The sequence below is a fragment of the Augochlora pura genome, chromosome 11 (assembly GCF_028453695.1).
Source record: "Augochlora pura isolate Apur16 chromosome 11, APUR_v2.2.1, whole genome shotgun sequence".
NCBI lineage: Eukaryota > Metazoa > Arthropoda > Insecta > Hymenoptera > Halictidae > Augochlora > Augochlora pura.
Genome location: NC_135782.1, coordinates 6,748,859 through 6,820,947, shown reverse-complemented (window position 1 = coordinate 6,820,947; position 72,089 = coordinate 6,748,859). Strand labels below are relative to the sequence as shown.

General features: G+C 41.3%; 3 protein-coding genes across 5 annotated transcripts in view; 2 read left to right on the top strand and 1 right to left on the bottom strand.

The window, feature by feature from the left end:
* Positions 1 to 3,893, bottom strand: part of Jdp (DnaJ domain-containing protein) — a 16,973-nt gene extending 13,080 nt beyond the window's left edge. For 2 of the 3 annotated variants that reach the window (XM_078194118.1, XM_078194120.1), the window contains exons 1-2: positions 3,703 to 3,893; positions 721 to 1,301 (exon numbers count right to left, since the gene is read on the bottom strand). In XM_078194118.1, coding sequence (XP_078050244.1) covers positions 721 to 804 — 84 coding nt within the window. In that variant the 5' untranslated portion in view covers positions 805 to 1,301; positions 3,703 to 3,893. Of the gene's footprint in view, positions 1 to 720; positions 1,302 to 2,199; positions 2,230 to 3,702 lie in introns of those variants that run through there. The other variant, XM_078194119.1, reaches the window with a different exon arrangement.
* Positions 3,894 to 14,899: 11,006 nt separating this feature from the next.
* Positions 14,900 to 69,713, top strand: Stumps (DBB domain-containing protein stumps). The gene is made up of 18 exons (XM_078194570.1): positions 14,900 to 14,990; positions 24,562 to 24,614; positions 27,804 to 28,266; positions 29,270 to 29,464; positions 29,592 to 29,863; positions 62,572 to 62,731; positions 62,957 to 63,344; positions 63,721 to 64,017; positions 64,122 to 64,257; positions 64,671 to 64,861; positions 65,280 to 65,352; positions 65,468 to 65,776; positions 65,876 to 66,289; positions 66,387 to 66,506; positions 66,579 to 66,673; positions 66,749 to 66,965; positions 67,181 to 67,735; positions 68,483 to 69,713. Exons 2-18 carry the CDS (start codon positions 24,605 to 24,607, stop codon positions 68,497 to 68,499), a joined length of 3,912 nt encoding a protein of 1,303 aa, XP_078050696.1. The 5' UTR covers positions 14,900 to 14,990; positions 24,562 to 24,604; the 3' UTR covers positions 68,500 to 69,713.
* A 1,208-nt stretch (positions 69,714 to 70,921) lies between these two features.
* Positions 70,922 to 72,089, top strand: part of LOC144477242 (WAP four-disulfide core domain protein 2) — a 1,470-nt gene continuing 302 nt past the window's right edge. Inside the window, exons 1-4 of the mRNA XM_078194810.1 lie at positions 70,922 to 71,153; positions 71,403 to 71,518; positions 71,592 to 71,767; positions 71,945 to 72,089. The exon at positions 71,945 to 72,089 is cut by the window's right edge and continues 302 nt beyond it. Coding sequence (XP_078050936.1) covers positions 71,454 to 71,518; positions 71,592 to 71,767; positions 71,945 to 72,089 — 386 coding nt within the window. The 5' untranslated portion in view covers positions 70,922 to 71,153; positions 71,403 to 71,453. The remainder of the gene's footprint in view (positions 71,154 to 71,402; positions 71,519 to 71,591; positions 71,768 to 71,944) is intronic.

The following is a 72,089-nucleotide window of genomic DNA, read 5'->3' as shown; positions in this document are numbered from 1 at the left end:
CGTTGTCACACTTTCTATGCGAGACGTGTATGTCGTTTTGGGTCTCATAGACCCAGTTCAGTTTTCAAATAATTGTCGCTCAAAAACTAGCAATACTATTGACACTAAAAAATTTTAAGTTATAGCTTGCACATTCTAGAATATTGTTTCCTTTATTAAAACTCGATTACTTGCTTTCAAGTATATTGCATTAATAGTTTTGTTTCTTCTCCTGACAATATCACTTTTTCAGAAATATGGTCATTGTGATCTACTGTAATAGTGGAAAATTGAAATAAAAAATATGAAACCATGTTAGATTTAACGTTAAATGAATTCTAGAAATGCGGAGCATCACAACAAAAACTGAATCGTGTAAATTAAAATTAAATTCTAAAAACTATATTTGAGACCTAGAAGCTACAATTGAGTCCTAGCAGCAAAATCTGAGCCTTACAAGCTAAAACTGACTCGTAAAAGCTAAAACTGAGTCGTATAAGCTAAAACAGAGTCTTGTAAATCAAAATAATGTCTTGTAAACTAAAATTGAGTACTAGGGACTAAAATGGAATCTTAAAACCTGAAATTGAGTCCTAGAAACTAAAATTGAGCCCCAAAAACCAAAATAGAGTCCTAAAAACTGAAAGGTCTTGGAACAGGTCGTAAAACCGTCGTCTCTAAACAATATGTGGTAAAACTGCAATATCACGAACGAGAATAAAAGCACATAACGAAACTCACCGTGGAGTTCTCGTCGCAGGAGAGGAGAGCATAGTAATCCTCCTCCTCGCTGGGCTTATAGTTGATGGCGTCCTCGACGCTCATTTTCCCTCGACGATTCCGGTCCCTCGGGAAACGGATCCTCTCCCCTAATTCGTCTGTCCAGCGGCGAAACTAGCCTCGCCCTGCCGATGGTAGATCCGTCGCAGGTTTTCTCGCAACGTGGACGCGCGTGGATCGGATCGAGACGCGTGGATCGCCGCGTCACCGTCACCAGTGTGTCACACACTCTATCTCCCTCTCTGATCCTTCTGGTCGTTTCGAGGATCTTCCGCGAAGAGTCGGTCCCGTCTCTCACCTGTTGCCGTGTCGCACGTCGGACGCCGGAGTGAGCCGTACGAGGGAAAACCGTGTCGGAGACCCGGAAAGACCCGGTTCCCCGGGAAATCTCGCGCGTGTGCGCAATCCAGCCAGCCACCACCACCTATCCGCCACCTATCCACCACCTTTCCACCACCTGACCGCCGCCACCACCCCAAAGCGCGATGGGACAGCGTCGCTGACGGTGTGGCGTTCACGAAAATCCTGCTCCACGCGCGCACCTGGATCAAAGTTCGACAAAAATCATCAATTATAATTAACGATTAAATTTGCAATCAACCATCAAATTTTCAGATTGGTCAATTAATTTCGATCGTATCTCTTAATGTCAATCGTCGCTTAAATAACAGATCTTTATGCAAAATAAAAATCGTCTACGACAGAAATATAAGAAATATAAATGATTTAAAAAGATCTCGCTTCTTTTAATAACTGTAATAAGTTAAAAGTAATGCAACAACGTCCTCGAATTTTTGTAACATGTTACGGATTTGCTTACTCCTTTTTGTCATAAATGTGTACAATCCACGGTCCGTTAACTAAGGATCAACTTGTAAAATTCTTTCTCCAGCGTAATTGTAGTATCGAAGTTAAGCTTTAATCCACGGACTTTACTTCAGAGATTTTCTGTTCGGTACACGTGTACTGTACAGGTGTGCAGCTAGTTTGAGGTCATAATAAAACTGACAAAAGCCAAAAGGAAATTACTTTCTCGGTGTAATAAATTCAGCGAATGAGAAATATACGGCAACAAGAATTTTAATTATGCAGCAAGATATTATTCTATGCTCCCGAGGCTCGTTTTACGGTAGATTTATAAATGGGCCGCGCGTTTCGCTTGGAATAGAGACATCCTTCTTCCTGTAATGATTTTTAGCGAGTTTCGAAACCTGCGTTCCGACAATAAGAATTTTCATAATTATTTGGTAACTTCTGTAGGCATTTCCGCGGATGTATTCACTAAAATTGAAATCAGCAACAAGTGTCTCTTTTGTATCGGTGTTTGCAGTATTTTTAAAGGGGGATAGCTATTAACATTTAAGATAATAAATGATAATAGAAACAACGATGGTATTAAGAAGCGGAATTCCTAAAGGAAGTCAGGATTGTAAGACAAACATTTTACTGAATTAAATTAAGGGAAGGTCGTCGATTTTCCTCTCGAAAATTTCCATTGTATTCGGCGCAGATTGATATCCATAGTTTGATGAGGTCCCTGAGGCCAGATCTCTTCAACGGCCAGTGAAATCCACGTTTTCGGATCGTAAAACTACGGATGGAATTTTTTTTTACGATTCGTCTGTTACAGGAGTCGCTCCAACTACGGCCGTCGACAATGTTTTCTCGGTCCCATGGAAATTGTAACGGTTAAAGGGACCGACCCGAATTCAATTAATTTAGTTATTATTGGACAAATGAACGGCCGGAAAGTTAGCATACAGCGAGTCTCATTAACAGTCGGACAGAAATTACTTATATTTTGTTGAGATATTTTTTTAAATCGCAATTAGTTGGAGTACAAATTTGATAACGAAAATGAAAACAATTTGTCTTGAAAGAGAAATTGAATGAACATATTTCAGTAATTGCAACGTAAGTTAAAGCCGTTTTAAAAGTGCTCGAATATCAATGGCAGTCAGTGCATAGAAAGAACGTAGCCGTATAAAAGTTAAAACAGCAAAACTTTTAATAAAGTACGATCGGAATACGGTGTTTCTCTTCCGCCAGGCAGAGAGATATTATTCGTCCGTGTAATTTCAGCTGTTGAAAACGTTTAAAATACAAGGAGGTCTGCTAGAACGGGACCGCTTAATTGATTTAATTCTGTCAAAAATAATAGAGATGAATCCGGGCAGAAGAGGCCGAGTTACATTGTAAATTAATACGGCAGGCAGGCGGACGTTAATAATGTGCGCAAGAACGGCGGGCTGCTCTCCGATTACAATTAAAAACCTTCCTTAGAATACGCCTGGCCATACACAGTCGTGAAAAAATATATCTGTATATGTTCTAACAGAGACCAACTTTTTTCGAAAAATGAACTATCCTTTTAGACAATGACAATTAAAATTTTGGACGCTAGATATACGGAACACTAAAAGCAACTGTTTTATATTATTTTATAAAATGAACAGTGAGAAATTTATTCCAACTTTTAACGAATTCTATTGTAATATTGAATTAATATCAATGTATCTTTGTAATCCGAATAATCGTGAATTAAATAATTCGCGGTCCAACATTTTGACGGGTTGCCCATAGCCTTGGTGTTAAAATCACGGCTCCCGTCTCCTTTATCCGAGCGTACAACGAAAACTTGAGCAATAGTCTTCACCAAGGTGTCCACACGTAGGTACAGCACGCACACATCCAATTAAAGTTTCCTTCGCGCAACGCGATCATTATAAATCTCGAGGTTCCGCCGTAAGAACCGCGGTAATAATCCACGAGCGATTTATATTCCGGACGTTATCGATCCCGTCAATTATCTTTAATTAAATTAGCGGCAGGACGAGTTGATTAATATTTTCAACGAGAACGGAAATAATTCTCGCGGAGCCTCGGGCGCTCGATGCCGCGTGATTAATGAAAATTGGCACAGGGATATGTCGCTGGAATTACCTGTGATCCGACAACTTTTAAACGCACTCGCGGATCGCGCACGCCGGTTTCTGCATTCTAGATCGCTGCGTCGAACGGTGAACGGTAAATAAGACGATCGAACACTCGCGAGCCGTGCTAGCCGACGGAGCCGATAAACAAATTGTCAAAGCTGCGCCCGCGTTGTAACGCTATCTGCTTGGAATTAATGCCGACGCATACTGCGCCTTGATTGCGGCAGATTCCAGGGACCTGTGGCTTTCACTTGCGGTCACGTGACCCCGAATGCTATCTACGCGACGTTACCGATCGAGCACCGTGGATCTGGATCAAGATCACGTGACCGAGTTATCGCTCTTTCGAATTTCGTAACCGGTCGATACGAGGGAAAATAAACGAAATGCGATAGGCGCTCGCTGTCGGCTAAATAAAATAATTATCGCGGTCTTCAAAAATCGAAGCATTATGCTGACTGATGGATTCAAGGACTTCCTCGAACGAGGTAAAAAGTGTACTTTAAACTGTACAACGTTAACGTTATAAACTTCGCCGAAACTGCAGAATTACATTTTTGTCGTTTTACATTCGTTTTCTGTGCCTCGCGCATTCTTTGTCGCAACTTTTGCAGCAAAGAAGAAATTCTTCTTTGCAGCTGTTTCTTTTTTCGTGGAAACCTTTTCCTCTTTTATTACGCGCTGCTCTCCTTTTACTTATCCGCACGTAAGAAGGAAACTTGATTTTTATATTCTACCTTCACTGCTCTTATAAACTCTCATATTCAAGGGAAAGGATTCAATTAAAAACTCGCGCACGTGTTTCATGGACTGGTAAAATTAGCAACAACATCTTCCTTACGTATGAGACGGAGATATACTGTTAAAACAATTATCTTCGAGTAAATATTATTTTTTACAGCTGATTGTTGGACACAGTATCTGGGTAAGAAAATTTATAAAGAACAATGTTTAAATATACAGGAAAATTTTTAATATCCACTTTTATATGCTTTTTTATGGTACTGTCTCTTTGATTTAATAAACTATACCGTCTTTCCTTAATTAAAGAATATTCTGCGCTATTGTTTCAAGTAGGACACATAATCGAGCCGGTGTTTCAAAATATCTACTTCCACTTTATCATTATCGCGGAAAGCGCAGCGGTTGCAAAAAAAACCGCGACGAATAAAAAATGCGAGGAACGCGAGAATTTCGAAAGCAAAAAAGGGCGCGAGAATTATTTGAAAAACTCGTAAGCGTTATCGGCTTGGTATCCGGTTCCGCGCGATATTATGTTCGTGCGAACGTTCATTTCCTTCGCGAGTTGAAAAATTGGAGAATTTTCATAGTCCGGTCTCCAATCATTCCGAATTTATTGCGAGTCAAACGTCGTCGAGTCGATGTCTGTCGGACCGGCGCGAACGTGATACCGGACGGGAACACGCCGCGCGGAAATATCAACTTTTTCCGAAAAGAGCTCAAGTTTTCCGCGTGGAAAAAGAGGACGACTGACGGACAGAGGGAAAAAAGGAGGAGCGTCGCGGAACGTGCGCGGAAAACTGAATTTTCACGAGCTCGTTTTCAAACGGGGCCGAACGAACGGTCCGCGTGGACGCCGACTTTCTCCCCTTTCGCTGCGAAATAAAATTTCGCTCCCTGCGGAGCAGAAAAAATGCCCTTCGCGACGTCGCGAAAGACTGGCAACTTTCCAGGTGACTTCTCAGGTATCGGCCGCCAAAGTTCGACGCCGATCGAGTTACGTATTCCGGACATGTCCGATCACCTTTTCCGCAAACTCGATTTGCCTCAATTTATATTCGATCACGAGTTCGAACTACTTCGCGCCGGGCCGGGTCTCTATCTAGATCGAACAAAATAATTGCTACGGAGACTGCAATAGTAACAATTCTATTCTAGCAATTGTTGAGCTGCACCGGGATTTCCGTATCGCCTCGAACGCTCCGCTATTTTGGCTATTAAGGGAGGACGGTTGAAATGGATCGATTTTCTTTTATTCGCGGTTTCATTAAAGTTTCAAGCGTGCGGAATGTTATATCAAAGCGATATTTCGAAATTCGAACGTTCAGCTACGCGAGGGGAAGTTTAAATAATTTATCACATGAGAAGTTATCCCAACACTAAATGTACCGCTGCAAGCTTCACAATCTTTATTTTATAATCATTGAAGTCATAGAGCTATTTGTTTTGAACATTGTTGAATATATTTCTTTGATATGATATGTACTACTTTGAAAATTGTGAAAAGTTTACATAAATTCAATCTTCTAATTTTTATAACGCAGCACGTGTATGTTTTCCATTTACACAAAGTTTTATAGAAATATTCTGCATAGAGTATTCTACAGTGTAGAGTACGACTTCTTTTGACATGTCAGTTATTTAATTTTTCATAACCATTTGAAGTTGACCCGGGAGATTTCAGCGTTTCTCTTAAAGACTTTGAACACTTTCAAGATACTCTGAAGGACCATAAAGATCCTCGAGGTTTCATCGAGTTCCCTCTGCAAGCTTTAAAATCCTCGAATACGTACAATTTTGAAACGCCCTGTATACTCTCAATTTTTCCTTTATTGCGAAAAAGCGTTTGTTTCGATACTTTCAGATAAAAATATGCACACTATAATTTCTATCCGCACATCTACTTTTAGTATAAACAGTCTCGATCGAAAATTACGATTTTTCATGAAACCGTGTCCCATATAAGGACACCTCGACCGTATATCATCGCGGGTGTTCCGGTCGAACGTTCGCGCAACTAGATCGCAGCAACGCACGGTCATAAAGCCGAAATAACTCGCAGCGCAAACAAGCATCTCCGAGTTCGGTGTATCGCGAGAATTTCTATCTATCGGCGATGTCGCGTCGTCGAAATCGGAGAGGGCAGGGGGAAGGGATTTCGACGTCGTCGACGAGTGTCCCGCGTTCGCAAATATTTAGCCACTCGGTTTAATTCGACGCGAGTGGAGGGTACACATTTGCCGAAGCTGGGAAGCCGGGTAGCCGAGGGCCGGGCGGCGTCTCTCTCTCTCTCTCTCTCTCTCTCTCTCTCTCTCTCTCTCTCTCTCTCTCTCTCTCTCTCTCGCGTGGATAATCCTCGGCACCCGGGCTCGTACGTCATTAGAAATTCAAATTCCCCGCGGGATTATGGGCGAGAAGGGCGGCCGGAGAAGACGCGAAAAACGTGACTGAATGCGTGAGCTCATTAGACATTCGTCTCGCTTCCGTCGAAGACGACACTGATTATCGGTACCTCTGCCTACAGCTGTTAAGGCTATTGTCTCCGACACAGAGCCGGAGCTTTTTAACCGTGGTGCCTGTCACCTAGCCGACTTAATAATAACAATCCTCCATTCATTGGTCATCCTTCTACCATTCATCTTTCTGCATTATTCCTTCTTCTCTCCTCGAGCCTTTCTTGCGCCTCTTTTATTCGCATTCGCGCAGCTTTCTTTCGATTGGCTTTTGATGCAAAGTTTTAGTAGTATATACTTATTTCAGAGCATTTAGCCTGAAATCGTCTGTAATTTTTATATTTGGTCCTTAGTTTTAATTTAAAATACATATCAACAGAAGTCAATCAGTGTAAGTCCACTTTTCATTGCTAATGAGATACGCGGTACAAGCGCATCTTTATCATAGGATCTTCCAAATCAATATAGTCGATTTTTCATAAATAAACAGTAGATAGCAGCACTGTCATTTGTCATGAAAAGGGTGAAGAATATTTTTCAGAGAAAATTCTTTCTTATAAGAAACTTTGACATTCTTCTTTTTATTTTCTCCTCTAATTAAGTCCCTTAATTAAGTCCTTTGTAGTAAATGACTTAATATATTTTTTCCAGCAAAAAGGAGAAAATACCTGAATAAATTCAGTCTTGAAATTTTAGCGTAAATAAAGTAATATATAAAAAATGAAGAAGAAACAGTATAATATGCAATTACGGGGACGACGATCACCTTTCGTCTCGGAAAGCTTGTCCAGGTAATAGGTGAACACGATCCAGGTTCGAGCGGCAAAGTGTTGTGTCGTAAATTCAATTCCGCGCGGGTATTTACTATGATGGATTACAACAAACCGATGGTGGGCGGAGCGCGCCGGAAGCCGTAGAACCGCCATTAAAACGTGTGAAACACGTGTCGGCCAAATGTCAACGTTGCACTCGGCGAAACGGCGAGCGGCCGCACACATTTCTCAGCGTTCGAACGAACGGCACGTGACAACGCGAGCCGCGCGGGACCGTCGCAAACGGGGCTAGGCCGTTTCGACGAATTCTGGGAGGAACGCCGGGCTCTCTTTCTACCATTTCGCCTTTGTCCCCGGGCCGCCGCCATCTTGCGTTTCAGTCGGTCGTTCGAACCGTCGACGATCGTACAGCTGTTTGCAATAAATCATTCGTTACCTTCTGTCCCGGGTGTACACCGTGTTATATTGCACCGAGATTTCTTGTTTCGCCAAAAAATAGAACGTTACCGTCGCCGGGAGTACGTATCCCTCGAATTTATGGCGCGCCCGCGGATTTCTGGCGTTTATGCTCTTTGTTGCGACCACGCGGAATTAAGCGAAAGGAGAAATAGCACGATTATAGCGACATTTCATTATGAGACGTAGACATTTTTCTACGCTGGGAATTGTTGAGGTTATAACGAGCCTTTAGTATAATAGATACCTATCTATAGTATAATAGATATAAGTATATCTATCTCTTAAAATATCTATCTCTTTCGCATAAAAATCTGACGTCTGCTCAATTATCCTCTTATAATTCTATAGGCTGAGAGTCTGTCAGATATATTCCACTTGAAATGTTTAAATTATTTAATGCGAACCAAGAAAGAATTTAAAAGAATAAGATACTGGAAAGGGAAGGTATTTAATTGGTAATAAAAATTAGAATAACGTCGCGGAACTTTCACCAACCAATTAAACAGAGGCGTCAGGCTAAAAGGTAGTATATTCGCTTTGATTTCGTTTATTTCTTGTTCTGGTTGCGAATGATGCCTGGAAAACAAGCTCGCGTACGCGATGCACCGTCGTGTTCGATTACCGCGGCGAAGGTTGCACCTCCTGCAATAAGCATTGTATAGCAATGGTAATTAGATTGCCCCTCGACACTCACCGTGAAACGGAATTTTTACTATTTTGATCCGTTATCGGGCCACGAATCAAATAATCCCGCCGCGCCGTTTCCACCGACCGCCTCGTTATCCCTCAGAAAGTTCCCCATTGCGAATCGAATCGCAGAAACGGAAACAAAAATACCATGATGCAGTTCTAATTGCGTGACCGCCAATATTTCTCCCCTGCAACGGCAACATAATTTCATCTTTCGAGGAAACTTTTACCATTTTTATCGCCCGATTCCGCTATGCAGGTTAACCTGTAAAAGATGAATTTGCACATTAATTTTTTGCGCCATCAGAAAGCGAATTTCGATGAGAAAATTATTTTAAAGTTAAATCCGGAGTTTTAGATCGAAGTCAAAAGAGATACAATCCGATTCGATAAATAATTTCCACGATAAAAATTCACGAAGTTCTGTTTAGAATTTAGAAAATTTTTTAAAGAAGCTCACATATTTTTGGAAAATGCCAGTTAATTTTTTAGAGCTGTTGTCCCATTGATCCTCAGCAAAGTTAATACATAAGTTGTCCCAATTTACCGGGTAAGCACCGCCGCTGCATTCTGTGTGCATAAATACGAGAAAAGGTTACATAGATGTAGCCGGTTCGAAGCTTTATTAAAGTTATAATGAAAATACGAAATGCTAAGATCCTTGCCGCAGTTGCTGCGCTACAAAGTAGAAATGGATTAACGATATTTACATCCGGTCTGTGTGCACGGCCTGTTTATCAGCCGGAGGATTGCTTAACCCTTTTAGTGCCGGACGACGATATATCGTCGTTTGGTACACTTGCCAGAAGTGCCAACGACGATATATCGTCGTGCGTGTAATAACGTCTTATTCTTCGCATTGCGAGACAACTTTATCTGTTAATAAATTTATAAATGATCTAATTTGATTGTAAATGATCTAATTTGATTGTAAATAATCAAATTTCGTTGACAAAGAATTTGTAAACCGATTTGGGTCTGACATTTTACACATTCTATACCGGAGTGTGCTGGGACCCTGTTTACGCTGGAGTGATAAGATGGACTAAAATTTAAATCTGTCGATGGACTAAAAATTAAATGTTACATATTTGCAATAGCTAGATAACCAAATAGCAATATTTGTGCTAGTAAAATTTTGTTTCAGCAATGTAGTAGTACCTATACCAATTGCTTGTCTTGCAGCAGATAAAATCCGTTTATCGCCCGCACTATGCAATCGATCTCTTCTTTTATTTTTGTTATGTAATATTGTTTATCTTGTTACATAATAGCAAAATATATTTAGATGTTACATAAATGCAAAATATATACTTCATAACAATTGGTCTATATAGAATTATGATGAAAAGATGGCTTCTTGTATGCGCAAATACGTTTTGAAAGAGAGAACTCAACGTTTACTTTTTCTTATGGAGACTTTTACCTTTGTTATTTATATAATTTTGAACGAGTAAAGAAAAACTAGTGTCATTGTTTTGTTCTCTGTTTCATCCTTAGTATACTGCTTTTTGAATCATGTAAATATTGTTTCCCGTTTGGTTTTTATGATTATTTTCCCAAACCCTAGTAAAACTGTGAAATTCGGCCGGTTATTCTCGCATAGGCACCTCTTTTTCGTCCGGCACTAAAAGGGTTAAGCTGCCGAATGTTACATCTGCCGGCGCAATTACGAACTTCAGTCTTGATATCGCAAATATAATTAGCTTCTTCTTCGTATTTCCATGCAACTTTTAATAACCTTCCCGGCGACCTACTTCCGTACCCAATTTTTCTCCTTATTAGCATCCGAAAGACATATACGAGGCACAAGAAAATTGGGACACCCTGTATAAATACGTAACTGCAAAGTTCTCGTAGCTCCGACGCGACGAGTTCTTTTAATTAAGAAACAAATATTAATTACACGGAGCCAGGAGCTCCAAGCGTTTCTTGTTAGCGACTGGTATCGCCCGCAATTATTATTGGAATCGCGACCGAGCCAATTCCATCAACGCAACAGAGGATTATACAGACTGTTTCACAACATCTAACCGCAACTAAATCCACCAAGCGCGCACAGAAATGTCCACTAAATGTCACATGAAAGCGTTCGACTCGCGAACGGACGTTTCCAATGTACTGCACATACGACGCGCATTAATCGAGTCCCAGTTAATGAGGTCGGATCCTGGAAAACAAGGCCGCGGACTGTCTCTGTTAGATCCTGGACGCTTCCGCACCCTTGATATCTTTGTTAAAAAATGGTATTGAAAGAAAGACAAAACTGAAGAATATTGCAATTATAAAATACTGTAATCAATATTTCAATACAAGCATATATTGCAATAAGCATACTGAAGAGTCTAAATTCATTTTTATGAATTTATTTTCACTGTCGTCCCCTTTATTAACAAATGGCACTAAAATGTTCCGAACTAATCTCATTAAAAAATTCATCACTTGGAGAAAGGTATTTACATTAAATTTACTGAGCTCTCGAGATTTTTATAGAAAATGTTAGACTCAAAATAATAATTTTGTCTCACGATTTAATAAAATTAATTTAGAAGCAATACAGCCACATTTGCAGTGAAAAGTCAAAGTAGAAAGACGAAAATCCTCTCCAAAGTCTCGAAATTATTCAAAGACCAAAAACAACGCGTTTAAATCGCCGAAAGCGCCAAATGGCCGCCGGCGAGCGGCATAGGCGTCGACAATGGGGGAGAAGTCGCGAACAATAGAACACGTTTTAGCCGATTGTTAATCGAACCGCGAACAGGATCGCCACCACGATAAAATGGTCCTCTTCCTGTCGCGGCGTTCGCCTTGATATTAGTTGAAGAAATCTCCATTTCACGACGCCCTGGATCGGCCGTGGATCGCGCGGAGATCGCGCGGATCGATAAAGGGGGATGGCGAAGACGTCGAAGGGGTCACAGTGTTCTGCTCCGAAAGGAAACGCTTCGCCGGAGGAAATACACGCTCCGCTCTGTTTCCGTACGCACATGCGTGACAGACACGCAACCGTGCACGCGTACGGCACTAACCTTACCCCAACAGGAATTCTTTGCAGCACGCGCGACGTGTTCCTCGTCCTCGTCGCCGTCAAGTGCTTCTCCGAGGATTGCTACGATCTTTTTATCCCATTTTTTTTCTTCTCTCCCGCACCTTCGCTTTTCTTGGTAATTGTTGGTGCTGCTGTCCCGGCAAATGGCGGTCCCCGGTCCTGGAAGGGCCGGAGCTGCTCCTTGAGTTCATTAGCTCGGAAATGTTCACGATAAGTCTCCTCGGTTGGTGTATTTAAAACATTACCCGTGCTCCCGGAGATCCTTGAGAAAAGTTCGTCGAGTAGAAGGGAAAAATTGTTGCTGACGCCGTCACTCGACAATTTTTAATCACCTCCATTTAACGCTGTTTTTACTAAAGAAATTAATTAACATCTTTTGATTATTTTGAATTCAAATCATTCCCCATGTAATCGTTTCTTGCTGTAGCCGTCGCAAAATAAATTCGGTGAATTGCGTGATACGAAACGTCGGTAAAAACAGCTTGAAATTGTTATGTAAAATTTTGTACGCGGTAACGATGGTTCGAGGTGGATATCGGAACATAAAGAATTAATACAGCTCGCAACGGTCGCAATTAAAATTAATTCGATCGATCCGTCTCTCCCTTTGATAAGGACGCCGGCTTCGACGAGGCGTGGATAATCGCTAGCTAGCAATTCAATTTATTGAGCCAATTCAATATATTGTTTACCATATCGAACACGTGCCAGAGATATTACAGGAACGGTTTAATTGCCGTTTATTAAGCAGAGCAAATTACAATTCTTCTACTGGACGTCTGCAATAAACGCATGAAATGAACTTTGCCATGTCCGCGCTTCTCGATCAATTAAACCATTTCCTTCCGATCTTCCGCGCGTACATCAATTTTAATATTTACTTCTGCAAAAAATATTACTAACATCTTCGACCCCGTGTAAGCAAGTTTTATTAAATACGCAACAATGTTAAGGAAATACGATTACGCGTGTCGCTTTATTTATTCGTACACTCAAGAGTGTCCTTAAAAGGCTCCACGCCGTTACAAACGATGGGAACTATTTTTGTTTAAAATCTTCCAGCGATAATTTAATCATATCGCCGTCGAAATAATTAAATGACTATAAAATTGTAATGGAAGGATTTCTGTGAAACTGTAAATCTTTGCTTGTGCTTTATATAATTATTATATCTAAGATATTGTATTTATATAGTACACAGTGCGTAATACTTCTTTTTATTTCATACAAACACTGTTGTTAACATTGTATTGCAATTTACAAATTAGACAGAGAGTTTTCCTTTCAAAAGAAAGCAACAACAGACTGAAAATAAAGCTTTTTAATTAATATTAAAATATAGCAAATTTTAATATCAGATTAAGTTCCAATATACGATAACTTTTTCATAACATACTCTAAATTCTATGCTAGCAAGAATAACGCTTCACATCACGTGTTTTCATTTTCCAGACACTGTCGCATAAAATTCTGATCACCGTTTCCTCGTAGCGACAGTTTCCAAGATTTGCTTTTATAAATACGCGAATGCAATATCGTGCAATTCGAGCAAACCATAACGTTGAATTCGATGAAATTCGGGACAGGCGTTGTTTTTCGTTTGCGGCGCGGTATTGTGGCCAACTTTTTGGTAGATGGTATTACTGGTGCGCGGCGTTACGACCGTCGAGGGTTAATTATATTTAGTATCGGCCGCGTGTTTCTCGCGTTTGGAGGAACAAACAGCCCTCGGTACCCCGCCGTTGGAAGATGGTACGGCGGGGCCCTTCTTGTTTATCTCGAAATAACGCTGCCGGCGCACATGGGCGTTTCTTCGGGCACTGCCAGATGCGTGGGTGGTGGCAGTGAAGAGAAGAGAAGGAGAGCACGAATGACGGTCACATGGCATCGTCGCGGGCTCCTCTTCTGCCCTGACTTGTCAGTATTCCGTGAAGTGTTGGGCCGTGTATGCGCGCCGGGTCCTCCTTCCGCCGCAACCCTAACTCGCTAGAGGAACACGAGGCGCCCCCTCGATCGCGGAAATCATTCGACAGTGATCCTCCGGCTAGATCGTTCTTCCAACTCGCCGACTTGTTGGACAGTGTCGTGCCTAAGAAATGCCTTCATCGAACTAACAATTTAAAAAAAAAAAAAAACGAATTAAACGAACGGTTCACGAGCGTTTGAAGACAAAGAAAATTTCTTCGGGAACTGTAGGACACGTTCTCAAGGTTGTTGTGACGTTTGATCTCGATCGGAGCTGTCGATGGAAGTGATCGGGAAACTTCGGATGTGTCTGGTTCAGTTTTGTTCCGCGGATTGGAAGACATCGGTCCCCGAAGAGGTTTCGCTTCCTTTTGTCGCGCGTGGACGATCGTTTCAGGTGAATTGAAGAACTCGAAGGGTGTTCGAAGTGCGCGTTGCTGTCGCCGAAGTTGTCGCTTCCGAGAGCGCGGGGAGCCACTGTGAACTTCCAGGGACGTGATTTTTCCCTCGGCGGTGCTTCGAAAGAATTCGAAATATCGATAGCTGGAGAAAGTTGAAAATAGATCTCGGCGGGTCCTTGGAACGAAACTCGAATCGTGTTTCGATCGACGTTTATAAACATTTGCGAACACGCTTGTTTGAAAGGAGGTTTATAATTGTCTAAAGATAGATTCTGGGTTCTCGAAGTCCAAGTAGTACCAATTCGAAAACGTTCTCGCGGTAAACGCAGCGAATACGCGATATTTTTCTGCGGCTCGATGGGGGATTGAGTGGCGAGGCGGTGGCTGACGGGAGCGTTTGATGCCCCGGAGCCGTGCATCGTCGAAAGGGCAGAAAAAGAAGGCGATCGAGCGAAGGGCGACGAACAATGCAACCCTTGATGCTCTCGCGCCGCGAAGAAACAAAAACTTCCGCGATGCTGAGTGTTATTTCCTGCGAAACGCTTTGACTTAATCGCGCGACCGGGTCCGACTGATTGATCGCCGGCCGCGGCCCCGGCAACTGTTACTCGGGGAAATAAAAGAGCCGGCCGGCTATAGCCGGGAAATTTACGGAAGATTTAAGGTCGTTACGTGCCCGAGAATTTATCGGCGACTCGAGAAGAACCGTGGAAGAATGAGTCGCTCGATCAACTCGGACGAATCGCTCCCGCAGGACTGCTGAGGTAAGCGAATCGACTTTTTCATCGGCCCATCGCTTATGTTTACAGAATACTTTATGAAGTTCACCGTTTATCGTAGCTTCTCTTCAGAATAAAACGTCAACGTCCGAAGTGGCACGATATTCTCTAGAATTTATTTTCTCGACGAGGCGCTCGGTGTGATTCCAACACGGTTCCCGCCATTTTCTTTCTCCCGATCTATCGAACCCTAAAATCGATCAACCTCTGTCATTCTTTGATAATGACGCAACTAACTTTGTTCAATCTCTCCGCCATTTTTATTACAGCCTATGCTCGAATTAAGAAATTTGCTTAATTTATTGCCAGCGAAAGTGGCTTCGTAGTTTCAACAAATTCAAAGGCAATAAAGTGAAACCGGTTACTTGGACCTTGAATTTAGTGTCGATCGCCACGAGACTCCGAATTATTAGGAAACATCGCTTGATTGTTACTCATCCACAAATTTATCGGTTATTGCTAGGCTCGACGATTTTAATAACTCTATGCCCCGCAGAATCCCGACAATCTGTTTTCGAAGAAAACGCGCGATCAACGTTAATATCTGCCCATCGGAATTCCTCGTCCCTGAATGATTACCGTAAGACGGCTTTATTTTCGTCGGTGCCCGGCAACGAGAAATATGTTCTCCCCGAAATTAGAGCAATATTTTGGTTTGCCGGGAAGAATGTTCGCGAGGAACGCTGAGCACGTGGACGGTCAGCTGATCGGGTGACTGTCGCTTTTCAGAAAGAACAGCTATGTCTTCTTCGAACGATTCGCCGATTTTCTTGCAAATCTTTCGTTCGCAGTGTAAATATATTTTAAATAGATTAAGATTAGGGTAGAGGTTTAGCTTTTTTTAATCAGTGTATTTGTACATGTATATTGTTGTTGGATAAATTTTGTTCGAATGACATATAAAAGATAGAGAATATCGAACATCGAATGAAATAAAAATTCTTTCGGATAAGATTTTATTGTAAGAATTATAAGTACTGAATTATTCGAATAAATAGATAGAATAATTATAAAATAAAAAGTATTCGAGAAGAAAGTATTCACTCGGATAATTATCTTAGATAGTTGTTCGAGACGATTCAACTAATGGCCAACTTTGATTTGATATAGTGTTAGGTTATGTCGAATATATTTTAAATTTTTAACTATAAATAAAACAGATGTCACTGGTCATAAGTCTACCTTATCGAAATAGATTTACTAATTCAACAATCAATCATTAAATTTCATTCATTTATATTTAAAAAACTGTAAGAAATGTAAATACTGTAGGATCCAACAGATAAAATGGAAATACCGTAAATCAAAAATCGATCATTAATTTATAATTAAATTAACTACAAATAGAAAAAATTAAAAATACTACAGATAATTAAAATGCTCTTAATTCTTCAAGCCACCGTCTCATTTCCCCCGATTATTTCGATTCAGTCGCAACGATGTCGATGAAAAATTCCAAATAGTCTCGAATCGTTGTGTTTGAAACGAAGTGAAACTCGAAGCCGTAAATCGCGAATGAAACACGGTATTTTTCGCGCGTGTTCGTTGTATTGCCCGTTAAGGCGTCCACGAGCCGAGAAAACCGTACGAATATTCCATTAGGAATTAGCCGAGGCGGCCCACCGTGTATATTAATAGATCGAACCTGACAGTCGAACCTAACCAGACGCACGGGCGTTAAGCGCGAAATCGTTCCCTCGAGTTTTCGTTTCGGACTTTCAAACTCCGACCTCGGCGCGAGGCCTATTTTTGCGTGGCCGGTGTTGCTCCCCTTTTCTTTTTTTTCATTCGCCTCTCGCACACCGCCAACTGTAATAACGAGACTGTCCGACTGGCTTTTCGTCGGCACCGCCACCAACTCCCTTCATTTTTCTCTGCAATTTTCTCGCTTCCGATCGATACGCTGCCAGATACCGCGTTTTCGTTCGACTATTGCCAGATTCGAAAATTGGCCGAGCACAGCTGCTCCTCAAAATCGCCGCTAAACGAAAGGAATTTTGCGAACGGGGGACTGCAAGTCAGAAAATGAATTCGGTAGGGAACCGATGAAATTTACAGTCGGCTGCAGAGTTCGATTTTTTACGATTTTTCCCGAACGACTTCTTTTTAGTCAGAATCATTTTTGATTTTATCTATTCGTTCGAATAATTCTTTATTTTGTCTATTCAATCGAATAATTCTTTATTCTTTCTATTAATTCGAATAATTCTTTATTATGTCTATGCATTCGAATAATTCTTTATTATGTCTATGCATTCGAATAATTCTTTATTACGTCTATGCATTCGAATAATTCTTTGTTTATTCGAATAAGTTATTCCGAAGGAGTTTGTACAATTATTCGAATAATAATGCGAATAATTGTCGACTGTTTATGGCTGACCCAATTCTGATCATGTGACGCCTCCGAACTTCCTGCACAGAATTAATATTTGTCGAATCGTAGCGTATATTATAATTCTATTCGCTGCTTTCTAACGCCATTCTATTAGAAACAATAGAATGTTGAGTATAAATGTTATTATCTATCAAGAATTATAACATTAATTTAAACTGTATCGGTAGACCTTGATGAGAGAGTCGTCCGATCTCACGTGCATGTGCAGTCCTTTGATCCGCAACGACGGTGCCATAAGCGCCGATCTGTTGCATAAGCGGCAAACAATGCGTTTCGAAATGCGTGTCGCGTGCGATTCGAAAGGTTACCGATGTATCGCTATCAAATCGATTTTCGGTACCGACGCGTCTGATCGGAATCATTAATTTATTATTTATTGTATACTGACAGTAATCCCATTGGTCTTACCAATGGTACAAATTAAGTTGACGAAGGTAATAAATAAAATACATCAAAAAAGAAGAAAGACAAACCAAAAACGTTGCTGTAAAGTAGGAACAATTTTTCATATATACAGGGTGTTCGAAAAATCGTTGTACAACGAAAGTGATTCCTCGCATAAAACTGAGTAGAGAATATCAAATACAATTTTTTCATACAGAGCTTCGCTTCTTCGAAAATCAAATTTGAAAATTCATTAGATACACGTGCACTTAGATACAATAAAGTTTGACGGACCGGACAAAGAAAGTAAGCTAAATTTAAGTGCACCCGCACCCGACGTATTTTCAAACTTGGTTTCCTCGGGAACGAGACACTGTACAATAAAATTTCATTCTCTACTAGTTTTATACCCTATAGATATAAAAATTATTCTATGAACGTGTTCTATGAAGAGATTATTCCGACCGAGTGACTTCAAGTCCTTCTAGAGTGGTTTAAGAGATATGATATTTTCTATAATTGGTCCGATCGCGGAGATAAGGTTTTAAACGTGGCGAAAAGGTGAGGATTCCCCTTTGTGGGCGAACAACGGTGTGGCGCACGAGCCACAGAGAAAAAAAGGGAGGAAGCGAGGTCACGCCGTGGGCCACGGTTCGCTGATTTCCGGATCGGCTTAATTTACGTGTCTCATGTTAATGAGCGGAGTCGCGCATTCAAAGGGACGAGCCGTGCACGCGTCCGCTCTTTGCGCTTTTTACGCGTGCACGACCGTCGAGGGGTGGCACGCGCATATCGGCCAGGATGCATTCTTTTTTCCTTCCTCTTTTTTTCTCTCCTGCCGGCTTCGGTGCACTTGCACGCCTCTCGTAAAAAAAAGGGGGCAGGTGCATCTCGGCCGAGTTATACCGCGCGGCTCGGGTTGACCCACCGTCGCCGGTGAACTTCTTTCTCACCTTGAGGCAGAAATAGAACGGCGAAGAAACGTTTCGACTGCTTTGCATGCGAATCCGTTTTGCGGAAATCCCGGCCTGTCTCGAACCGCCGTTTTCTACGATTCAAACGGCGCTAGCGATCCACTTCGGCGAGGAATTCGTACGTGAAATTGCGCCATTTTTATCTCGTTCGATTCAAGGGTGAATCGCGAATCAAAACTGAGAAATTATTTATGACAGATGATTGCTGAGGAATTTTTGATCTCGAGAACAGTGAGAAAAAATACTCGTAGACTGTTGAATCAGTTACCTGTCGTAATCTTATACCTTTAGAGTATTGCAAATTACTGTAATTATCTAATAATTAATTGTTTTCAAATTGGACCGCGTAGCTTGAATTCGTTTTGAGATATTAATGGAAGCAATTTACTAGAAAATGTAATTCTTTTATTTTGCTGATAATTGAGCTGACAAAAGAAAAATAAATACTCTAAAGTGGTATGTCATTAGGTCGAAATCGTTTCGTTTTAATCAGCGTAAGAACACTTTCGTTAGCCCACCGTATAATTGGCAATTAAAACTAGATTGACAATGTCAAGACAAGTCCAATGTGGGATCTAATTATTTCAATAAAAGTGTCAAGTGTTTCGGACAACGCGACGAAACTCCATCGAATGAAGTCGTTTAAGTCGAAGTGGCAAATATTGTGATTGGCAGCTCGCTGTCGTTTCAAGGTCGAATCTTTCAACGTTTCAACGGCTGGCAATGTATTTTTAAACGCGTGTTTTTGCGGCAACTGGTCCTAGCTGAAATTCAACTGCGATTAACGATTTCTAATAACGTCGACCTCGATCGACCCAAATTGAAAAGCCGTCCTACATTAATACAACCCCCCGTCCATTAATTCAACCCCTCATCGAACCATCAAACAATCATTGTGCACTCCTTACGAAATGATAAGTCTTCTCGCTATTATAATTTGACAGAGCACTGCTTTGTCATTCTATGAAACTCTGCAAAATTAAAGAGACTTTTTAACCCTCGCAGCGCCGAACGATTATTCAGTTCATACCTGAGAAAATGTTAAGGTTATGTCATTTTGACCAATAGGTATTAATTTCAATATTGTTCTTAAGATCGTGTCATTTTTTTATCTTTTTTTAAAATAAAGCTTTGGGACCATTTTAATGCCATTTTTAACAAGAAGGTCAACGCTGAATGTAATTAAGGTTTTCAAAATTTTTATCACAATGTATGCTTGCACTAAGATAATAATTCAGTAATTTTCTTCGCAAGAGTCTTTCTAATTTTATCAATTTTAAAAGGGAACGCGCGAAGTCGATTATTTCAACCGTCTCGACGTGTTCGGAGTTAACAGAATCTGGGAAGAAGACATTGGCGGCGTTTAAAAATTCTGTTAGCCTAAACCGCGAAGGATGCGGAGGGTAAGGGAGCGTAAAATGAAAAAGGAGGAGCGGTGATCGCGGAGCGTAGCGATGCAGCATGGGGCATGCGGAGCGTGCAACGCTAGCAACATTGCATCGACGTGGTGAAGCTCGCGCGCATCGCGCATCGTTCCGCCGTGATTCGTCCCATCAGCTGATCCATTTGGACAGGGGAGTAAATCAGAGTGCTTGAGCTTTCATGGGAACGATAACCCGAGAGTGGTCTCTCCTTCTCTCATTCTCTCGCTCTCTTCCGTCCGCTCCTGGCACGCTCGCCGACTCTCCGTCTTCGTCGGAAGCCGCACGAAAATAGTAGCAACTCTGGTTGCTGCATCAACCAGAACCTCCGAGAGCTTCTATAGCGGAATTCGAGCGAGAAATTTCGAAGGAACGGGCCTCAAGCGCTGATCTTACACCTCGGCTTCCACGGCGATTCCCTTCCCGATCCACTGTCCTGTGAAATCGGTGTTTACACCTCGATATGACAGAAATCCATTTTAGAGATTTTTCCTTTGTAATATTGATTTATTTGATTTATTTGCCTATTCAGTTTTCCATTCCTTTAATGCAAGAGCCAGAGACCGATTAGTAGACAGTATTGGAAGGCATCTATTCAATTATGATAGAAAATAATATTTATACAAAGAAAAAGTATTGTAATAAAATTACAAAATTTAGCTTCGTGCAAGATAAAATTGATTTTAATGCAGCATTTTGTCTTGGATTGTAGACTCGGTTTTAAAGGAAGACATTGCAGTACCAAAAAGTTACATTTTTAAGGTATTGGAAATTAATTGTAAAGTCATTAGCAACCGATCTCATCAATTATGCTATATCAACTATTACAGAAACAAAAAATATACAATCGAGAACAAACATTTGTGGACACCGTTTGACACGAAATAACATTTTTTAAACTAGACCAATGGATTTGAATTTTTTTAAATGACAGAAAGGTTAGTTTGCTAGACAATGCAGAAACAAAAATTTTGCGGACTTTGCAACTGGATAGAATGATAATAGAAAGACAAAGAAAGTTATATTCAGAAGTTTCTAAGAGACATAATTATTCTAAGACTTGAACGAATTTAAATAATGATGTATTCTAGGTAGAGTAGAATTTGCACAGGGTCTACAGAATTGTAGATACGACCTTGGTAACTGGGATTTCCCCTGGCAAGCAGAACATATCTCATTACCCAAGAAGAGGTTCATTTAGTTTATTTGACCTAAATCCGTAATTCGTGTTAGTAGCTACATTCGGCAAAGCAGCGAAAAAGTATAAACGCCAGTTTGTTCCTGACAATTAATTCACGTGCTACGATGTGATAATCTAATTGTTAACCATTTAGCTGTTTTTAGTGAGTACACTCATCGCGAAGAAGTGACAAAAATCTTCTACGTGAAAGCTAGTTACAATTTCCTCTTTAAATTGCAGTTTCAGTGAAAATTAAAATATAGTTGTAAATTTAGTTAAAAAACGATTTAAAACGAGCAAATAAAAAAATATAAATAATTTTTATAAAGAAACTGTGTATATTTTGAGCAAAGTGCTGTGCTTCGTCAGAAAGAACTAGGTGGTTAATTACTTTTACAAATATATTTACAGTCTCTGTTAAGTAGAGAAACAATTTGATACAGCAAATCTCTAATTATGTTCTTTTGAATGTTCCAAGAAATCCTTGGTACAATACAAATCCCGGGATTTCGTCGTCAGGCAACGGAACACCTTGAGAAACAGAGAAATTCTAAGAAATCTTCCCTCGCTGTTCCTCCTTAATTGGAAAAGCATCCTATCCATTGTATAAATCTGCTTTTTACATCTATGAAAAATACTGAAATTAGCGAGAGATAAATGAATGCCTGAAAAATGGATTGCCTCGTGTCAGGGAGTACGATGGAAACAGTAATTTCGTAGAAAATTCAAGCGGTTTTCTGGGCCAGGGTAAGTTGCACTCGAATCGTTTCACGAATTTCATTGTTACGAGGATTGCGCATACCCCGTAAATTCGCGAACGTGGCGATGAATATTTCCAGTGATGCTCAGTCACGCTACGAGTTTAGAGAATCCCCCCTTGATGTTATTGTTCGAAAATTCAGGAATCGGGGCGTAATGCACGGTTTTCATGCGACTGCAACTTCATCCTTTCCTACCGGATGCATACTAGGCGCATGCAGCCGCAGTTACGCATTTACTTAACGCTATCACGTGGGCAGTTATACGACGGCGTGTCGGGGAATAATTATACTTACGAGCACGGCGCTTCGTCGTGGGTGATAACGCGAAGAAATGGAATTAAAGAGCTTGAGGGCCCAGCTGGGAACAATGTTACGGAATGCGCCATCGACGCTATACTTATCGCCACTTATCGTTGCCAACACGCTTTAAAAAAATAGGAAGACAGAAAAAAACTATTGCCATTCGTTTTCAATGCAAGCCAGAATAAAGAAATTTATTCCATCGCGTTTTGAAGAAAAATCTTCGTCGTCTCAACATTTTTAAAATAAAAAATGTACGATAATACATTTAAAAAAAGGTGGAAAATATTCGCGGAATTATGGAAATATTTCCGTACGAGCCAGCTAAAAAACTGCGAGAAATATGCTCGATTCGTCAAGACCCAGAAACTCCTCAAAAATATTCGCTGTATTCTGGCAAAAAGAGAAGCATCGTCGCGAAATTCAGCGCACAAAGTTGCGAAAAATATGCTCGACGCGGTAAAACCCAGAAAGTTACGGGACGAAATAAGCTGACCTGGGCACATTTGAAATTATGTTGCTCGAAATATCATTCTGAAGAACACGTTTTATTCCATGTTTATTTGAAATAATTATTCGAGATAATCGAGAAATTTTTCTTGCAAATTGTTAGGCGATCTAATTGCACGTGTGAGTCTATTTTATACTGAACGACGTTAAATGATTATCAGATAATAAAAAATATTTTTCTGTAGAATAACTTTCGCGACAATGTTGAGGATAAATATAAGTTAAAAGTTTATTATATAACCTATATTTATAAGAGTTATCAATTGAATTACGTGTATATTGTAGCTAAATTACGATTAAACTGCCGTCAAATCGTGATTAAATTATAGTTAAATTACATATAATTCCAAGCCCTGCTTGTTTCCACGTGGAATAAAATTTGGCTAGGACAAGGCGGAAGAAAGCTCGATACTGAAATTCGCGAGACGAGAAAAGCAGGCACGCGTTCAAGAATGAAGGAGGGAAAGGTTGAAGATGAACGGAGTCCCCGAGATCGCAGGCCAATATCGCGTAGATAAAACGTGAATGAGACGGCCCGTGCCCGATCCCATCCCCCTTTGCCACCCCGTGCCGCCACCATAAACCTGTCGTGGCTGTCGCGCGACACGCGTCTCCCTGCATCCGTGCTAAATATAATATTCGTGCGTATTTTCAGCGATGAATGAAACTGACGCTGAAAGCATCGCGATGGGGTGGTTGCGCGGTGGACGCGATCGAGACGTTCCTACTTGCGATCGAGATGAAAAATCGCTTCCTTTTTCGCCGCACTCCTTTTTCTCTCGCAAAATTCCCCCCCGTCTCTGTGCGTTCTTTCTCTTCCTGTCAACGAGGGATGGAACACCAATCGCGCGAATTTTAGGCGAAAATTGACCGACATGGACGGAGATTGATCGATCCCCGTTCGTTGATTGACTGCGATGTCTGCGGGCGAAAAAGTTCGCGAACAATTCGCTGTTTGTTCTTCTTCCTTTTGCCACTGCAAATATTTTTCGCAGCGGTTTTTGTTCGTTCTAATTGCGCGGATCCGCGCTTTCATCGAGCTAGATACAGTGGAACCTCGATTATTCTCAATATAAGGGCAGAGATTGGGCATTAGTGAAATAAATACTTCGAATAAAATATTATTCGAATAGTATTGCCAATAAATTCTGCGAATAAAATTGTATTCGTGAAATATTCCGAATAAATACCTCGAATAAAGTTTTATGCGATAAAATCTTCTTTATACTCGTCAAATATAGCTAACTGGTTCAGTTAAATAAATGAATGAATATTACTAATAAAATTAATCTTGTGAGATATTTCTAAAATTTAAAATGATTCTAAATGTTAGACACTGAACATATTAAAGCATTTAACTCTCACATATCACTCTGACCGGTTTCACATTTTTAATTTTAGATCTTATATCTTTCATACGAAATAATTGAATGACTCTCTTGATTCAAGCATACACTGTAGTAAAAACGGTGAAACGTCTGAATAAATACAATTTTGTTACTCTGACGTAGGTTCTCGTTCCCGGTAACTTTGGTGTTAATTTATGCGGGGATGGGTTCAATGGAGCCGCGCTTTTCGATGAATCGAAAGGTGTTACCAGTGACTCAATGCTGTTTTCGCTGTTTCAGAATATCGGAGTGCCAGCAGCGGTTTCTCGTGCAACGGGACAGGATGGCAGTCGGTAAGCTTTTACCCGCTCTTGGGGCAATCGGCACCAAGCCGTCCCGGGGACGCATTCGCACCCGGGTCACGCGTTTCACGCATGATCACGCGACCACGTATCGTGCTACCGTGTACTACGCCCTGCCGATGCGTTTCTCGTTTTCTCCGTTTCGTCGGTTCCAGTAGCGTACGTTGTCGTAAACCTTTTCTTCTGCTCCTTTTCATTCTGTAGAAATTACGTCTCTCATCGGTCACATACAAGTGCCATTAATTTTCGTCAAGTTTTCAAAATTAATTTTTCATTATAACATATTCGTACAAATGGAATTTTACTCGAATACACTGGCAAGGATAAATAAATTTTTGGAGCTGATATTCGGCACTTGCTTAACGAATTTCATCGACTAGCATCGAATTATGCATCGCAATTGAATCGAGAAATTTGAGTCGAAACGTGTCGCTTCCCTAGAGAAATAATAGCATACTCCAGTTTTCCAATCGCAACCCTCTTCGAAGTATTCCGATTTCCCATCTCGGACGATGGTTCCAGGAAGGGGTGGAAAATCTCGGCTCGCCGCGGCAGCCTCTTTGAAGTCTTTTTTCGACTTCCACAAGCATCAATGGACCCTCGAGGATCCTGGAGAAAGGTGGCGGCTTCTTTGGCTTCCGATTCCCGTACGAAATTCGAAACGCGTTGCCCTTGTTCGCGCTCCTATGGAAGGAAAAGTGACTGTGTCGTCAAATCTCTCTCTCTCTCTCTCTCTCTCTCGCTTTCTCTCGAAGCTTCAAAGTGTTAAGCTTCTTTCGTAGGAGCTTCTTAAGTTTTCGAACACGTTCGTGGAATGCAGGGAAAACAGGTGGAATTTGACGAGAGATCTCGATCACCGATCGGTGAATCGAGACACGAATTCGTACGCGGCGAACGTACTTGGGAACCGTTCTCCTTTCGATTCTCACACTCTGCTCACGTAATACCTGTCGACCACGCAAATTTCACGGATTCCACCGCGGTCTGTTACGTTCGAACCGGTGCCCTTCTTCTCTAAACATTTGTCTATTCAATTCATCTTTGAAACTCGATTCTTACCCTATGCACTGCTCGCGATTCCCTTTAACCTCTTTCAATACGGTTGCTTCTAGGATTGATTATCACGATTACTTTCACAATTGCTGGTTAGCTTTTTTTCGTCGTTAATTATTTTTTTGATAGTACGAAACAGCTTTTCTTTTTTATATTTCATTCATATTTGGTTTGTGTACATAATGCAAAAGTTTAGTATTCGAGGAATGTTAGAAAATGGTTGTTCAATTTAGAATGAATTGTTTGATTTATTAATCCAATTACTGGAAAATTATTTGTCAAATATACATTACTGTTTATCGAATTTTCGTTTGAATTTCTTTCTCATTAAGAGTTCGATTCTATAAGTTTTTATTGAAACTGTAGTTTCGCTCGTTTTGTATCAAGGAGGTGTATTACACAGCTATCTAATTTTTGTCTTCTACAAACTGCTACACTGTATATTATATACATATTTTTAAAAAGAAATATTTAAAAAGAGTCTGGCAAAGATTTTTCTGAAATTAAACAGTATACAATTCCTACACAAAAAAATTATCAAATCAGCAGAAATGAATCTAAAAATACGGATAACAGAAATAATTCAATAAAATATCTCATTTGTATATTCCTATTTCCTATTATTTCTAATACAGAAATATTAAATATCTAAATTTTATATATCACTATAATTATTCACACCACTGTGTCGTATCCCGATTCTTGTCAAAAAGTTCTTCAATTCCGCGGCACTGTGCATCCAACGGATCGAGCAACCGGTTTCCACGATCGACAGGAAGATCCTGCGGTGGATCCTGTGTTGGGACAGCTGGTAATCACGGAACGGGGTCGAAAGGTCACCCAGTTCCAAAAATATTTCCAGAAGCCGGTGAAACTCGTTCACAGGAAACTTGGCTCGTATCTCCACCCTCTGTTCCCCCCATTTCCTCAGCCATTTCCTCCCCGGTTTCCTCCCTGCGGTGCTCTCTCGCCAGGTCGATTCATCTTCGAGGAGTAATAACGCGTGGATCGTGAGCGACGCTGGCGAACTTCCGGTGCCGTGTTGTACGTCTGCCCCGTTCCTCGCTTCTGGTTTATGGGGTGGGGACAATACAACGTCCGGTCCATCCCCCCACTAGCCAGCGCCGTTCGAATCGTTCATGGCGTCCTATGGACATCGTGTATCTCGCACCGAGCAGTCTCAGGTGGACCTCGTGTTCGTCTAGTCAAGTGAACCTTTTGTTTTCAATCGTTTTCATACGAAACGTTCCACCGCCACGGTGTTCCCCATAACGAGCCGCCATCTCGATCCACTATCGAGAGACAAATTTTTATATAAAAGAGAATATATCCCTCTTCGCCTTATGCTGTTAGTTCGCGTCGATCGAATAGTGTTCGAAGATTACAATAGAAAAGGATCTCTAGTCTCCGGCTAGTTCGTCGATGGCTGATCTTGCGAGCGAAATGTGCGCTATCTTCGGGAGGCATCGTTGATCGAAAGTAGATCGTTCGGAGCGTCGAGGATAACCTGGGCCGGGTCTCTAGAGACATCGAAGACGGTTTATACCTGTTCACAGTGTAGTGCAAGGCTCGATCACGTTGGAGAGGAGGATTTTCGTTCGTTTATCCTTAATCTAGTCACGTGATCTCCGGTTTTCGGAGATGAAAGCGGACGATCGACTTTGATAGCACCTGGAGCGAATTCGAAGTACGCGGTTCGTGGACAAAGTGCTGGCTCTGGCAACATTCGTACAGAGTCGAAGAGACCGACAGTGTTTTCAAAGTATCAGGATATTCTAAAAATCCCTAGAGACACTAAAGGCGGAACAGGGTGCTTTAAAGAGTTTAACAGGCTCGATACTTGTGCAATCAAATCCGTGGAGTCTAGAAGCGAACCAGACAGGCGTTATCTTCAGAATAATCCCTAATCAAAATAACCTGAAGATCTCGAGAGACAGTGCAGGCAGCTCAGTCAAAGCTCCGATGATTCCTACCAGATCTTAAAAAGATTATCACAGCGTTCGCCGCGATCTTGCTGATAACGTAGATCAATGATCCCGGTGTCAGCGTCGCGCTAGATCCAACCGGAAGCGTCCTCGGGTGATCGCGTTGGCCAGACTCTATGACTTCGGGCCCGTATGTTCACAGACAACCCCTCGTACTTCTCGTTGTCGAGCGGGGCTGCGTCGTCGAGCACCGCGACGCCGGCGACGTCGACAACGAGCGTGGCGTTCTCACCGCCAGCTAAAGGGCCCACCGGTCTGACGGCCCTTTTCCGTCGACGGACCTGTAAAATGGGCGCCACGTCCTCCGCGAGCATCGTCTCGACGTCCACGGCCAGCACCACCCTGATGCATCAGGAGAGCAACAGGAGCAGCGCCTCCGGCGCGTCCACGCCGTCGACGCCCACTGAAGAACGGATCCCCATGTTGTCGAGAAACGGGACTGGTCATGGGAACGGAAGCCACGGCGGAGCCAGTCAGAGGAGGAGCTTCAGGAACCTGTTCAGGTCGGTCAGCGCCAATGCGGATAACGAAAGGACCCAGCAGTTCCTGAAGGGCGACCCTAGACCCTCGGACGTCGCGCCACCTTCGCCGTATCTACCTCACAGGTCTGTATCATATAGTATGCTTTCTGCAGCGATTATAGTACGCTTCTTGTGATTCGTTCGTTCTGCAAATGGCTAGCTTCGTTGCAATTAGACAGCCTTCGATTGAAATTAATTGCTAAATATTCAACGGTTTCATGGTTTGCTGCTACGTGATTTGAAAGGCTTTTCATGTTCAACATTTCGCACTTAATAACCAGTCGAACTCATCAACATTTCATTCATAATCTACTGAATATGGATGTTGTACATAAATTGCGGATTTTGTATGCAAAATAGACATTTTTTATCTCAGTTCTAAGAAAGTTAAGTTGAATATCCTTAAATTTATCTTTGACCGCACACGTTTGAATTTTACCTGTACATTTTTGTTATAAATGCATAAAAGCCACAGACTAGTTACATACTTTTTTTAAATCGAAATAACATAAAAGATACATTGACACCATTTCAAAGTAACAACTTTTTCGAAATTGCACTAAACAATTTCAATGTGTTTGAGATTGTAGACTGACTAAATTAGTAAACGATCTGTGAAGAAGTATTGCAAAAGTTTCTAGTGTCATTGTCTAGTAAACTAATGAGTCTGACATCTCAATGAAATTTGGAACGGTGTCAACTCGCTTTCCGCAACAAGTGAAACAGCAGTTGTCTTGTTCCTGAAGCGAGATATTCTTCGAGTAATATTTTACTCGGCTAAAACTTCGAATAAATTCCTCGGACAAAATATTATCTGTATAAATCCTTCGATTAAAATTTTATTTGAATAATTTCTCGAACAAATTCTTCGATTACAATTTTATTTAAATAATTTGTCCAATAAATTCTTCGATTAAAATTCTGTTTCAATACTTCATCAGATAAATTCTTCGATTGAAATTTTATTCGAATAATATGTCAAATAAATTCGTCGGATAGAATTAAATTCGAGTAAAATATACCCAACTCCGTCAGATGAGGACGAATTGTTTAACCAAATCCTAATAACATTTGTTTCAACCAACAGGTCGCACTCGCACTCGGAGAACGATAGAAGACGACCAGGTCGAAGCAGAGCAGTCTTGAAGTCAGCGAGCGAGCTGCTATCCAACGACATGGTGTATTGCGGTCTGGCTAGAGACAATCATCGTCACAACGACGATGACGACGACGACGACGATCCAGACTCCAGTGAAGTGTTCATCGGTGTCGACGACGCTAGGTCAGTAATGAGACTAAGTGAATCAAATTAGAAGAAACGTCCACATAATGTCAGCATAAAATAATTACCAATAATTGCCAATAATTACCAATAATTATCGAATACTAAAAGAATCGATACATTTCAGGTACTATAACCTCTCGTCGACCTTACCAGCACCTGGATCGGCAGCAGCAGGTAGAAGAAGACACTCGATAGGCACCTTCCTCGGCAAAGATCGAGGTGCCGCTGCGAAAGACAACGTCGCCAGGCGACAAGTTCACAACGCCGGTGCCATGGTGGAACCGGATACAATGGCACCGCCGGCACCCGTGGACACCGTCGACGGTGTCGAGGACAGGTCAGGAAGATCCTGTAGCAGAAACAGACGCAGGAGACATCGCAGTTCCTCCAGCAAGGGTGAGTAATTAGAGCAATCTCGTAACAGGACGCATTAGAAACGTGACACGGGTTCAGCTTGCTTTGACAAGGGGGAAAATGAATTCGTTGTTGTCACCGTCGAGTGTGTCGAGTCGTTGACAAGGTAAATAGTCTGCCATTTGGAGGGAGCCGATGTCTGAGTCGGGTTTAATTAATTGATTATTCTTCTAGCCACGCCTCCGTGTCTCGCCGGGCGAATCTGTATAATCTTTGGTACAGTGTTCCGGAAGTTGAAGACGGGGCGAAAGGTTCTTCTCAAATGGCAGATTACCTCGGTCGGCGAATACTTAATTGTTTGAAAGTCTTAGAGAGACTTGTAGTCTCGCGCAAAAGACTGTTAAGTAGGATTATTTTAAAGCGCAGTCGAACGCGCAGCTCGAATATAACGCAGTCTTTAGTTCAATCTGCGAACACAGTATAAATAATAGTATAGAACTTACAACTCTTGCGTCAAGAAATCCAGGTTTCGTTCATTTATTCATGGGAAGAAGAATCCCTTTGGAAAACGTACAAAAACATTGCAAATTAACTGTGTGAGTCAAGAAGTCGATGCAGCCAATACTGAGTAGAGAAAAATTAAACTATTTACGGTAGATATTACAGCATCCCATATTCATTATATTGAAAAATAACACGAATGCTATAATATTCATATTAATAAGCCACATTACCGTGCTTTCATTTCTATACAGCGTTTACTTCTTGAACTTTATTTATACTTTAATTTACTAATTTAAGAATATATAATCTGTCCATTTTTCTCACCGCATAATGCTGCATTATTCTCTTGATTTAAAATAGTTAATTGCTTAATGGATGTCTTTCATGGAAGTTATTAAGAATATTAAAGACGCACTATATAATTATTGATTTTCTACGAATTAAGAAACTCCAAGAGCGGTTTCAATCATGTGACAATTACACTTACAACGAATCGGTATAATTGGACTGATCGAAACGACAGAGCCCGGTCGATTGATTGAAATTATTCGAGAATCGACGAACGGTAGAGATGAAAAACGTCCGCGGTTGATTCTCACGCGGCTCTCCGGAGCAATTTTCGTGAGGAATCCGCGGTCCATTCTTTCCTCCTTGTCGATCAATCGGGACCGGTAATTATCCCGGGCACTCGAACGAGTGCAACAACTGCCCTCGCATTCCCACGGACCCGATTCCGCTTTGTACGCCCGCATCGCCCGCGTCCGAATCACGTACAAAAGCCTCGTTACGAATTCGAGCCGTCCGGAGAGCCGGAGTCGGACGAGACGCGACGAGACGAACAACCGCCAAAATCCGACATGTCGAATCGAATTCGCTCCAACGATTTTTGGATGGGACGGGATCGAGAGAGAGAGAGAGAGAGAGAGAGAGAGAGAGAGCCGTCCGGCAGCCCGCGCGAGAATCCTCGAATTGCATTGAAATTGCTGGAATTGGTAACTCGATGACTTCGCGACACCGTGGCCGTTGGAATTCCGTTGGAATCTCGGCGAGCTTCTTCGTCTTTTTTAATTCTGATTCCCCTCGGAATTCCTGTAATATTTATGGAATGCTGCGAATTGTTTGGAACATATTTTTGTAGAATGATCGCTTTAGAATGCTTAATTCGTAGGGAATTTTGGAGGCAATTATTAGTCTTTAATATAATCCAATTTTGATATTTTTGTGAAGAGCGTGTGAAGATCTTTCAATCAATGAGATACAATTAATTTATATGACAGTTTTTAAGACTATAATCTGACTTGAGCAAATCTAATTGACACGCTAGAGAACTAAAAAATTTATATCATACAAATAAAACGAATATTAACTGCTTACAGTTGAAGCCATTTTACCTCAAAATTCAGAATAACTTTTTCATTTAACCTGATGCATTTTCTACGTATGAAATTGGATTTGATAACTCACGCAACAGATTACAGTTTTGACAAAATATATTAACGAATAAATTTGATAGCATTAAAATTATTTTGAAACAATCTTTAATGACGCTTTAGAGTCGCCAGTCGACTACAAAGGGCCAATATACAACGTTTAGTCATTTTTAAGAGCTACGAAATGGTCAGCGAACGGCCACGCAAAATGGTTGGGCTGTTTTCGAAATTCGACTTAGGAAATCGCGGCCCTGGAGGATATCCGGTGATCTTTGATCGGCTCGCAGATAATCGGCGGCCCTGCGATTGTACGTGCGCGAACGACGACGACAGGGAGCTTCTCAAGGGAACGTCCCCGGAAACCCGGTACCTTTAGTATTCCGTGGAACGATCGTCGCTTTCCGATCTACGGCCGATCGAGCCACCCGAAACCTGGGGGACACATCGTAAAATTTACGACGTTACGTGATCCACGGATCCACCGCGCACTCTCCGGGCCATGGTACACATTAATTCCACGTGATCCGCTCGCGTCTCCTGGAACTTATGTCGTCCACGTGTCTCGCACGTCCCTTTTCGTTGATTAATTGGAAACGGGGAGGCCCCCCCCCCCCCCCCCTTCCGGGCTTCCGAAACGATCGAACGCTGATCGATGCAGTCGCACGTACGCCGGCTACCGGATCATAAGCGTCGCGACGCTCGTCGAATGCGAACGGGACACCCACGATTGTTTCTGAGAGGTTCGTCGTTTCGTGGGACCTTCGTCGATTATAACTGATCGTTTCATTCAATGCGATCATTGAGACGCGGAGCTTTGCGCGGTTCTGACCGTCTGCGGAATTTCGAAATGCGAGGAGACATTAAAAGATTAGAGGCATCTCGATTTTATCTCACCTGCAGGAGGTTTCCTATTCTTCGTAGAAATTATATGAAAGAAAATTTGCTTTTCATAAATTGTATCATTATATCGGTACGTAGTATATTAATATTACGTGACATAGTTTAATTATAATATATCACTTCCTTCTCTTTCTTTCTTTTTCTCTTCGTTGAATCAAATGTTTGCCTTTGTCGGGGCTAATGATAGTGCAATAAATTTTATTGCACATATACAATCAATGTTACGCATTTATAGCAAAAATTAGCGGATGCAATAGAAGCTATTACACTAGACAAATTCTTGAACGCTGTCATATCATTTTTAGAGAATTATTATTGAATGAAGAAACAAATTTTTATGCAATCTTTCTCTTTTTACCGTAAACATGCAAACAGATTATTTCGCGAACAGTCTAATAATTACAGTAACCACTGCAGGTTCGAACGGATGTTCGTTCCATTTTTGTATAATTCTCAGGATGCAATTATTTTTTTTATATTATTTAATGCGCAACGCTGACGAGCGAGAATTGATCGCATAGTAATTTCAAGCGATTCATCGACTCGCACAGCAGCCGGTCTTATTGGACAGATTGCGTGACAAGTGTACTATCGTTTTTCCAGCTGCACGCTGAGAGATCGTTGCCTCGTTGCGGGTAACGAGTGTCGTTTACAGGCAATTTTAGGGCAGTTGATAGCAAATTGCACGTTACGCGACGCGACGATATAAATTTGCGCATTCATTGCTCCGTCGCAAAGAGTAAAAGCAAAATTTTCTACGCCATTATTCTCCGCGAACGTCACGTGCGCCGAAGCGCGCTCTGTTACCCTGTTTCGAGTCGGTCACTGCAACGCGGCGAAGTTCTCGCTCGAAATTATAAATATTACTCGAACAAAACAATTGACTTGGGATCTATCGATTGATAATAATTAGACAAAATTAATACTGTAAGTTTAAATAAAATTCAGATATAAATTGAAACTTTGAATTCAGTTGTAAGGTGGAATTTTATTATATTTCATATAATTTTAAATCAATTGCTACAATTTTTTATTTAGATATAAATTCAGGCTGTAAATTAAGATATAAATTCGAACAGCAAGTACCGATTATAAATTCCAACTACAAACTAAAATTTAATTTCAAACTGCAAATTGAGCTATAAATTCAAACTGCACATTCAGGTATAAATTCTAATTTCGAATTCAGACATAATATAATAAATAATAATATAATATCATATCTATAATTGGAGAGGCCCGTAAATAAATTTGAAACTGTAAATTTAATTGTAAATTTCAAATATGCGTATTCCCGTGGAGCAATTTGCGAAGCCGGGATTTCTAAAAAATGTTTAATGACTGCGGCGAAAGCGGGGCGCACAATTCTCGTTAGTTTAACAACTCGTACTGTCTAATGAGCTCGAGATCGGGCTTCGAGGAGTTTTTGCAACCCGGTATGCACCCCGGCCCAGCGATTAAAGCCGGAAATGAAGCGTGGATATCCATGCAGCGGAGAGTCGTTCGACGAAGCGGCGTTTGTAATTGCAGTCGTCGGGGAAGTCGGGGGGAAAAAATTCGTTTCGAGGCCGAGAACGGACGAGGGCAAACAAGATTGCAGTCTTTTTTTTTTTCCCTCCCGCTCCACCCTCGTCGATCGATTTTTATTGTATCCGGTACCGCGAGATGTATGAGACATTTATGTATATTTGAGAGATCGAACCGTGAATAATTCGACGAAGAAGGTGTATAAAGTACTTTTGCAAGAATTTTTTCAAGTACCTTCGTATATGTATATCTCGTCTTATCAATCACCGTCGCAATGTTCTTTTCTCTGTAACAAAGAGTTCTTTATCCGGAAAATTTAGCTAATGAATAAAATATTAAAATAGTAAGTGAGGTAATATTACAATCAGTAGAATAGAATAAGAATTAATAATTCAGTGGAAAGTCGGGGAAAGAAAGGAAAACGTCGATGCGACGTAATAGAGACTGATGCAATATTTAATCTTCCGTTTAAGCGGAGATCAATACCGAAGTTAATCGTTCGCTCCTTTTATTTGAATTTCCCGGTACGAGGATCGCTATGTATTCTTGCGGAAGACGGACAATATTTGTCGAGCGAATATTAATTCTCAAGCACGGGATTCTTTGCTATATTAACCACCTGCGCTCTGAGGCGACTCTTGAGGGACCATTAAAAATTGTTACGTCCCTAAATTTCGACGTATCAAATTGGTTCATATTTAAAAAACTATTAAAAGTGTAACTGTTGTATCAAAGCCAAGACTAAATTTTCAGTACATAAAATGCTCTCAGTCAAAATGGAAATACTTTTAAATGTTCAGTTAAGATTTCTTCTAGTGGAAAGGGTTAAGTCAGAGAAATGCAAGAGGTATTTTACCATTTTCTTTTCTTTCGTTTCATTCGTTTATGTAAATAAACCAAATCATGAGACGACCATCGACAAATTCGCACGAAACATAAACGTCCGATAGAAAGTAAAAATCGGCGATCGAAACTAAAAGTTGCTGAATTTTGATTCGCACGCAGCCAGACTGTCGATCGACGGCCCGAAAGCAGCCACGAGCTACTGTTTAATATTGACAGTGACGGGATCGTCGGGTGCTCCGTCCGTGCCGGAAGTTTTCGTTCATTTGTTGACACTGTCACGTCGTCGTCAGTAACCGTGCTAGCCGTCGAAAGGATACACTCCACTTTAATATATTTTTCTCGTTGCGCAGGAAGGAGTAGGGGGCAACGTGGTGGCTGGATAAACTGTATACAAGTCCGACGAAAGAACCGGTGCATCCGGCTCTGCGGAATCGCGCCATCTTGCATCCGGTTGCGGGTCGAACGCTGTCGTGACACGTTGTCTTCGTGTGTCGTTCAAACAAACTGTGTTGACACGCGTCGTTGTTTCGTAGCGCCGCTATCTAACAGCTTCCGAACGTCGCGTTTAACGCGCCTGGATCTCTGTTAATGTAAACGACGCTAACGAAGTAACGCGACAGTCTTCGATTCCGCTGAAACTTTGATGGAGTGTCGAGCAGAGAAAGATTTCGTAATTGTATTTTAATTGGGGAACTCGATTAATCGATTGAAACTTTGTTCATGGAAATAATTATACATAGGAGGAATTAGTTGTCTGTGATACCTTTTAGAATTATTCGCTTTTGCTATAGAACATAGTTATGTTAGTAAGGTTTACAAAAATTCATTTCAACTGTTCATTATATTTTTATATTTATATTATATGCGTTGTATTCGTGCCTATTGATTCTTCGATTCTTACTTGATTTAACTGGGTTCAATATCAATGCGTTTATAAACCCCATACTTCCAAGTCGCGATAAAATCTCTTTTATTTAATATTTAAGCATTAGAGTACTTAAATGCGTACACACAATAAATAATTACATACTTTCTTTTACTATTTAAAATGATTACAGTCGATGAACTTCTGGTCATTATAACTGCGAAAAAAATAGTATGGCAAGGGTTAAACACAATTACTACGCGTCAGGAATCCACCATAGAATAAATCTTCTTCCTTCTCGGGACAACATCGTCAGGTGTTAAAGATGGTGCAGTGGTTAGGACCATTAAGCAACTCGTTACCCAATGGATATGAACCGTCAAGCAATAAAACACGGTATCATAAAAGCGCGAACCGCATCGACGAGCTCGAAGACTCGTTAACCCGGATCCACTACTGAAACAACGCGCCGCGATCGTAATCACGCATGTCTCGATTGGCCGTGGAATCTTTAATGGTCATTAGTTGGCTGCGAATGGAAATCTTCACCGTGGAACGTGCGCTTGCCACGCAAAGCGCCAGCTAGAACCGCACAGCATACCGTAAACTCGCAGCATCATAATTAATGATTCTGTTTCGCGTGACGGAGCTCGTCCGATGGCATGTTAAGCAGACAATAGAGCAGGTCGCGTAGATCTGCTTCGAAGATGCCGGTCAATAACCGTGAAATTAAGCATTCCGCCTGCACAGGCCGGCTTTCCATCCGCGTATATATTTACCGGTTATACTTCCTGGTGCTGGCCGAGCACGGTTTCCGGTCCCACCCTTGGCTGGAACCTCGTTTCCGGAACACGGAGCCTCGATTTCCTTCTTCGCCGTTTAGGCCGACTCGTTTTTTCGAGCCGCTCTTCATTTCTGCGACACTTTCCTTGGCCTTGTTTTCTGCGTACACTTCCCATTCGCTAAATAGCTATCGTTCGTTTTCTATAAATATTAAAAGAATTTTTATTCGCTGCTTTTACCTGTCCTCTGTGATAATTGCATAATTTTTAACGTCAGTTTCTCGAAATGTAAAATTCTTCATTTTATTCATCGGACCTTGACATCAAACAGTATCCCAGCTTTGCTTAACAATTCTCGTTCAATTCTATTTCTGCGACAATTTTATCCGTCGTCTAGTTAATTTAATAACTCTAACTCTTTTTATTTGCTAATTTCAGCTGTTCCCTCTGGTAATTGCATAATTTCTCACGTCAGTTTCTTCGCAGCGTAACAATAATATCTTTATTCGAATAATTTCTTCGATTTCGGTGAGCTGTTTCTTCGAGAATGGCAACCGAAGAAATGCATCGGATTCCGGTTGGCTAATGACTTCGAATTAACCTGCCGTTTAATCTTTCACGGCGACGAGGAACGACGGTGACAGCACCTGCGCGCGACAAGTTGGAATTAAATCTGGTTGGATACGGACGCGCCCCGGCTTCCCGTTTTCTGGGCTCTCGCTGAAAAAGAAGAGGACGATGGGAACTATTCCTATCGAGAGTAATTATTCTTAATTACCCCCCCCCTGTCTGCGCCGGGACCTCATTAATTGGAATAATGGAACCCTTTCAAGGAACTTCGACCAGAGAGTTATTACGGCGCTGACCGCGTTTGAACCTAGATTATTTCGACCCGATTTGTTTTTGAAGGCGGACATATTTATCGATACGCCAGGAGCTAGCCAAACATCCGGATAACGTGTTCCGTGGACGTTCTATGGACGTTGGGGGGGGATCGCTCTTATCGAATGATCCGCGCCAGAACCCGCTTAAACATCGATTAGAATAGATTCGATATATTTCGATCTCGACGATTTTTCAACGAAACGTTAAAATTTGGTACATGCGCCACGTGTTCGCAGCGTCGACTATTTGAATTTACCTTCTCTTTGGTCTTATATTTACTTTGCTTGGCATATTTAAACAGGAAAAGTCTCGCTAAAATCGAATTTGGAATTGTAAAAGTTAAATCTCGAAATTTTATATTTGCATAAAACGTATATGGTGCGATAGAGAGATCTGCACAGCGAATGAATATTTCTAGTATTATATAAAATAGTAGTATTAATAATAGTATATCTAATTCACATTAAAATTTGTACATAGAACAGATCTAATATATATTTATAGATATGTTGATGACGCTACTTGATTTTCGTTTCACGTTTTATTCGTTCAATTTTTAAGGCGTGTTCATTGAAGCTATAATAAATATGTTCGCGCAGTACCATTGACTGGAATATTTCTGTTCATTGATTGGTCATGTGACGTGATTTCAATAAATTCTTATATTACACTTGTAACAAAATCTGTAACCGTGTCACGATCGAACAATACTATCATTAACCAAATGTGCTAACAAAACTGCACATTTATATGCCAAGTAATCATTGGTCATATTAATAGCAATATACAGAAGCGACATAGACGGTCCGTTAATTTTTTAATTATTTCATTAAGTCAAAACTGAGGCATCAGCATCTTCGAATTCTTCGAATGTTTTCACCGATTTGTACATGGTACAAATATTCTCACAAACGCATAAAATACAGTCTACGCATCGGCGAAGGAATTCGCTACACAAATTGCAGATTACACTACAGTCCGAGGAATTTTCGCGTAGCTTACGAAGGCGGTTCGAGATGCAATAGCGCGTTTCAAAATAGCGTTTCAAGAAGTATAGTTCGCCGAAACCCGGGCCAACCCCTTCGCCCGCGGGCATAATTAATTCCGGCGAGAGCAATTGCTCGTATTGAATTATGAAATCCTCGTTATCGTTCACCCTTCTAAACGAGGGTTAATTGTCCGCGAGGAACGGAGAACGAGAGGGAGGGAGAGGGAGGGAGGGGAGAAAGTCTCGCTCGAAAATGATTTCGAGACCCAATTTTTATTTGCGCCCCGGTAAAAGGGTTTCGAGATCGCAGTCTGTACGGTCATCAAGTACCTAAACGACCACTGATTGGTCAATACGCGATGTCCGGCAACTGCGATTTATTCGGTGAACCGGAAGTCCACTGTTGTTCCTTTGTCGATAACTCTTGTCACGAGTGTCACGTCTGCGTGACGCGCGTAAATAATTTACATAATGCCCCGGCAACCTTTTCCCCCCGGTCGATTTTGTAACACTATTTTGCAACTGGACGGAGCGGATCCTCTGCGCGCGGCGACGCACGGGGACGAGCCGGCCGTGATATTCAACGGAACATAACGTGATAAAGCTTTCGCGTTCTACTTTGTCCGTTAACGAACTTATTCTTTCGGTTTCATTTTGTTCCACCCCCCACGGGCGAAATATTATTTCCCTTTGATTCTACCTTCCGCACAAACGTCCGCGGCGACCCGAGTCCGCGGAAAAATTCACGGCGCGCCCGTAACCGCGTATTCCCCTGTATTTTATCTCCGCCTCGTGCGATGCATTTTTACTTCATAATTGTCGCCGCATCTGTTCGCGCTGTTTATTCCAATTCCGTATACCACCCCTCGCAATATTATCGTCAAACATGCAATTTTTGAACGTAATTAACGTAATTGCACCGTGCACGAATGTACCACGGCGAATCAACCCCCTGCCCATTTCTTCCGCAACCGCGTTAACTGGCACAATAATTTCTCTGAGGAAACAATTATTGTCTCTCACGATTTCATGCACATATCTTTATATTTCACGCTGTGATCTAGTAAAATAAAAATATTTTACTCGATGATAGTGAATGAAACAAACAAAATATTGTGCGTTCTTTCGAACTTTACTTATGGAACGATATTTAATTTTCGAAAATACATGCTCGATCTAAAATAAGCCAATTGAAATTAATTTGCCAATTAAAATACAGGAAATTAATTTCTGATAAACACAGGAGACTGCGAAAATTCCAGTCAACCGATTAAAATGCCTGCACATATTTTAAAAAAATTGAGAAGATCTCAAATGGCAGAAAAGTGGTAAAAGATATTCGAGGGATTAAGAAGATCGAAAAGGTAGTAAACAGCGAGTAAAGGACGGTGGGAAAATTAATTGGCGCGAATAGCCATGTAATGGCCGCGGATTGGTGAACGCCTCGTGGAACTTCGGCGCGGAGAGCATTCTCTTCCAGGGCGAAGCCCGCCCGCCTATTTCTGTTTTTCCAGCCGCCCCTCTATTATTTTTATCTGGCCGGCACGGCGGTTTCTTATTTTCGTGTTTCATATGCATTTTCTGCGGCGCGCCGGCGTTCCTCTCTCGGACCTCCTCTATTTTTACGTGATCCGTGAAAAAGTGTCCTCGAAAAACGGCCCATGAATATACCGCGGGATGCCACCCTCGTCGCCCACAAATTCGCGTGCCCGAAACGCTTTCGACCCCCGGAACGCGTCATATTTTCGATTTTCTACGAGCCCGTCCGACGTTTAATGTATCAAACGACCCGGTTTCACGTCGCGTGAACTTCTTTTCATTAGAGCGCGGGACATTACTTGGGCAAATTAAAAAGATCGGAGAGGATGATCTAAAAAAAGACCTACGCCATGGAATAGTAATAACGAAATATGGTTGTCGTAAGTAATCAGTTTTTGCACGATAACCAATTCATAATTGAAGTAACGAGTAATTTTCGTTAATATAATTGTTTAACTTTCCTTTGGTTAGAGAGCATTATTTCTTCTATTTTTTTATATAATTATTACGATTTTACACTCATTAGCGATAGTCACACGAAAAATGATTCAAACGAAAGTTGCTCAGTAAATATTGATATAAATACTTTAATAATAGTTTATATACTGATTATATACAAATTAAAAATTTTAATACATTACTGAAGAGCCTACGAACACGAGCACACTTGATAATTTTAAATAAAAAGCTTCTTAGGAATTTTATTATTTTAATTCGAACTATTATCAAAGCATATTCAAGTATATTAAAATATATCAAATATCAAAATAGTCTATATCATCGATCACTGTAACTCATTTTACAAAATGGCCGACGCAGGAACCAAGCTTGAAAGTTGCCATTATTTGTCAGACACGGGTAAAACTGTCGCACATTTCATTGAGAATGCAATGAACGCGAAATACAGTTTTCCAGAGTCCTTTGTACAGAATCGGCTCCGGGCTCTCTGATCGATACTCAACGAACTCCTCACGAATCTAATAAGTTTCCAGTATTTCATTCAGGCCAGAATGCTTCCGTCGCGGCGTAAGAGGAAAAGATTCTACGCCGCGATACGGGGAATCCATACCGTTTTATTTGCTCTTCCAGACCCGCGAGGAGATATGGCCCCGCCATGATAGTGCAAGCTATTTATTTTGAGGGAAGCTCTTGTATCTCGTGATGTACCTTTTACTTCGCGCTCGCCTCCATGAAACACGTCCTACATCCCTCGCGAGGAACTGGGACGGGGATTCTCGTGTCCGCGAAATTTCTGCGACGTCGAACCTTCGCGCAAAATATTTCTTCGGTGTACGGTAACGTTGTCGGATGGTTTTGTCGACTTTCTTTTCGACGATGTTCTTTTCGATGACTTTCTTTGCGAAGATTTTCTTTGCGAAGATTTTCTTTTCGACAACTTTCTTTGCCACGATTTTCTTCTCAACAGGATCGCCTGATAAAATCGACGATAGTTACAGTGACGTAAATAATGATTGATTTTGATATAACTTTCTATTTGATTTTTGTAAAATTTGATTCAACGTGAGACAATTTTTATTAATTCTAGACTTAGGAAATGTTGATTAACTTAACGTTTCTAAAAATCTATTAACAGAGATAAAAATTAAATAGTCTAAAAACAACCTGTAACTCTAAAAATTATTTTAGAAAAATAGCCGTCAGAATATTAACAGCACCATGAACATTGTTCTAATTCCAATGTTAAAGTTCAAGGGTAGGTAAGAACAGATATAATAAAATAATAACTAGCCCTTGAAAACACGTATAAATATACTGATTAAAATCATTTCTGTTTTGAAAAGCATCCAGAGATCTCGCAATTAGCTCTATCTATTTTATGTAAAAAAATGTCGCCCGGAAGGATACAGAGCGTAGACAGACAAGCTTCAGACTTCAGACTTTAGGGAGTTCCGGCGTTGGTAATCGAATAATCCTCGTCTTTCCTTTGTTTCGGCGCACAGACGACCGCCCACGGACGTCATGACTCGGGAAGTTTTGAGCTCGTTAAGACCCGGTTTCTAAACTTCCCGGGCTAACCGGACACACCTTCCCTCCTCCAATAAGCCTTGGAAATTGCGTCAATGTTTCCCAGCCTCCAAAACGCGGGAGTTAGTTGAAATTTCCGTGCCGTTGAATTCGTCGAGATTTCTCTGTCACGCGCGATTGTGACACGTAAATCGAATTCGCAGAAAAATCGGGGAACATAATCACAGGTGCTACTATAATTTTAGGTTTAGTACGTCGGAAATAATATGAAGGTATTTCTAAATTCTCCTTATTATTATTGTTAATTTATCCTGTAAAGTCAACGTGGAATAGCTTTTTTAATGATTGACCAAATTAGTTGAATTTTATTGAGATATTAGACTCGCTGTTAAAGGAATAGAATAAAAATAATTTTACATAAATTACCATTAATTGGAGTGATACAGTAATTGGAAAATTAAATTTAGGTTTAAATAATGTATGAAAATTATCGTTTAATTTCTTTCTCACTCTAACTCAGCTGCAATTTGAAAAATGTCTTTTATACCTTCACTCTAATAGACTAATCAATGGAACATCTTTAAAAAAAAGTCCTGCCATCTGTTCCAATTTTTAAGAGGTCATTTTTTCAGACTACGTCAACATGTTCTCCTCGGCGACTTTAGATTAGAGGCAATGGTATCGGAATGTCTGGGAAAGTAAAGAAATCGTGAATAGGAAAAGCATCGGCACGATAAGAGGAGATAAGAATATGCTGTTGTCAGTTTGTAATGATTAGAAACGGAGAAACTATGGGCAACGTATAAACTAATGAAAGCGATTTCTAATGGTCTATTCAATCGGGAATTATTCGTTGTTATTTATTGTCTATGAAAGCTGGCGGCCGATTGATCACTAGCCGGCCGAAAGAGATTGGATCCGAAAGAATCGAAACAGGAACAGATGTCGCCGGGCCAGACGTAATAATTACGGATTGATTATTCTCGATTAAGTCGATCAACGTATTAATTACTTCTGCTGCTGGAGATGTGGGTCAGCCGACGTCGGAAATAAATTTCGAATAATATCAGGCCGACACTTGTATCGACCACGCGCATACTAGTCTCTTTAGAAATTCATTCAACGTTCAAGATAGAAATTATCTTGTATTATAGAAAATAATCGTAAATATTAGACTATGGAACGTATGAAGTTGTAGACCAATAAATATACATCTTATCAACAGGGATGAATTTCATTTGAAATATTAGAGACACTAGTTTACTAAACAACATGTAAAAAATGATGGCAAAAATAGTAATTGGATGGAATGATAGAATAAAATTAAAAAATTTAATTTTTCAATTTTCTATGTGAGGTATGCTTTTCTTATTTTATTTGTCATCCTATCCAACTGAATTTTTGACAAAAATGTTTTTACATACTGTCTAGCAAACTATGCTTTCTATCATCTAAAGAAAATCAAATCATTTGGTTTATCTTTAAGAAAATAATTCCCATTTAAAGTGTGACCATTTATATTTCTTTGACGCTTGCATATATTCTGAATAGTATTTTTCAATGAAGAAGAAATATTCCGCAATGGTGTAAAAAATGTAGAAATTATATAAAAACTATCGGCATTGTCGAAAGGATAGAAGCCCCACAAGAACGGAGACATTTGTGCGGCGAGGCCGAGCGGCTGCCTATTTTCAGGGGCGGTTAGCACCGTGTAATCTGTAATGCGTAACTGGATACGGTTGCGGACGAAACCATCCATTAAAAGAGCCACTTTGCTCCGGCGATGTAAAAATTTCTTCCGGTTTTCTGCACTAAATCAATCCGGCCGTTATAACATCGTATTTAGAGAAGCTACAAGGCCCCCGAGCGAGTCGTTTAAATTGAGACGTACACGCGCTCATCTAAATTATCCCTTATTAATCCCTACGGGTTTTATGAATGCTGGCGTCTCTCGGGACTATTCGTATCATTAAGAAAAATATATCTGCTGTCGCGAATAGTTTACGGTTGGTCGCAGCCGCGGTAAATTGCTTTCTCGAATTCGTCCACGAAACTTTTTCGAAAAAAAAAACAAACCGATTCGATAATCTTTCGCGCGAAACGCGTAATCGCGGCTAACGGAAATAGAACCAGGTGATTTAAAGAGGAAGGATCGCCAGCAGCGTAAAATAGCGTTCTCGTTTCGTTCTTTGTTTAGCGATGTAGCGATTTTACACGCGACAACATATTTTATTCCGTCCGACACAGCGCTGCCGTCAAAATCCTCGCAGCAGCTCCGGTGAATGATTGGCCCCTTTATTATCGCGGTGGAAATTTATGGTCGCCATAGATAAATTATCTCAGCGTCGGTGCTCCGCGTCCCCACGACCTGTACAAGATAATTGTAACAAATAAGGGACGCCGTAATTTTTCGTTCAATTCGACGTCGCAATCACCGGCGACGAGATAATCCTAATTTACATCTCACCCGCTGTCCCGACCGGCATCAATCATGCGCTTTTTTCAGAAGGGAAAATCGTGACGTTCGCGCCGGCTATTGAGAGACCCGTCTTAAAAATACTACGTCCACCAGGAAGCCGAGCTAATGTCGCTGGAAAATTTAATACCGTTCCACTTGCGGTAATCTCGTTGTATATTCCATTGTCCGCTTTAATTATTCACTTTTCGTAATCCTTCTTAATCTAATGAAATATTTAATTTTCATTCCGTGGCAGGTAATTCCCTTCTCATTGTTCAACTCGAATTAATTCGGAATTTTTGCTTTAGTCCTATTGTCGTTCTATCTGCTTCCCTTTTCATTGTTAATTTTAATTATTCATACGTTTTTCCGGAATATTTAATCCGTTGCATCTTCTTTCGGTCTTTACTGTACATTTTAATCAATTCAGAATAATTTCATTTCAATTATACAGATTTTGTCGCGATCTTAATTTCATTGTATTCTCTATCCATTTTATTATTCATTTTGACACAGATTTCTCCCCTCGCATTGTTCGCTTTAATTAATTCAGAATTTCGCCCTTAATCGTATTCAGATTATTTCTCCTTAATTTCGATTTAATTTTCATCGAATCCTTTATTTCCAATAAATCAATACAATAAAATATGTTATAAATTAGCATACGAGGAATGCAGCGAGCAGCGAATTTCGAGAACTCTATTTTCGACACGGTACAAAGCAGCGAGACTTTTCTTCGCGCCACGATAATTAATCGGCCGCGAACGCTTGATTAATCGGCCGTTCCGCGTAACGCTCTCCAACAAGACGATGTCAAAGTGCGTATCCATCGCTCGGTGAAAATTTATCTGCCATTATTCCTCGTTCGTCCGGCTCGGTCGAGCGATTTCCAAGAAATCGTGGAAACTCGGCCGGTTTTATCGACTCGTAAACACCGGGACGTCGGCCGTCGCCGGACCGTGTCCACCCTCGTTAGGAGACGCCGACAGACGGCTCTAATCACGGCAATCGCGCGAAACGTTCGACAATCCGGTTGTAATTCGACATCGACAGGCGAACGCATACATTTTGAAGCAGTTATTCCGGGATCTTTCGGAGATCGGGAGATTCCCACGAGATTTCTCTATCGATTCCGAAGCTCGTCGCCATCTTCGTGGAAACGGAGATTCTGTGAGGTGTCATTCCACGAAATTAAAGATTTCTGGTTATTAGTTTGCGGATTTTATGCATTTGCGATAAAAATTACTACATGAAATTCCAAGCAGTGAACGGGTGATTTATTCTTAAAAAGATTGTGATATCCAAATTTTGATTAGTTCCATTTTATCGTTCCGGACTATCCATTTATAGTCCTCAGAGTATTACATTTTCATATTTATATTTTTTATACGCGAAGATAAAACAAAATGAAAGGAAAGTAATCAGTGAACCAGTTAGCCATTGCATTAAAGCGCATAATAATGTGAAAGCTATAGAATTGAAAGCAACATAATGTGACTTCCAAATTTACATATTACAGCAATCATATAATCTTCCATCGTAATAAAATGTAATCCAAATAGTCGGCAGACGAAATAGATTTTTAATTAACCAACTCGTAGAACTTCTATTCTTATCCGCGGTCGAATAATTGCCTGGCATAAACGCAACGGACCGTGTCAATTAAACAAAACGAAATATGATTGAAATGCCGACAATCTTAATTAACGTTATCGAACGAAGGCGTTAGATACAAAAGACAATGCTCGGTAAAGTCATGTCCGGCACGTTCCGGCGCCTCTTTAATTGCATAAATTCGCGCGCGGCAGGTATTAACTTGTCCATTCGAAGCCAATTAATAGGGCCCGCGAAAAGGCGAAGCCGGCCGGCGCTAATTGTGTTTGTGGAATTACAGATGGCCGGGCCCCCGCGGGGTCATTAAAATTAATAACAGGCGCTGGGCGGCCGGGAAAGAGAGGCAAACAGTTGGCCGTTCCGTCTAATTGCGAGCGTAACACGTGTTACACAATCATTAGCACCCGCGCGACCGTCCCGCTCGCGCGCGCGATACATTTCGATCTCGTTACCTGTGCTCGCAATTAGGCGAGGACTGATGCTCCGGCAGAACCGCGAGAGTACAAAGGCGAACGGATCGGTGAATGGCGCGCGCGCGCGCGCGCGCCTGTCGCGGCACGTCGGAAGCCGTGCAATTAGTCATATTTAGCAACGTCGAGAGATATGAATCGCGGTTTCGCGGAACGGACAGACGAAAGAGAGAAGGACGAGGGGCCGGGTGCACGATGCAAACGCGATGCAAACGCGATGGAGCGAGGCGCACAGTGGTGCTTTCTCCCAAATGGGTTGACCGTGGTTCGTCGCTTCGGACGATGTTTATGGAAATCAGCACTTTTATGTTCCCGAGGTTCCTGAATTTATTATACGAAGGGGACTCGTTCGTCTGAACGTGTTTTTTTTCATATCTTGATAACAGAACGTTCTATTTAGAAATCTCATTCAATTTCTCTACTTCATTACTCTACTTCATTTCTCTACTTCATTTCTCTATGTATACCAGTCAAATTAAAAGTGAATGTATGTTCGGAGACTTGGATAAAATTAATTGATAAAACCGTCAACTAATATTTATTTTTGTTTCCGAACGCGTCTAAATAATGCTTGAATACTCAAATCTTTATTGTATTAACAAAAGTGTAAAGGTCGTTCTGAACTTATTCTTGGAAATGTCAATCATTTCTCGAATTAAAATTGGTATTAGCAATTAGCAAATTCATTGGAATCTATCCTTTCACGGACTGTACATATGCACTTCGAAAATTACATTTCGGTCCACTCTTCATGATTGTTTGATATTCGTTGCTAGAATTTGCCTTCCTTTTTATATGTAATTGATTAAATTCAGTGTTTACCCATTGCGAGGTATTGAAACAGTTTCGCACAGCAGAGTCCTGTGTTTCCTCGATATTGTTCTACATATTGTTCTACATATAAATAATATGTAAGAAAATTCGTTCATGAACGCGAAAGATTAGTCGCTGATTTAAATGATAGAATATGTAGTATTTAATAGATTACTTCTTAAAATGTCTTTTAAATAATGACATGGAACATAGCAAGTGTATAATAATAAATTGTCCAATAAAAATGTATTGCATAATAATAAACAGCCATATACATATGTGCAGTAATCAATTGTTTTATTAACTGCATCATAATAGACTGTGCAATATAAATATATATATGATAAATAGACTATATATATGGTAAATAAATAATATAAATATATAGTAAATAAAAGCCCAATATATGTGTGTAATAATAGACAGTCTAATAGGAATATATTGCAACAAACACTCGAATGCAAATAGCTAGAAATAAATAGCCTAACCAAATATATAGTAATAAAACGTCTAATGCAAAGTAAAACAAGCAATAACAGTAAAATAAACAAAATAACAACGAACAGTAAATCCACATATCACTGAAATGTACACGGCATATGTACCGCGGTAGCTTTTCGGTGCTGCGTACTTTGAAAATTGCATTTTGACCGTCGTTTTGGGATGTCGACGGGTCGCGCGTTCCTGAGGGATCGTTTACAGGCACGTTCGCGCGTGAATTATGTCGTTCCCGGGAAAATTTGCCTCGCACCGACGCAAACCGACTCTACCGCCACCGTTTCGTTATTCGCCGGACGACCTCTTTCCTCCGCTACGTGTTCCACACACGTGCGAAAACCCAGCTTTCCCGAAATTGTTGACTCACTTCGTCGTTTTATAGTCGAATCGATACCGGCGACACAGTTTCGTTCCGACTGGATTCTCTTTCTTTGTAGTCTCGCATGCAACGAATCAGCTCGATACCAGGTTGACGTGTACCGATACCTGGCCACCTGAATTTCAGCGCAGCTCTCTCTCTCTCTCTCCCTCTCTCTCGCCGCGATAGATCACTCCGGTGCATTCGTGCATCCTCGTGCAACAATGGACAATCTCGGCGCGTGTCTTGTTTATTACTAACGAACCACCTGTGTTTTTGCTACACTCCGCACGCGACAGGAAAATATTGATTGGAGATCGAGGCGCATTCGATGCAAGCTAATCATGATAGTGACATTCCTGTGCAGAACATTCGCCCCTTTCATGTATCTACTTCATAATTTATTCTGTTATTGTCGTATACTTGGATACCATTTGTGTCAGAAAGATTTTCCTATTTGAATTAATCTTTGATGGAATTATTGAGTCCTCGCGCTATTTTAAACCAGTTAATTATTAATATATATTAATGTAATTATATAGAAGTCCATGTGATTTTCTATTAACACATCAAGATTTTAATGTTTCAACATAAATTTATTTACGTTCACTTTGATTGGAAGTATGCAATATTTACTGAAATAACTGGCAATAATTGGCAGTTCGATTGGGGGTTGAAAAGTAAGCTGATCAGTAAATTACTGCATTCGTTTTCTTGTGCATTTAGCAATTTTTTTAGTACCAAAGACTTCAGATACTACCTTGTTCAGGCATTAATCTTTACACTATCACAATGAAATAGATCCACGATAAATAATTTATGCATAATTTAATTTAATTAAACAACGTTTAATTCTTTACAAGAACTAAAGTTTGCCTCATTCTGTTAACCCTAGGACGCTTGAAAAACTCGAAGATTTCAAAATATTGTCTTTTCTGTTCAAGATATATTTATTTATACTATATTAATAAATATTACATGTAGGTACGTACAAATACAGAAATAAAATATAAAAAAATGTATAAAATTATATCGTTACAACAAAACTAATTTAAAGTGCCATGGACATTTCTTGACCAAATATTTTTCTTCCAAGAATATTAAATCACATATTAATCGAACGCTACGCCATTTGTTTGCTATCGCTACTTTTACGTCCTAAATTAAGTATCGAGGGTCCCGCAGTCGTTCCATGGAATATTGAGCGACTTAAAACGGCGATCAACTAGATCGCGCAGCACATGTTGCTACATGCCATAAACGCGCAAGAAGACGCTAACAGCTATTGCTCCCGGGACCTTAAGACGATTATTCTCTGCTCGGTCACTCGGCCGCTGGTACGATTCTCTGCCCCCCCTTCGTTCCTCCCTGCCTCCGACGAATCTCTCTCTCTCTATCTCTCTCATTCCCTCTCTAATTGGAGAGGCCCAATTTCTGTATTAGAGGGTACGCTAGGGTCGAGCAGCGGCCGTAAACGGATTACTATCGCGTTACGTACCGGCTGTCAAATAAAATATTCGTCCGGCTGTGCGCGCAGGCGCGCCTTGGTCGCTTTTAGGGCGCTTATCTAAGTTCAAGGTAACAACGGCGGGCTTGTCCTACTTGTACACCCTGTTTCCGGAGAAATATACGACTCCTGTGACCTGAAAAACCGTGACCCATTATGCCAGAAGCCGGGGGGGGGGGGGGACGTCGAACGTTCGGTGCTTCTAATGAGATGTTTCGGTCGATGGAAAATGCTGGACCATTTCGATCTTGAATATTCTTTAATCGTCTGCGACTACGAACGAACGCGTGCAAGCGATTTTCAGTTTTAAACTGAGAAATTAAATTCGCGAAACCTGGAAGATCAATCACTTGCACTGTTATGCATTTTGACGTTGAAGTTACAATGATGTCTAATATGTGTAAATTTGCAAAGAATTATAAAACCGAACGTATAGTGGTTATAAAACTGAATGTATAGTGGGGGAGAGACATGTCTTTTTCTACTTGAAATGTAGAAACAGAAGCAACAGTGTGTTCTATAATATTAATTATATTATAACATAAATAGTTGTGTAATATAGATAATACTTGTAGCAACAAGTGAGTAAATTGTATCTCACTGATACCGTACAGGGGTTGTAACACATTTTTTGTCTTTAATTGCTCATTTTCTGTAATATTATAGCATCTGCTTTTATCTTCCCTTATTACATTTCCTTCATCGTTGTAATAAAAAGTATTGACCCATAAGCAATAATAGTGAGACTAATAATAATAACAGCAACAATAGTAATAATAGTTAAAATACTTATAATAATAATAACGTAAGAATTCTTTTAAAGAATAAAGCAGTAATTTTTTAACTTGTCCCAGGGTGGCCGTTCAAGTGCAACGGGTTAACAATAATCAATATCGGCTTATGAAATATTTCGTACAGTGATACTTATAGATTTATAGCGCACGTTCTTGGAGCATCGTTCCGCGAGCAGTTTACGAAAAGCATATTATACGTCAGTTAGGGTGTCATAAAGCACGGTGGACACTTCGACTGCGAAATATCGACAATCGACGATACGTGACAGCTTAACGAATAGCTCTCGGGCCGAAATCGAAGGAAAGCGTTCGTCCTCGACGAACTATCGAAACTATTGTCCCCGTAATATGTACTCTGTTGCAACTATTTAACCCATTGTTTCGGATTCGTCGCTGGCACGCTAAGCGATCACGCTGTGCTTATATTTCTATGGAAGGGAAGGTTTACGAACGGAAGCAATATAACGCAATTGGCGGCCATTAAAAAGCGGCTAGAGCCTTTGGTTCCCCAACGTGGAATGCCGCGTTCGTGCTGCTTTTTACGAGCTTCCTTGTGTGTTTATATTTTGTATCCTCCGGAGCTTAGGAAACAATCTTCTCGTTTATGTTTCCTTCGAAGAGTTCGTAGCCGCCTCGCTATTTATAAAGGAACCCGATCGTTAACGATCAATTCCGTCGCGCGGGATTAACGATTCAAGAAATAAAGATAGGAAACGGTTGGTAGCAGATTAAATCCGCGAATGGAGACACGGTGGCGCGTCAACCGTCGACAAGCTTCGCATACGAAGATCATTGTTGCGCGCGGATCGTGACGTTCGCGTGTGAAAAAAATAGCCACGGCAGTACGTCAAACGTCCCGAAACTGTTACCGAAACGGTCTCGCAGCAGCTGCGGTAATAGAGGCGCGTGAAAAAAAAGGGAGCCAGCTAAAACCGCGCGTCGCTGCTGGAATTTCGATGAAATTCTTCGTGAATGGAGGCCCCTGTTCAAGGTTTTTCGTTGAGAAAATCTTGAAACCGGCGTGCTTCCACGTAAAGTGTGCGCCCCCGAGCTTTCGTATACGGGGGGCCTTTGTGACTCAGGGATTCGCGTCCGGCCACTTGAACACTGGCACAATTTCGGGGAGAGTGCACGCCGGGAAATCCGTCAAGTGTTTCCAAATACACTTCTTCCGAGATTCGAGTAGAGTCGAACGTCAAATAAGGAATTGTTATTTCGAAACTATTTGGAATAAAAATAATCATTTATTACTTATCTATATTTAAATAAATTATATAATATAGAAAGATAATAACAGACGAAGATTGTATAATATGCGACAGACGAAAGAGAAGTAAACATTTTATTCGCAAGTGAGAAGCAAGTAAATTAATCTATGAAACTACTTAACCAATTCTTCAATTGAGTATAAAATTTAATCATTTGCAAATGAAATATTAATTTAACTTGTAATTCATTATTTATTATTTAATATAAAATTTGCCCAGTTCTGGATGCAACATTGCAGTATGAATTTTTTATATCTCTAAGAGATTGAATTAAAGTCAAATAAATGTAATTCCAAGTTTCGTTTTACAAATAATATTACAAATAATATTACAAATAACAAGAACGTATTTATCGCGACTCTAGAATCCGATAACGCAACCGAAAGGATGTTTAGTTAGCGATTACAATGCTCCCTGCCATGACACCCTTATTTGCTTAGGTTCCGCGCATATCTGCGATACTATATCTGCGATACTATATCTGCTGGATAGCAATAATAGCAACAATCGACGCATCTGCGCCTAGAAAATTCCCGTTCGTCTCGTCTGCCGCGTTTGAAGTTACGTTCTCCTCGCAAAACGATACACGAGTTTCGCGAAGCGCGCGACTGGTCCCCAATTAAGCCAATTAATGTTTAATTAGCCCACCCTGCGATCGGAACAGCGCACGGTGTCTCGACGTGCGCGGCACTTCCTTTTAGCCGGGACCATATTGGGCGCCGCTCGTTATTTTCAGTCGTCTAATTAATTCGACGGTGATTAACAATCCGGCGGGATTGTTCTTAGACATGTTACTACACCCCTTACGAGGGAGCGCGATCCTCGACAGAGAAAAAGCCGCGTACGCGGAACGGAATCAAGATCGAAGCGCGCGAAATTAGGCGGAGTTTCTGGAAACCGGGTTCTTCTGCGAATGTTTCATTAACACGATCGAGTTAGGAAACATTCCTGATTAACACGGATGTTGCAATATTCGTCTTCGGTGCGTGAAGCTTTCAACTATGGCAAATGTGAAACAGTAATAATTGGATTAGGGGTTTTATGCGATTGCGATAAAGACGATTAACTGCGATTTCAAAGCAACCAATTGAAGTGATTTATGAGTGACGATGCTTCTAATCTGTTTTGATTATTTGAAAGAGAATTTAATGTACGGTTTTTCGCATTAAGAATCAGAGTTTAGTAACAGTAAATTCTTTTAAAAGACTATTTCTTTAATTTATAAAATAATATTGAACCGATATTTATGCAAACTCCGATCGTTGCTGATTCCATCAATGATGTCTCTCGATCACTTTTTAAAATTAAATTCAAGTCATAGTGTAAAATATAATACAATAACAATAAAAAAGATAATACATTCTTCCAAGAACTCGACCATAAAAATACAATAAAAATTCGTGTTTAGCTGAGCTATGCCGAGACGCTGTCTCTCCATCGTCCGTCAAATTTTCTTTTCCGCGAGCATCCGATACGTGGAACTCGAGCGGCCGAGAACTATAATAAATACTGGCTGTCTCCGTTGGTTTTTTAGCTCGCGACGGTTCTAGGCAAGGTGCGGAATAATTCATCCGTCCCGCGCGAATTTCAAATCGTTTCCGACGAATGGCCCCGACCGCCGAATCCCGCGAATCGTCGATGGACATTTCGCTCCCCGATCGCGTGCTATTTTTCGCGAGGTTCGCGGTTCGCGCGCGCGTTCCACAGGCTCCCGGACCCACGTGGATTTCCCGAAATATTCGAACGTCGCGTCTGCGCGTGGGAGACCGTTGCGTCGGCGCGCATGCGTCCGAGTTCCCCGAACCGCATCATCCGAAACAACCCTCGAGGATGTTCAGTGACGAGGCGCGCCGCGCTCCAGCCGGACGTTGGTCTTTTTGTTCGGTTTGTTTCCATGAACACGCTCCTCCCGATCTGCTCCCGACGCTTTAATATTCAATCTATGCCCCGCGAGCTTTTCCTGTCGCATTTCACGATTTAATTGTCGCGTCGCGAGACTTTTTCCACGGTGATACTGTTCCGTTCGGGGTGCGGCATGGGCATCGCGAAGTGCTCCCGCTGAACATTCGTAACGGAATTATTTCGGAATCTTGACGATCTGTGCTCGGGAACATGAAGATCAAGGAGGAGAACCATTATGCCAAACGGAGCATCGAATATTTTGGTAATTTCGTCACTTCTTTAGCGATTAAGCTGTGATCTCGTTTGACGATTCCAGCGGTTTGTGGGATGCGCAACATTTATTATAGATGCGCAAGATGTGTTACAAACGCGCAAGATTTATTACAGATACGCAACATTTATTACAAAGACAGAAAATTTTGTTGCAAATGCAAAAGGGTTATTACAAATGTAAAAGATTTATTACAGATGCACAGAGTTTATTAGAAATGCACAAGATTTTTTACAGATTCGTATGATTTATTACAGATCTATAATTTATTACAGATCTATAATTTATTACAGATCTAAAATTTATTACAGATCTATAAATTTAATTACAGGTGTATAAGATTTGTTACGCGTACGTAATTGTCGAAAACAATGTTCATTTAATCCAAAGAAATAATCTTTCAGTGTAAATTTTATTGGAAAATGTTTGAAGCCCAAATATTTTTTACAAAAGAGAATATCGCGTTATTTATTTACGGTATACGATATTATATAATGGCTTACGTCACTTAGCGGCCGCAATGTAGAGAAGGACAATCTCAGCAATCAATTTGCGGCTGAATTAAGCGAAATTCCGCAGCGCCAAAATGGCAACGCGATTGTTTACAAATGTGCTCCAGTGTTCCATATATCATTTTAAGGACTGCTAAGGCTGATTACAATAAATATATTCGACATCGGTGTACAACAATAGAGTCGATTAAAAATTATAATCCGTCTGTGACGTTCATTCGTGTCGCCGGCCGCGAACAATTAACAAATGTGTCGCTAATGATCTCGCAATCGATGCTACATTAAACGCGAAAGAAGAGAAAGTATTAACAAATGAAATCTAAGTTAAAATATTGTCAAGTAAAATAAAATTATACATTGTTATGTACACATATTTAAAATGTAAAAGGTTAATCAAGAACTATGAATCCTCTCAATTAAATTCAAGAGAAGAACTTTAAGCATTTATTTCAACAAATATTTATCGAACTCCACAAATATAAATGTCATTCATTCGTCGATTCATTTATTCGTTATTTTCAAATCAATGCAAAATTTGATCTCTCCAGCGTCTATCTCTAATAAATATAGAGAGAAATAAGGAGCCTTGGAAATAAAAATTGTCCTCGTATTAAATTATTATGGACAAAGTAGCGTTGATAAACTGCGATAAAGATCGTACCACGCAAGGTTAAAATGGCGATCCATTAATAGATGAAACGAGTGTCACGAAAAAAATGAATGAAAAGTAGATACATACTAACAGGCGTCCCGGCGCGATTTTAATGAAATGCAACCGGGTAGGGGGATGAATGCAGAGGGGAGGGGAGGAGAGCGTCCCCCGGGTATTATTTATAAAGCGTCCTTCGAGAATTCCACGAGGCAGGCATTTTCGTGCATTCGAAAGCGCGCGTTGTCGTGTCCTGATGCACCCGATGCGCAGGATATGCAGTATGCTAATCGTATGCGGGCTCCCTCGGCGCTTGCCACGCGGCGAATACAAATGGGGCCCAGCTGCCGCCATCTTTGCCGCTTCCTAGCCTCTTCTCGTCTTCGTGCCGTCGTTCAAATCTAAATATTTTCTCTACGGGCGTGTTCCGTTCGTAACATCTTACTACGAACGCCACCGTCGCCAGCCTAGGCGACGCACACACGCCCAAGGAACATTCAGAAATCGATGATTATTATTAACCGTCCACTTCTGCGAACGCTCCCTCGGCGCGGATATAAATTTATACGGTAACGGCCAATGATTTTCCTTCTAACCGTCTTTTTGCCAACTGCGATTAGCAGAGCGCAGATCTCTATGCATTTGTCAATGGAGATGACTAAAATAGGAAGGAATAACCATAGATCGATGACCTTAATTCACTGTTCCTACGAGAAATTTATCGGTCGATGAAAGAGATACATTTTCTTTTAACACTTTGACAGTCGCGTTAAAAATCTGAAAGATTTCATGGCATTGAAGTATTTATTTCAATTAAATTGGAATTGGAAAGGAAAGTTTCGCGATGTAAATTATTTTCTCAGTATATTTACTTACTTAAATCTTAATAAAATGTAGAAATTATACTGGTTAATCATTCTAAGATAACCACTATGTATAACCACAATAAGTTAATAATAATACAATATAATACTCACCCTTGTAATGAATACAATAATGATATAATTTATTAGCAATATAAATAGGGTAAATTTAAATAATATAATTATCAAACTATTTTCAAGAAACCGTGCCATATTTATATTTGCAATATTAGTAATAAAATATCAACCATAGTTCCTTTATGTTTTCCGGGCTCGCGCTTCTCGGAGGATACCGCGAAAAACGCCGAGATCGATTAAAAAGGAGCACGAAGCCGTTTCCAAGTACGCAGAACTGTTGCGATGGCACGTCCCGCGAACGAAATCCAAAACAAACGGAGCCCCAGGCGGTGGCCAATTGAAATTCGCCGCTCGTCCAGCTTAATTATGGGCATCGTTTGATTTCTGAGTCTGTACGTGAAAACAATGACGCGAACGACCGGCGGTGGGGCGACTCGAATTCGACGATGGGCATTCCTACCGTGTCCAGTCCCGCGTCGAGGATCGATCAGTCGTCGAGGATCGATCGGACGCGACGTTTTGAATTTTCTGCTCGCCCGGTTGCCCCGCGGCCTGCCCCATTCGCGAGAACGAGTGAACATGTAGATCGTTCCTGAACGGAAGAAAGAGGACCGCAGGATCGTCTCTCTCTCTCTCTCTCACGAGGTGCGAACACGCGAATAAATCGCGGCGCGCAAGGATGGTCGAGAAGTTTGTCCCGCAGAAAAATATGGCGAACACGTGCGAAACGCCACGTTCCCGGCGACGGAACCGGCCGAACTTTTTGGATTTGTCGAACGTCACCAGTGAGTGCCTCGTTTTATTCCGAATTTATGCCCATTTCTTTGTCGCTTCGTCTTCTCCGCGGGCACGGTTTTTCTTCTTCGCGAACCGTGGAATAAAAACGGTGAACGCGTAGCGCCGCTCGCCGAAATATGTTCGCCGATCTGGACTTTAATCCCCCGCTTAATTTTCCTTGTTTAATGCGTTTTTACGCGACATGGTGGATTCGTGCAACCACGTTCTCCGTGTTTTAAAGCGACGATAAAAACGATGCTGTTTCGTATTAAAAGTCGCGAATGAATGCGGCACCAGCGGCGACTCGTTGAAAATTCCACTTCTATAAATACACAGTGTCTAGTTTATTAAAGCGATTCTTTTTTATTTTCACGGTAAATTGCAGGGATTCCGACCGCGGAATTTTCTTTCGGCAAAGTCGACCACGTGGAACGTTCGTGCGGAGTTGTGTTTCAAATAATTATGGTCGCTTTAAATGTATACAAGGCCCGTGTGCCCGCGATTAGTATTCCGCGCGCAGTGGACGGTGGTCGTCGTCGTCGTTCCATTTCGCAAATACAATTTTCCAGCGCGTTTCCTGTCGACCGGGCTAGAACCGTATCGCGAAGAGCGCGGATAACGGCTCGCAGCTCGATTAGCTGCCGACTATTAATTCGGTATAGGGCCGGATGCGGCCGAAAACGGAAGCCACGCGCGTCACGTAGCGGCCGCAGGAGCCGGCAAGATGGACGCCCGAGACCAAACACGGAACGGAGGATTTCTGTCGCCTCTCTGTCGCGACATTTTCCAATTCGAGTGTCCCTTTGCCGTCTTCGTAACGCGGATTTCAATTCGTTGTTAAATGCATCGCGCAACGACATTTGTTAACAGGAATACTAATATTCCGTCGCCATGAAATGACCACGAGACAATACCTAATAACAGACCATTTCGTTTTTGTTTATACTTATAAATTCACATTTTTATTCTGTATATTCCTAGCTAGAAAACGATTTGCTACTACGAGTAGATTTTTAATTTTTAGACGGTGGACATTTTTTAGCATTTATTGCAGCCATGTGTATATTCAAATCATTACGATTAACCCTTCGTTGCATGATTTTTCCTATTTTTTTAAAATAAATCAGGTTGATGTAATTAATGCTCTAGATTAAAGGAAAAATATTTAAAAAAATCCTGGTATAAATAAGAATTTGAATTATTTAAAAAACAGTATGATGGAAATTTACATCATTATGCATTGTTACATATATAGCTCAGTACTAAATAAATCAAAAGATATTGTTTACTTATTCTCCTTTATTCTAAATGATAATTTAAAAAACAATTATTATTTTTATTCAAGCACAAATTAACTCCACATTTATTACACGAAATTGTGGAATAGCCTTTACATTTGGGAATTTTACACAAACAGTGGAATGACAAGTTCTAGGCTTGTTAATTGACAGTGACGTTTGCTATTTTTTGACAACTGCGTTTTGCTGTACGCAATAGTCATTTATAAAGTTGCCAGCAACAACAAATTTAAAGTTTACAGTTTTTGAGTACCTTTTTTTCTTCACTAAATGTTATGATTGAAATTTCCATCATCATGCAAAGAAGGGTTAATCTTTATTTAACCTTTTAGATACGGCAGGATTTTGCGCAAATAAAGTTTTTCGTAACTAAATTACGATTTTTCTCTTAATATATATTTTTTCCGGATATCTATATATAGTACTAATAACATATATTCTTTTCTTAATATATTGTATATACACACACTTTCACTTTAATCGTTTGCTTTAATAAATAATAAAACAATTGATGAAAGCACGAGCCATTCGCGAAAGCCACTATAGTGGCGCGTAGTATCTAAAAGTTTAAACACTTCCTTCGAACCGCGTTACGTATTTTCTATATTTTGTGGCAACGCAACCGAGCGCTTCGCAACAAATCTCAAACAGATGTGTTTACCCGGGGATAGCGCGGAGATCGAAATCGTGTGGCGGAATTATGGACGGAGAAGAGAGGTTCACGATCTTTTTGGGGTGCACGGCTCCGAGAATAACCGGTAACGGGGTAAACTCTCATTTGCTCCCCCGATATTCTGTTCGTCCACGGTTTCTCCGTTGAAAACCGCGAGAACAAATAAACGCGTCGTTAAGAATAGAAGAAGACTTGTAGCCGAAGGGTGCGTTTCCGCGTTCGTAACACGTGGTTCCCATCCGAGGAACGGGCTGACGAAAACGTTCCTTCTGTCCAAATGGGAATAGTTCTTTCGTTTAGGCGTCACAACAGACGCGGACGAACCGTTTTGTAACTGGACCAGAGGCTCCGGTCACGTTCTACAATTTTAACCCTTGCATTAAGGAGCACCGGGCCCGTTTGGACTCAGAGATAGAAACACTTGAATGAAAATTCTAATTTCGTGGCAATTATAAAGGGTGCGCCATCTCGAGCTTGTAATTCTCATGTAAATCTCGTAAACCTCATGATGTCATAGATCGGTTCCTTTGAATTTATCGAAACAATCTCGTCATTCTATTGCAATCTAATTTACCCTATCTTAAAGTGGACACTTTCAGCTTTAATTTCAACTAAATTACATAAAAATAGCCCCACGAGAACGTATCTGAAAATTGACCTAAACCATCGTCTCTTCGTGCAATCATCCTTGCCTTTTCCTAGGTGTCGGAGAACGGACTTGTTACACAACCGAACAGTTCGAAGTGTACGGTAATAATAGGACGGGTCCAACAGGTGTTCAAACATTCGCAGACAGAACGGTCTGTTATCGCGTCGAACGTTGCGACGGGTGGCTCGTTCGAAGGAGCAACGTCTCCGGCGATAACCGAGGTTTTCGGAACGGGTCTTGAATGGCAGTCGATAATGGTGGCGACTTCATTAAAGCGAAAAAAGAAGGAGCACGACTGCTTTCCGGTTATTTTCGGCCCGGAGGGATCGTGAACCCCCCCGGTGTATTCAGTCCGGCGTCGGTTAGATATCGATATCGCCGACACAAAAGCCTCCGTTGTCCGAGAATGCGCACGGTTACGGAAAACGCGGGCGACCCCATTAATTACGCCATTGTGCTCCCGATAAACTTACGGAGAACGGTCCACGCCGCATCCGGACGCGTAAACGAACGATTCGATTCTTTTTTCGCGCCTCTCGAGACGCTTCAAGGTTAGCGAGAAACGGCGACCACTTTGTTTCGGGGGTCGGTGACCTTTTTCGTGCTTCCGGTATCGACATCTTTAAACTTATTAATCTTAGTATGTTTAAGGGTGGGTCAAAATGTGTTACAGAATTTTAAAATGTATTTTTGCTTTAAGAATGTGTTTTCTTATACATTTTTTATATTTTATTTTTGCAATAATTGGTACTTAAATAAACTATGGATTAGTAATATATAAATTAGTATACCTCGAACAGAAGAACGTTGTCATTTAGGCGTGTCAGTCATATCAGATTTGCCTGCAGAGTTTTCAAATTTATTATAATTTAAAATCCATTTTATTTCTGCAGAATCAAGTGCATTATAAAGTTTTGTGTTTTTATTTAACCCTCTGCAATCGAAGTCATCTTAACACCAAATCTAATAATACAAACGTGATATATCAATTTTGAATCACGTATTAGAGTTGAGTTTAATACATACTATTAATAAAAATTACTTTAATAAATACGTTTCTCCAAATTATAAAAATATAATAGCATGCTTCTATAATCTTTTCGTTGAATTTCAATAAACAAGTAAAATAAAAAATTCAATCTAATAAAGACTTTCTCATCTTCCACATAATATGATTTAATCGCGAAGCCATAATGCTATTATTTTCACCGGGCTGAATCATGTTACTGAAAAAGAGGAAACATATTCCATACCATCCTTTAATTGATAAAGTTTTAATCGAAAAAGTATCCAAGTTATTCCCATAGCCAATTATAATTCTTTCCATCTCTTTCATTCCAAATACAATACTTTTCAAGCTGACTCCTTACCCGCGTATTTCGTATGAAACGTTATTTTTTAAGAAAGCAACAACCGTGTTACACAGGGTATTTCACGAGATGACAAAGTATCCGTCCGTTCGAATGAAATTACACGTCAAGTCCAGGTCAGAGGGACCGCTGAGTAAATTTAATCCGGCCTCAGCCGGTTGAAAACGAATCCTCCATATTCCGTATTCTGTCTCCGTCGTTTCCGACTTTCGAAACTCGAAAGCTCGGCCGGGGCTCGCTGGAATCGCGAGGACCCGTGGAAAATTGTTCGCGCGCGATAGCCGCGGGGAAAGACGAGAGAATTCCATTAAAAATTGCTGGAACGTTCGAAGAAAAGATTTTTTTATTCTCGGAGGATCGTCGGGAGATGAAGCCGAGATTGCAATTCCGGAATCGGTGAATTAACCCTTTGCAATCGGAGCCATTTTAACACGATATCCAAAATAATGCATTTTATACCTTCAAAATGGAATTTTCTTAAAAAATGGCACAGTTTCTTAAATAATAACAATTTGATAATACAAAATTATTATATCAATTTTAAGTCACGTCTTAAAGTAATTTTAACTCGAAATCCAAAATATTTTTCCAAACTTATAGCGTTTCAATTTTACATAACCTATATGTATTTTGGAACTGAATTTTGCGACTCGTGCAACGATTAACAGGCTCTTAAGAATTTTTTTAATGTAAACTTAATAAAAATGATTTTAAAATGGTATGAAGTGGCGCGATCATTTTCAGCGGTGTCTCGGAATCGTCGCACGACCGCAAAGGGTTAAAGCGTGTCGCGGAAGAAATGCCTCCGCGTAATTCGTACGTTCTAACGATGCCACATTCTCGAATAACGAGGAACAAACGCATTAAAAGACCATTATTTTATTAGTCTGGCCGGGGAGGGGTACGGTCGCGTGTCCCGCGTCCCATTAAATGAAATTGAACGCTGCTCCCCTTATGGGGAAAACTAAAGCAAGGTGTGTCTTGCCGGTAATACGGTAATAGCTCGCGGAAATTAAGCGTGGGGCATTAATTAAAACATCGTGGACCTCCGTCGGCTAAACAGAAAGAAAGGGCATCGATCTGTTCACGGTCGATGCAGCCCGCCCCTGCTGCACACACACACACACACACATACACGGCTTTCTCAGTGCAGGTCTGCTGCAACGATCTCGATTAACTTACGGGGCCGTTCGGGCGAAAATCAACTGCCAGTGATTTTTTAAATAATATTTTGAAAGTATGCATTTTTATAGCATTTTTCACGGCGATTCGAATCGAAAATTCTTTTGCCAAATGATTTTTTTAAAAACATTATTATTGTTCGAGTTATTTTAATTTCAGTGATAATTACTGGCGATTATTAATGAATAATTTGTGGTAGATAATAAATAATCGTTGCAGTGCTGAGAAGTATCACAAGAATTAAAATAACTCGAATAGTAAGTAAGTTTTCTAGCTAAAAAACACTTTAATAAACTTATTTAATCAGATTTGAAAATTAATTTTCATACTAATCTATTACATTTTCCTAATTTTATTAGGATCTGTAAAACGTAAAAGTCTTGAAAAAGTAATTCAGGTTATGTAGTTTAAGTTTTTGATTATATTTTTTATTTTTGTATAGCGTTTGACATTGTTAATGCAGCAAGTTTTCAACGTGAGAACAATTTTCACAGGATCGCGTTCAGCGACAGGTGTGTCGAAGATCGATTCGCACCCTGAAGACGACGTGCTCTTCGTGTCCAGCAAGGACAGCGAAATCTCGAGCCTGTGGGTGAATTATCTGACTGCCTGTTTCGAGCAGATCAGTAGACAGCAGGGCCGGCCGCCATTCAAGTAATTATTATACATTTTAATAATGTTCCCAATCCAACAAGCAATTGGCGTTTAATTTTTCTCAGACGTGGATTTTTCAAAATTATAAAAATACCCCCTGGAAGAACTGCAAACGTATACGTATTGCCACCCTCCAAAGATTAAAAGCCGAATTCGACTATATCAGACAGCAGTCGGCCATTTTGTATTACAGAGACAATACTAATCGGCTACAAATCGTTTCAGAGTGCGTCACGTCACCGTCGAGGAAACGCTTCCCTCGGGAACCGAGGACAGGATCAGAACAGCTCGTTTACAGATCGTGGTCGTGTGTCCACTGCTGTTGGAACGGGTGCAAAGTCGACCAGAACATGCGACAAGCTTAGCCAGACACCTGGTCAGCGACAAGGTCCTGGCGATGATGTTGGGTGTCCACGACAGCCATATCAGCGACGCCCACAGGTCGATCCTGGTCTCGTACAATCAGTGGAGGAAGTTCTTCGTGAAGGACCAGGACGAGACCTTTGTCGGCGAGCTTTTGGGTGCTGCGGTTGGTATCCTCGGCACGACCCCTCCGCCTGCTCTTAGAAGCGACAAGACCGCGTTCTCTGTCCATCCGAAGAAGGTCAAACTGGTAAGTCGAAGTCCGAAATTTGTCCATTAAATTTCGATAATTTTATTAGGTTTCTTAATTAGTCTGTTCATTGATCTTTAATACTTAGGAAAAGACAAGGAGAATTGGACGAATTTAAAGAGACAATTCAGATCAATTTTCAGATAAGTTTTCGTGAGGTTATTTTTATGTAACTTTATTTTTGTGTATACTTTAAAACAATAATGATAGTTTAAGCTGAAATTGTATAATAACTTCCTGTAATTTCTTAGATGAAAACGCGAACGATACTACACAACCAAACAATTTCAATAGAGACTAAAATATTTTGAGGATTAAATTAAAGAATTCGATCGAAAGATTGGAGATCGGGTAACGAAGGAAAAACGATTTCCAGGGTCACAACAGGATAATAGCTCTATTGAACGACCCTCTGCGGCCGGAGGACAACGTGTCCGTGATCGTGGATCGCTGCGGGGAGGCGATCGATATCGTCCACGTGAAAAGAAGGAACCCGTACGCCCTGCAGTTCTCGATCCCCGAGAGATGCTTGGAGGTGTCGATGCTGGTCGGCGTCAGGATATCGAAGAACGGCTGTCCACTGGGAGTGAGGCAGGTGAAGTGCGAGAGCAGGCTCAGGGAGCTTGATCAGATCCTCCGTGCTCACGACAACCCACTGGAGTTCATGTGTCAGGTAAAGATCGCCACGGTCTAAGCAGTGCCGGCTGCGCGCTAGAGGATCATGCCCGCCGATTGGATCCATCGGAGATTACGATCACGAATTAATTATGCTTGCAGACGTTCGGCTTCAATCCCGGTGACCGCGAGCAGCTGGACAACTGGATGGTCCACGCGTTTCAACGAAACGTGCCGCCGCACTTCAATCTTCTGTCCACCCCCAGCGGAGTGGTTTCCAATCAGAAGGTTCACTCCAGTGAGTTTCCTCGCGTTGCTCTACTTTCCATTACAATACCGACGTACAGCAGCGGACAAAAGAACTGTGTTTCGGGCGAGAGCCTTGTCGAAATGTTCCCACGATGTAGAGACACTCGAAGATGACAAAAAGATGGGAAATGTAATTCGTTGAGTGCTCCTCGCTACTGTATGTCTATATTCTGTTCTCCCATCGAACAAAATTGCTTCCTCTAGTTAAACTAAAACTTGCTATATTTTGTGTCGATTGCACGCACAGGAAGACTCGTAGGTAAGGTCATTTCTTCCGTTTCAAGAACTGAGTCTCCTCTTTGCTTGTATGATAGCCTAAATAGCATCTTAAATGTTTGTGCTAGTAAAAAAGAGCAAATGTAATCATTTTTATTAAATGGTAATAATTTGATGGTGATCCAGGCCCCGAAGAGAACCCAACGTTGCTGCACTTCGCCGCCCGTTTCGGCCTCGAGAGGTTGGCCTGGCAGCTACTGGAGTGTCCAGGCGGCGACATAGCATGCGACCTGAGGAACGTGACGGAGCTAACGCCGGCGGATCTCGCCGACCAAGCCGGACACGTGAGACTGGCGCACCAGCTTCGTGGCTACATGGTACAAAAACATCGCCTTTAAACCGACGTCACAGATTAGGTCCCATGGAACCGGTACTTCCGCGATATTTCTCTTTTCCTAATCGCCACTACTCGCTTCGACTGCGCTTTACCTCACCGCTAGACTACTTATCAAGATCGGACCTACCGTGCAATAATCGAGTAACGGCACACCCGGCCGAGGTGGCTTCGCGCATTTCGCACCCATGGAGAAAACAGCAAGCAACGGCTCACCTCAAGACCAAGCGCATCAACTTACACTTTAATTCGGCTGACTGAACTCTCCCTCTCTCGCTGTCGACTAACTTCTTACGATCGTTTTCGAGTCACGTGCTCTGTCTGGACACGTACGGCGTTCATCGAACTAACTGGTGTTTCGCTTCTGTGTTGCATGTTTCGGGCTCGGCCTTGAATCGCAGCAAATGAACGAGTTCACCAACATGTACAGCTACCTGAAGGTAATCAGCGAGACGACCACAGATCAAGCAGCGAGTGAGTATCATTCTACCATTGACTAGAATTCAACGGTCCATATAAGGGTAGAAGTGTAGTAGTGTCGCAGATGTCACGTTTTAAGCATCAGGTTTGTAAAATCGGCTAATTCTAGGCGCGGATCCATCGTCGACCAACCCAAGCAACGAGGCTAGCAACGATAAAGAAGATTACTGTCGTCCACGACCACTGAGCGAGGCTTATTCAGTGCCACCGGCCGCAAGACCAATAACGTCTCTAATCTTGCCAGGCCAATTACCAGTAACCCCTAGCCCGACCACCACTAACCCCATTGAGGCTAATTACTCGATCGTACCGGCACCGACACCGGTCCTCGTCAGTCCCTCGACACCAACGGCGCCGGCCAACACGCCGAACGGTCTGGAACTGCCTCTTCAAGGCTACATGAAGATGCACCCAGCCGGTGAGACCGTCTTCCCTTTCACGTTGAACTTTTCAACATTACGACATCGTTACTTTTTCTTAAAAAATTCGGTTACCAATGGAATTTTGATGTTTCTAGGACCCAAAACGCCCACGTCGAACATAGCGAGTCAGCAGCCATCGCGGACAGCGACGCCGACGCAAGGTCGCCACGACTCTCACGCCCGAGAGGAAAATAGTCACTCCTCTTGCTCCTATGGCAGGACCGCCTCGAACTCGAGCGGAAAGTCCAGGGAGCCATCCGGTCCTCAGGACGAGCTTCTGGAGATCATAAACGACTTCAAGAACAACGTGTTCACGATCAACGAGGTCGAGAGGCTCGTGGAGAACTGGAGGAACCGGAACGACGTTCAGCAGAGCTTCAAGGACAAGCAGAGGCAGCTGACAGCGATGAGGGAGGAGTACGAGAGGATACAGAAGAGGTTGAAGGATGAGATGAAGGCGCCGACCCCCTTCGACAGGATCAGGAAGTTCTTCTCCAAGGGGAAGAAAGGTGAGCGATGGAGGAAGATAAAAGCGAACAGTGAAGATGATTTTAAGATAAAGATTGTTAAAGAACAAATTGTAACTCGGGCGTTTGTTTTGGACAGATTCGAAGGACTCTGCGAGCGGAAGCGACGATTCTTCTGCAGCCAGCAAAGCGGAGAATATCAACGGCGGATTGGCCGATCGCAGACCAGTTAGCAGTCTGAGCCTTCGTAGCGTGTCAAGTATGTGGCTATTGTTTATCGATGGTAAAACAGTGTAACATGGATTTCTAATCTACGTTTCTGTTTCCTCAGGTTCGTCTTCGTCTGGTAGAATGAGCACCGCCAGCGGATGCAGCGGGGCCAGTCTGGGTGATAGCGGAACTCATTCGGACACGGAAGATAGAAGAGTATGTACCAAAATCAGAAATTGATTTTTCTACATTTGTTTAAATGAATATCAATCATGTTTGATGTCATTGCAGTTACAAAACGCAAGGGAGGACAAACCGGGAGTAATGTCTTACGAGATACCGCCAGCCCCGAAACCCTTTGCTGGCAGATATTCACCTGCACTTAGGTATTCTCCGTCGCCTAGGTCCTCCACCGGAAACGACCTCGACCTCAGACCTCAGTTACCGTCGAAGGCAGAGGACACCGAATACTACATCGCCTTTCCTCCTTCGGGATTGCCCATTCATTGTACGAATTGTTCTCATTCATTGCAGTAATCAATTTTTAACACTAAAGCTACCGATCACTAATAATAATACATGCTGCTTTGTATCGATGAAAAGGTTATGTCAAGATATTATGATATATTATGTTACATAACCTAATTTTTCAACCTTTTCGTTAAGTATATTACTTCAATTTTATAAAATCTTTGAGATTGAAAAATTCCCATTTCGCCACAGCGTTCAAGCCGGACCACACCATGAAGGAACCAAAGACCCCCAGCTCCCCGTGCGACCACCCTAAATACCTAGAGATGCTCCACGGCTCGTCACCAACGAGTGCGGACACCCCGGACACGGATCCTCCGAGACATCCTGGCAACAGTTATGCCAACGTCGAGCCAGGCGCGACGAATCCAGCTCCGGCACCACCTGCAGGCATGTGCATTCCCACGAACTACATGAACGTGACGCCTGGACACGTCACACCGATCCAGGAAGTCCAGAGTCAGCAGAGGCACTCGGGCGAAGTGGCCCAGACCCTTGAGACCACGAAGAACCCGGCCAAGGTTGAAACTCCAAGGACAGAGGACGCCAAGACGCCTGCTGAAAGTCCAGCGATAGACACGGTTGCGAATCAGAGTAACGAGGAGTATGTGGAAACGGATCTGGTGAACGGTTCCTGTGACGTCGACGTCCCTGACGGCGCTAGAATGCCGGATTACATGAATGTGGATCTTTCCCAAGAGCTCAAGATCGCCAAGAAGGCGCCTGCCCCACCTGTACCTCCCAGAGGTGAGAGTTCTTTTCAAAATTCTAAGATGAATGTATTCTCAACGCTTTAAAAATTTAGGCGAATGTTTGGCACCTATTAGTGACCATTAAATATCAAAAATTATATTATTAATAAATAAATGTAATACAGTATTTCGACCATTTCGATATAAATCTGATAAATATTAGTTCCGGTTGAACAATCATACACGATATGTATAAAAATCGCAGTGAAAGGATCAAACTATACGTCAATGTTTAATATACTGCAATGCATCCTTCTAATGCAATCATCGTGCAATAAAGTTTTATAAAAGATCGCGATCATTTGGGTATTACCAGCGTTTCTTCGCCTGGCAAAAAAACGAGCATTCACGAGAACACTGTCGAGGTACTCGGAAACCTTTTGAAAGAAGTCCTTAAGAAGCTCGGAGTGATTCAAAAGACTCATTGAAACCCCGATCGCAAATTGACATTCCAGTGGAACTAATCACACCCGACCGTTCCCTTTTACTCTGTGAATTCACGGAGGTCGGTTACTTAATCGGACTTTCGTCGTCACTATTTCTTGAAACCTTCTCGAGTCGCCTTAAAAGACCGGCTTTTTCCCCGCCAGTAATCTCTTCATTGTACCTTCAACGTTATCCGGGATCTCAAAGCCCTCGTTGATTCCGAGCCAAAGATTTCTTTCGTCAGAATATCGTATTAATGAAATGTATACTTTGAAGACTTTCTATTTAATTTATTTTTTGATATTTTCTATTCCAGGCGCCACGAAGAAGTAAGAAGACGGCCGCCAAAGACGCGCAGACCTTCTCCTATTTTCAGGACAAAGGGCCATCCGCGAAATGTGCCTTCGACGATTGTGTTCTCCGTCGACGAACTCTAAAGTGATCGTGCGACGCCAGTGTTCTTCGTAATTGTTAGTATTAATAGCGTGTAAATGTAAATCCGTGTAAAAACGATCGTTCACGAACGGAGGCGATAAAATAGTCTCTCATTGATATTCCGCGCACGATTCTAATCCTCCGGCTCTTTCATGTACATTGCTTTTTTTTTCCTTCGCGTTGTCTTCTCTTCACTTTCGTTCGAATACTCGAAGAGGCGTGACTTAATCTTTGAAATTCTAATGTTAATAACGCTGGCACGCGTCTAGAACGTTTATCGAGAATTATCTTATCCGTTCGTCGTACAACGACGAACAGGAATATCGATTAGAATTATTATTATTATTATTATGAAAAACGTCCGAGAGTTCCAGTTAAGTTTCATTTAGTTTACACGCGTTTCGAAGCGTAGAAGTTGCAATAATTTTTGACGTTTCCGAGATTCCTGCGACGAATCCGAACTCGGCTGGAGTTATCTTACATATACGATATCACAATTTAGATAATCGTTAGCTGAATATTCGCACCTATTTTGTAATACGTCGATTTCAAGGATTCGAATATCCTCGGAGGCTGTACATCCTCCAGATCGTTGGACGATGGCTACTTGTAATTTGACTATACTCGTTAGGCTAAGCGAAAAGGTGATCAAGAACATTCGAGGCCCGAAATTAACCACTAAGTTGTACATTAGTTAATTAGTCGATTAATTTGGATCTCGATCCAACTTGAAATACAATGCTAGCGAGCGCCAAATCAAAGTTTCGTCGTTTTGGTTGTAAAGCCAAAAATGAAATTCTGTACATATATATACGTTCTCCTTCTGTCCTGTAATCGCAAAAATGATTGTTTTCTTTGAAATATTAATTGTAAGTATATCCACGACGCCGAAAGACTGTAAAGAAAAATGGCGCAGCGTGGCCGACCACCTATTATCGTTGTACAGGCGCCGAAACGTCTCGGCTATAATTGTCGCATAGTATGATCACGCGTCTCAAGTACCAAGAATGCATTTAAACAGTTTAATTGTAATTTGTAACATGTTAAACTATAGCCATTTCGCGTAATTTTTTACCGGATCCGTCGGGTCCCTCCTTTTCTATTTATGTTAATGTACCAATAAAGAATGAAATCGCAGAACGTTTATTGTTAAGCTATACCGAGAGAACTGTGGAGAAAGAACTATAATCCGTTAATTAATTTCACGAGAATTTCGGGTGAACGGAAACTCAATACTGCAAGATCTCTCTCAATATTCGCTCACGGAATTCAGCCCACTTCAGCATAGATGGGAATTTAATCTCTCGCTTCTCGGAATAACGGCGTAATCAAAATATAAGACGACGATGATTACTTTAAGTATTCTAGTGATCATTTTACGTGTCGTGTTTTGTACACTGTAAAAAAATACGACGAATCGAAAATCTCGTCGCGTTCGATTTCTAAGGATTTCGTGCAAAAAATATTGCTTCGCTCGACATGGCATATACCGGTTGACCTCGGAAATCGATGCATCCGAACAATTATGTAACGAGCTTGGCTACTTATGCAGATCTGAGGCACCGCGAGAAGAAAAAATGTTGTGCGTGAAAGCGAATATTTTTCAGTCGAAGTCTTTTATTTGGTCATTGTTCTAACAAATGTTCGGTATACTTCCTTTTGCAATTCAATTCGCTCAAGCACGCTTCCACTGTGACCAATATAATAACTTATTACATTTTCATAAATCAATTCAATGTGCCACGATAAAAAAGAAACCTGCCGTTTCCGACAATCGAAGAAGGCAAACATTTCTTCGATATTTTTCATACAACAAAACGCGGCGACGTTTAACGTCGAATGATGTCACGACAGTTTGCGCGATGACGGCACTGAATAAAACATGACGATTGGATATTCATCGCCATCGCTGAACTGTCTCTCGTAGCGTCCGGTAGGAAAAACCAGTCACTGGCAAACATTCGAAAAATTCGTGCCTCGCTACAAATTGAACAATGCGTTTCGCGGGCTGATAATTGTTCGCCAACCGAGCTATGGTAACAACGCGTCATAAAGAACAGCTCGTGCGTGAATGTCGTCAGAAGAATTCAGCGTATTCATCGTATATATCGTGCTTTTTACGAAGTCGTGTAAAACCCAATTGCTCGCTAATTGCGAGTGAAAAATCTGGGCAATTTATTTCGCCTAGAAAAAGAGTGGATAACAAAATACGAGCAGAGCTAGAAATAAAAAGGATGCGGTTTAACCGGCCGGAAACCGTCGAGACTGCAACCGCCCCGCGCGCGTTCCTTTTTCCCCGAGGCTCTCAGGAACCGCGAGGAACTTCCTTCCGCTCCATTTAGATTTCTCGTTAGCTGAATTCGTCGCGTTGATTGCCCGTTGCGGTCCAGCATCCGAAGTGGGATCGACGTCTCCGGTTTTATCATCGACAGGCTCACGCGCGGATTCGTGGTAAAGTGGGGATCGATCCTATATAGAAGGGAAATTCGTCTCCGCGCCGGCAAAAGTGCAAAAGACACGGCGACCTGTTGGCGAACGTGCGTCGTTCTCGTGTACGGTGATCATTTATTGTCCAACCCCTTGGCGTACAATTTCCAGTTTAGGACACTTTCGATTGTAGTGATTTCTTTGAGGAAAAAGAAGATTACTGTTTCTAGTGTGCCTATAATTATTTAAGTGATTAAGTTTTGCAGTGTTGAAAAATTGATTCTTTAAATTTTGCAAAAGAATAGCTACCATAAAGTTAATATTCTTTGATAGAAAATGATATATGAAAATTAACGAAAGCCTTTCGCTTTCAGTTCCATCGAAAGTGCCATCGTTTCGCGTGGGATCATCAGAACGGCCTAAGAATGAAGTTATTGCTGGTTACTTTAGCGATAACACTAACCGTGACCGGCACGTACGGTCAAGCGAGGTAAATTCTATCGTCGACACTTTCAACTTTATCGTAGGGTTCGTTTCTTTTTTTAACAATACGACAATCGCAGATACGAACCTTTCGCCGAGAAATCAGGATCCTGTCCGCCAGCTCTGCCAGTTCAAATCTGCAGCCAATCCTGCTATTCCGATGCCCATTGTTTAGGAATCGGCAAGTGCTGTCCGACTAATTGCGGAGGAACTGTCTGTTCGAAGCCTGTGACCATGCGACAAAAAAATCCACAAGGTGAGACAGACCTTTCCCAAAAAAGAAAAAAAAAGTAGACATCTTAGCAGTGATTTTACAAATTATTAATTAGTCTTTTAATTACTGGAACTGTTCAAATGGATTAATAAAAGGCTGCAGTTTATATTTGACACTGTTGGGTGATATGATGGATTACGTGGCATTTTTTGATAATAGAGAAGGCAGGGTCCTGTCCAGCAGTGCCGACAGGACGATGGGTATGCTCGCCGACTTGCAGCGTCGACAGCGATTGCAGGGGAACGCTGAAATGCTGTAGAAATCGTTGTGGTGCTCTAGCATGCCAGAAACCGGATGTCGAGGC

Excerpts from the sequence above, each read along its gene's own strand:
- Stumps (XM_078194570.1), top strand. Across the intron at positions 64,018-64,121 it reads CACTGGAGTTCATGTGTCAG|ACGTTCGGCTTCAATCCCGG; the intron begins GTAAAGATCGCC and ends TTATGCTTGCAG. Across the intron at positions 64,862-65,279 it reads ACCAGCTTCGTGGCTACATG|CAAATGAACGAGTTCACCAA; the intron begins GTACAAAAACAT and ends CTTGAATCGCAG.